Below are 69,990 nucleotides of genomic sequence, written 5' to 3' on the forward strand. Positions count from 1 at the left end.
CTTTCAAAAAGAAACCGCGGAGTGGGAAATCGTGAAAAATGGGCGATTTGGCGTGCAATCTTCCATATTTCCTATGCCCCAAAGTCACTAACAAAGTGATTCTCACTAAAAAAACAGGGTCGGACAGGCAGAACACAACCATCTGCAGCACTCAAGTCAACGGGTCTCTCTTAACTTGCACTCCTTCTAAGTTGCTTCCCACCTCATGGTCTCGTCTTCTCTTTTGGTGGGCATATTGGGATTCCTTTCCTTACTCGAATTTCTGAATATGGATTTCAGAGTCCTCCGGACCGATCTAACTGAATGAAATCAGTCGAGCTTCCTTAGGCGCGTCTCGTGGAAGGCCTAGCCAGATACTTCTCTTTGACCTTTTTAATGCAAGCACGACTACAGCCTTTACCTCGAGCGAGCAGAACCCCATAATAAGAGATTTACTTGATCGATTTTCTCTTTCTTTCTTCATCTCTTTTCTTGTTTATATATGATAATCTCGATATCTTTGATCTCTTGTATTAATCTCTTTCCTTTATCTCTTTTCTCTTTCTTTCTTAATCGGTTGTATTTATCTCCCATCTGAATCTCTTTTCTTTATCGATCTTTCTTTCTTTATCGATCTGATAGCTCTTAAGCATGGCTCCTGAATCTGCCCTCAAAACTGAATCAGCTTTCCCGGATCTTTCTTCATCTTCTTTTCCTACGCGTAGTGGATAGCCGTAAATGACTTTTCTTTCTCTGGATCTCCGAAGCGGAAGCGGAGCAGAGCGTAGTGGATAGCCGTAAACGACTTTCTATTTATTTATCCGAGCATTATTAGGAGAAAGAAATGAACAAGGTTTAAAGAAAAGTGAATATGGAATTTCATGAGTCCTAACCTTTGTATCCTCACCGCTCCGTGGGTTCTAGGAGTAGTCTGATCCTCAATATTCTTTGAGCCTCTTGATGTTTGCCTTTTTCTTCCTATGCCTTATGAATTTATCGGATTTTGAGGCAAGTTGCCTTACTCAAGAGATGACGCTACTGAAACTTCAACAAGAACTGCTACTGCCTCCCCTCTTTGCCGACCCGAACCTTGAGTCTCTTTTGCTTCTGACTCATCTATAGGGTATGGTCGAGCCTATCTTCTGCCTCTTGGGGAGCTAACCTGTCTGCCTATGCCGATCCATGGTAGTTTAATTCCAGCTACTGATTCCGAGCCCTATCAAGCTTTTTTCTTCTTATGAAAGAGAATTTTCTCCTTTTCATAGGAATATGAGTGAATCAAAGTACAATGAATGAATTCACGAGATTCAGAATAGAAATTCAACTGCTACAAATACAAAAAGAGAACTATATCTAACCTCTGCCCGATAGGTCACTTCAACTAGGGGAATCATCACCTTACTCCCTCGATCCTATGCAGTCGATACCCCCCCCAGCTCGATCAAGCTTTTCGCTCCTTTCAACCTGCGTAACTCCCCGAGGCGAAGAGTCTTCAACGGCAGCAAGGGACTTCTTCAACTTCCAATCAAAATGCAAACTCCAGCGATTCGTACCGAAGGAAAGCGCCTGAATTCCAAATTTTTGCTTGGCTGAGACGCATCAAAATAGAAGCTTGCTTTTCGCTTCGCGCCTAATTCAGTCACCCTCTATTTCCCGACTAATTTATGGAATGAAATCCAACTTTCTCTCTTATGTTTTGAAACCCAATCAAAAGGAAGTTCATATGGTAGATTCAATCACTGAACTAAGAAGAATAGGTCCTCGATCGGACTCATATAACAATGTATCAAATATGGAACTCAAACTTATGTTCCGACTAGAAACTGAAAGTAGAAAAAGATGTGAAGGCTACGAACTTCGAAATAGAGAGCTTCTGAAAACCTAGGTTCTGATTTAGGTAATTCATTCTACTTTAGTACCTTGAACTCGTATTAGGGCCTTGGCCTATTCCAACCAGACCGAACTTGCAAGAAGCAATTCTCTCTACCCCACGGAGCGTCAACTCCTTACTCCGCCTTTAAGTAGGTTTAGAAAGAAGGATAGGCTTTCTCTTTTGATTTAGTACTCTTTTCCAAAAAAGAGTCAACTTTCATGGGATTCATTCGAGAGAAAAGAAGAGACTAAGTCAAATAAAAGAGTTCTCGGGACTAGGAAGGGTAGATTCAATAAGTACAATCCCCTTTCTCACCTCACCAGGAAGTTGAACTGAGGCACTCACTAGAGGTCTCATATCCAATCAGTGGAAAGCTCTTCTTTCAAACTAGACTCCTCCTCCTCGATCATTCTTTGAGCCTCCTACGGTTCGAAGTCCTTCAAAAATTCTTTGAGTCTTGTTCATTGATGAATTTTGAGTCGAGTTATTTCAAATTTGAAGGGCTCTAAAATCCTAACAAGGGATAATTCCTTAACTTTCAGTCACTTTGATCATTCTTTTATTTGGTTTTCATTCTTTTCATTGGACGTTCATGAGAAGATTCTTTCAGTGATCCACTACGCCTTTCAACAAGCACTTGATCCTGTATTTATCCATCGGAGCGGAGGTAAGGAATGTTAAGAGGACGTAGGAGCCCTTGTGTAAAGCAAATGATAGGGAGAAAAGTCATCCGAGAACACGACATCTTTAATGTCATCTTCGGACCCCTCCTCCAGAGTTTGTTATTCCACTTATTGTTTATTAACTGCTCTTCGTACCCTTCGTTAGGAGTCTGAAAATCGGAGGACTCCTTTGTTGTTTTCTTATACTACGATAATAGTGGTTTTTTTACTAGTTCGAAGTAGCTTAATTAGTAGGACATTCATTGTCATAGGTAGGTACCGAGAATTGAGTGAATAGGATGACTCTTTGATGATATGAAAGAAAATCTCAAATCTTTCGATGGAGCTCCTGCTTTCGAGTTTGATCGGAAAGGGATTCGTCTCAAGGCTGTGATCATATCTCACTATGTGTCCAAGCTTGCATTTTCTTCGATCGCACCTTAACCACGTAAACTCTGTTTTTCCTATCTCCTCACCTCGTAACCTTACCATATCTCCTCATACGCCCCTGGATAGGGGTACTGGTGTACTAACTTATGCCTCTAAATAAGGGTCAAGTGGGTTCCTAGCCATTGACTAGTCCGCTCGACAAGAGAGGAAGAGTCATCAATCAGTCTTCTTCCATCCACTTGTTCAGAAGTAATATCACTACCAGTCTCTAAAGGGAAGTTCTGTTTCGGAAGACTTCCTGTGAGTACTATTTAGTTAGAGCTCTTTTTTTCCGTTCATTCATAAGAGACTCTAAGTTGCTTCCCTTTCAACTTCATTACCTTTTTTTCATTCATGAAAGAGAAGGAACTCTAGCTAAAAGAGCAGTCACAAGGGCTACTTCTTATTAAAGAAAGAAGAGCCTCCGCTACTTCCAAAAGAGAGAGTGAGTCGAGTGCTTTTAGTACGAAAAGAGGTTCAAAGAATATTGACGGTGCAATCTTTGAAACTAAGAATTGAATAAGAGAGGAAAGCCTAGGCTCCGTAGGAGTTACTGAAAAGCAGCTGCACTTTCGAACGGAAAGCCTTTGTCCTACATCAGTTCTAGAACGGGTGAACCCACCGATCCATTAGAAACTCCTTTCTTTATATTTCCTCCATGGTCTTTCCCGTATTCGTACAGTGCCAAAGAAGTTCTTGGGTTTTCATGGTTCCCGAATCGGCGGGATTATGAACTTGACCATTTTTGGAGAATGTCCTCAAATCCATTTCCTCGTCCAGTAGCGAGCACTTTTGATTGGTATCGCAGTAGCAGGTATTCTTACCGATTGAGAAAGAAATTCATTTATCAAGAAAATCTCATGACGTCTCTATCTATGCTTTCAAGTAGGAAGGTAAAGAGGAAAACTGACCTAGTTCACGAGGGAATAAGCCAGCTGAATGGGCTCGGATCAAGTTCAGAAATGAGTCTACTCGCTTAGCCGACGCATGGGGTCTTGAATATAGAGGATGATCTTCTTATTCGGCTAGGAAAGAAGAACACCCCCTATATCTATATATGTACGGTCCTACATAGCGGTCTTTACTCTGTATCCTCCGTATCTTTACTTCCCTTTCTTTCCCTTTTTTCAGACGTGGTCTTGCCTTTACTTTCTTCCGCAATAAGGCCTATACTTAGTCGAGCTCAATCTCCCACTTGCCCACTACTAGGTAAAGCTTCTTCCACTTCTTCTAGATGATCAAAGGTACTATCAGATGAGCTAGCTAATCAAAGGTACCATCGAGACGGAGGAGACTAGCTAACCATATCGGTGTACCGAGTAACCTCTGGTTGATGTAATTGACTGATCCTAGAAAGTTAAGGATGCCTCATCCGCCTTCTTTGATCTTGCCCTTGAGTCTGCTGTCAATTTTGAATAAGTGTCCGACAAAGAAGAAAGGGAAGTAGTCTATCCGGCTAGAGTTGGGCCTGGCCCGAAGCCTATTACAGCTTACCGCTTCACTATGGTCTCCATATCCCCCTTGATCTTACCTTTTCGTATATCTGACTTATAAGGGCTGCTTTCTTTGGACACTGACTGAGGAGGCTCCTTTACGGCAACCTCCTCCTACTACTGAAGAAGGGAAAAGAAGGTTTCTGACTCGAATCCCTATTCTAATAAGTCAATATTAGTTATTCACACCGTCCAAAGGACTGTCCATATAATATAATAACCAAACTTCGAACAGAGGACTATTCATTATCGTAAGTTCCTTGCTGTAGGTTGGTACGGTCCAGTCGAGCAGAAAGACTCCTCTCCGTCGTAACCTATTGGGTTAGCTCATTCCTATCCTCTCACTCTTCCTCTCAAAACTGCATTTGTCCTCTTCCTTTCCTCTCAAGCTACTTCTTCTCTGATCCCGAAGTAGTTTAATAAAGAGCAATGAAAGGAAGGAAGAAAGAGTTATGTCAGTCATTGAATTCAGGAAAAGACTTTGCTTAATACGGTTAAGCAGCATAAGGAAAGAAAGATCCTACCTCGTCCCATTCTTAAGAGATTCTTATGTTTGTAACCTTGTCAACTCTTTCTCTTCCAAGTCTGACTCTTCCTCTTTCACCCTACACGGTCGCATCCTAACCTTCGACGTTCAAGCTTGACTCGGCTTCGTCTAAGCTAAAGAGGGAATCCCTTTCCCCGTCGAAAGGCTGCCTATTATTCAACTCTTCTATTCTCATTCTTCTTGCTTTAGGCTCCTACTCACTCTCATTCCTCAGTATCCCACTCCTCCTCTCCCTTACGGCCGATCCTATTCTACTCCCTGATTTACGGGACTTCCTATTCTCATTCCCCTACTTTGGAAACTGAGAGGACTCTTCCTCTTCCTATTCAACTGGGATAGTTATTCATGAAATTACTGAATAAGGAAAGACAGATCCAGCCATTCAGAGGACTGAGTTCAAGCATTAGACGAATGACCCTTTTATGGAACTGCATAGTGGGCCCTTCTCCTTCTCATGAAAAATAGAAACTTAGAATACGAAGAAAAAGTGAGAATGGAGAGATGCTAACAAACTCTTATTCTAGAATACCTTTATTAGACAAGACCAACTACTCTCTCCTATTGGGAAAGCTTTCTAAGGATCTAGTGGTTCTTCCCTTTCTTTCTAACTCAGTCTCCTTCATAACCTTTCTAAAGAGTGCATCAAGCTGTTCGCAAGGGCCAACTTGATCCTCTTCCCCAAGGATCCCAGATGAGGGAACCCTACGAGAGCCGCCGACTCCAACTACCGTCCATGTACGATCCATACTAGATCTAACCAACTGCCCATCCTACCTCATCTACAGTCTTGACAACCCATCTTTGTCTCAGTAGAGTCTTTCAGTGGCATGTTTCGGTCCTCTTCCCTATTACTTAGAAAAAGTGAGCCACCGGTTCAGGTACAAGATACTATCATTACCACTTGGACAATTAAATATCCAACCTATAATCGCAACGACCCAATTGCAAGAGCGGAGCTCTACCAACTTTTCTATATCTCGCCGAGCAAGTGCGGCCTGCATGAAAGAGTCAGATGCTTGTTTTATTCTTTTATTCTTTTCCTTGGCGTAGCTGGGCCATCTTGGACTTGAACTAGAGACCTCGCCCATGAAGTAAATCATCGCACCTACAGTCCAACCAATTGGGAGAGAATCAATAGATTCCTTTTCGGGAGCGATTCATCCTTCCCAAATGCAGCATACAACTCTTCATGGTACTGCACACTTCAAGTGTGCTTGTTCCCCCCTTCTTCCTTACCATGGCAAGTGTTTGTGAAATAACTCCAATGAGAAGAAAAAAGAAGGCGTTAAGAAACCCTTCTGGCCCAACCTTAGACACTCTTAGATCCTTTTTCAAATCTTCTAGTCCCTGCGGAAGAAAGGAAAAAGAATTTCACATTCTTCCTTTCGCTTTTGGGAAGGAAGGATTAAGAAAATCCTATTGATTGCAGCTTTGATCAGACCTCCGGGAAAAGCATGAAAAAAAAGGCTCGAATGGTACGATCCCTCCGTCGCCCCAGAATGAAATGGGCGATCTCGTAGTTCTTGGTCTGTGAAGATACGTTGTTAGGTGCTCCATTTTATTTTCCCATTGAGGTCGACCTAAACCAATGCTCGAGAGATAGCTGTCCATATACTGATAAGGGATGTATGGATTCTCGAGAAGAGAGGAGCCGAGGTGGTCCCTCCCAGACCGCTCGGATCCCACGAGTGAATAGAAAGTTGGATCTACATTGGATCTCACCTGAATCGCCTTATCTATCCTCCTGAGGAGAAGTTTGGTTTCAAACCCCGGTTCAAACATGATGCCATACTAATGGGCCTTGGATGATCCACATCTCAAGGTTAGGCGCTGATGAGCACATTGAACCATCCATGTGGCTGAGAGCCCTCACAGCCTAGGCACAACGATGCAATTATCAGGGGCACGCTCTACCACTAAGCTAATAGCCCATCAGGCGGGCCTCCCGCTAGGGGCCCGCTATGCTAAAAGCGAGAGAAACCCCATCCCTCTCTTTCCTTTTTCGCCCCATGTCGCCACACGGGAGGGAACGGGGACATAAAAAAGGGGATCCTATCAACTTGTTCCGACCTAAGATAATAAGCTTATGAGCTTAGTCTTACTTCACCGTCGAGAAACGAAAGAAGACTTCCATCTCCAAGTTTAACTCCGACGTAGTTCGCTTCTTTTTGGGTGTGAAGCAGTGTCAAACCAAAATACCCAACAAGCATTAGCTCTCCCTGAAAAGGAGGTGATCCAACCGCACCTTCCAATACGGCTATCTTGTTACGACTTCACTCTAGTCACTAGTCCTACCTTCGGCATCCCCTTCTAGCGGTTAAGGTAACAACTTCGAGCATGGCAAGCTTCCATAGTGTGACAGACGGTGTGTACAAGGCCTGGGAACGAATTCACCATCGTATGGCTGACCGGTGATTACTAGCGATTCCAACTTCATGCAGACGAGTTGCAGCCTACAATCTAAACTGAGATGGATTTTTGGAGCTAGCCCACCCTCGTGGGATCACGACCCTTTGTCCTGGCCATTGTAGCACGTGTGTCGCCTAGGCCATAAGGGGCATGATGACTTGATGTCATCTTTACCTTCCTCCGGCTTATCACCAGCAGTCTGCGTAGGGTTCCAACCTCAACGGTTGGCAACTAAACACGAGGGTTGCGCTCGTTGCGAGACTTAACCCAAGACCTTACGGCATGAGCTGATGACAACCATGCACCATCTGTGTCCACATTCTCGAAGGCACCCCTCTTTCAAGAGGATTCGCAGCATGTCAAGCCCTGGTAAGGTTATTCCCTTTGCATCAAATTAAACCACATGCTCCACCTCTTGTGTGCGACCCTATCAATTCCTTTGAGTTTCATTCTTGCGAACATACTCCCCATGCAGGATACTTAACGCCTTAGCTACTGCACCGCACGGGTCGATACGCACAGCGCCTAGTATCCATCGTTTACGGCTAGGACTACTGGGGTATCTAATCCCATTTGCTCCCCTAGCTTTCATCTCTCAATGTCAGTGTTGACCCAGCAGAGTGCTTTCGCCGTTGGTGTTCTTTCCGATCTCTACGCATTTCACCGCTCCACCGAAAATTCCCTCTGCTCCTACCGTACTCCAGCTTGGTAGTTTCCACCGCCTGTCCAGGGTTGAGCCCTGGGATTTGACGGTGGACTTAAAAAGCCACCTACAGATGCTTTACGCCCAATCATTTCGGATAAGGCTTGCATCCTCTGTATTACCGCGGCTGCTGGCACAGAGTTAGCCGATGCTTATTCCCCAGATACCGTCATTGCTTTTTCTTTGGGAAAAGAAGTTCATGACCCGTAGGCCTTCTACCTCCATGTGGCACTGCTCCATCAGGCTTTCGCCCATTGCGGAAAATTCCCCACTGCTGCCTCCCGTATGAGTCTGGGCCCTGTCTCAGTCCCAATGTGGCTGATCATCCTCTCAGACCAGCAACTGATCATCGCCTTTGGTAAGTTATTACCTCACCAACAAGCTAATCAGACGCAAGCCCCTCCTCGGGCGGATTCCTCCTTTTGCTCCTCAGCATACGGGGTATTAGCAGCTCTTTCCAACTCTTGTTCCCCTTCAAAGGGCAGGTTCTTACGCCTTACTCATTCGTTCGCCACTGGAAATACCACATCACGTCTGACTTGCATGTGTTAAGCATGCCGCCAGCGCTCATCCTGAGTCAGGATCAAACTCTCCCTGAGATTCATAGTTGCATTACTTATAGCTTCCTTGTTCGTAGACAAAGCTAATTCAGAATTGTCTTTCATTCCTTGGCATAACTTGTATCCATGCGCTTCATATTCGCCTGGAGTTCGCTCCCAAAAATATAACCATCCCCACCCCCTCATGTCAATCCCACGTGCCTCTTATCCATTCTCATTCGATCACGGTGGGGGAGGAAGTCAAAATAGAAAAACTCACATTTTGCAAGAAAAAAGCAGAGAAAAGGCAATGAATGAAAGAAAAAATGATCTCATCATTTGCTTAACACATGAATTCAGAGATCCGAAAGAGAAAGAGAAGAAGAAAAAAGATAGAAAAAGCTAAAACTATCGAGAAAGAATATCATCCCAATTCTGAGACAAAGAAAAGAAGGCACCCAATACTGAAAGAGGATAGATGGCCAGCTACAGCTAAGCGAAGAAAAACTTCTCTACTTTTGGGAAAGAATAGACCAGAGAGGAAGCATCACTTATCTCGGAAGAGAAAGGGACCATACGGACTACGGCAAGGGCTCCGACCTTTCCCTATATATGGTCTATCAATCTCCATTCTCATCAATGAAGGAGAGTTAACGGCTAGAACAACTAAGCTTAGTCGAAATCCACTAAGAAAAATTTGAAACCTAAATACAATAACAAAGGAGGAGGCATGGGTATGATTCTGGCATTCTGTGAAGACAGTGAAGTTGAACAAGAAATGGGGGAGAAAAAGCAAAATAGATCAATGGGCCAGACCTAAGCAGAGTGAGTTGCGACTGGAGAGTCATCAGTCGACCTTGAATGAGGCAAGAGGTTCAAAGAATATTGACCAAGAGAATCAAAACTCCCCACCATAATGCACCAGATCTAGAACGAGGAAGCCAACCCCACCGGTGGAAGCGAATAAGCTGCTCGCTCACTTTAATTAATAGAAGTACGAAAGAAGAATTTGAAGCGAACCCCACCTCTTTCCGGTCCCCTTGATGAATCACATACGAAGTAAATTGAGTTTCAGTATCCTACCTTAGAGTGCTCTTGAATCTAGAGTCTGAACCTTATATCATTAATAAGAAAGGATTTCTCATACCAAACTCAAGAAAAAAAGTCTAAGACGTACTCACTCGCCGAAGGACTTAGTTTCTCTCCTTAATTAATAGGAAATAGGAGGAAGATGGTGTTAATAGAGTAGAAGAAAGCTAGGATCCCACGTAGCGGTTTTTTCATCGGTAGCTCATACAGGACACCCTATCATAAATAAGAGGACTTAGGTGAGATGAGGCATCATCTGATCTATAACGAGAAAGGCCCACGGTCCTTGGTAGTTTCATTTCCGACGCACTATTAAGACTATGATTCAGAGATGGATTCGGGCGAGAATTCTTATCAATCTTCCTTTTCGGATTGGAAAGGGGCACCGATGATCTGCTTGAACCTCGATTCTTCTCTTCCTTTGGAAGTCGCTCCAAATCACGCCCGAAAAGAGAAATATTGTCTGAAATGGGACAGTCAATCCCTTCTTGTTCTCGAGCCGATTGGCTTACCTGCCTGCATCCTCAACTCTTGCTCGTCTTTTCATGCCCAAATATGGTTTAGTTTGCACGTAAAATAAAGGTCAAATAACAACTCTTTCGACTAAGAAAGGAGTATTGACCTAACCAAAATCAAAGAAATTCATATAAAATAGGTGATTTTTCTTTTATACGATGGAACAAGTTAATATGGATTTCAGTTTTTTAGTGGTCCGGAGTCTATAGGACTATTCATTATCGTAGGTGAATGCTCCCCTCCGAAGGAGATTCCATTAATAGTCTGTAAATCATCAAAATCGTAAGCTCCTTAGGAGTTGTCTTGTCTTCTTCTTCTTTTCTTTATCGTCTTCTTTTCTTTGTCGTTTGGCTTCCATGCTAATCTTTTTCATGATCTTTACAACCATCAAGACAATTAGTGGAGTCTGTCTGCTTCTTCTCTGACTTGTACTATTCCTTATAATCATCACAACCTTGCCTCCGCTCCGGTCCTTTTGACTCAAGGATTCCATATTACTAGAACCCAGAAGAGGATTCGTCCGCTCTGGAGGAGTTATCTTTTTCTTGTCTTCTTCTCTGCGCTTCTTCTTCTTGTAAGGTTTTTAATAGTCCTCCGTCCTCTAGACATTCCTTACCGTAAGAAGCTCCTGACTTTTTTCTTCTTCCCTTATATTATATAAGCTGCCTTCACTCCGCGCCTTACCTCCTACGATCCTCCTACGGCTTCGCTTCGTGCCTTCAGACGAGTCTCAAAGGGAAAAGTCAGAAGCTTTCTTCATTGGTTTACGAGGGGGATAACTAAGCTTCTCGTTAGACTCCTAATTTCTAAAGAGAAGATAGGAGATGCAAAGAGAGTTGTCCGAGGTTAAGTTGCTTCAACTGGGTCCCGCCTCTTAAAGAATGTTTTGAGTTCATGCTTTCTTCAGATGATCCCGATTGGGAAACTTCCACCAGAAGGTAAAACCAGAATTCAACAACGGATTTAAAGCCGAAATAAAGAGGGAAAGCGCTAATGGATCATCAATATTCTTTTCACCCTCCCTACGGTCAAGTTCCTCCGTCCCTCAACCTCTAGCTACTTTATCCTTCTTGATATCGGGAGAGATATGATAACCTCTTTCGGCAAGTTCGGAAGAGATGAAGAAGAAGAAAGATAGACAAAAAGCAACCACTATCTAAAACTCAAATTGAATGATGAAATTCTTAGATTTCTCAATATCAAATCAAAGAGAATGAGTTAATGAGTTCATTGAGTTCATTCTTTCTTCTTTATATCATGATTCATGCTTTGTGAGTTAATTCATTGATTCCATTCTTCATCCTTGCTTTCTTCTATTACGAGAGTTCCAAGATAGTGAATGTGTGAGTTCATGGGTTGGGAGTTCATTCATTTCATTAATTCATTGAGAATGAAAAGTCTTCTTTCTCTCTTTCTTTCATATTCACTTTTAGGATAGGACCGAAAGAAAAGAAAGTAGAATCTCGTGCTTTCGGGTGATTGCTCCATGCATGAAAATGCTACCCACGTGAATGCTAGTTGAATCTGTATGCCCAAACCACATAAGATAAGCTAAGCAGCCTCATCGATTCCTAGTAGCGAATGAAGGAAAAACAAAAATAGATGAATCTTCTATGAAGACATCCGCAGTGAATTCCCTATCCTTGGTTGACACATTCTTTACTTGAACAAGAAGAGTTATATAATGGGCTGCTGATTCTCGGCAGCAATAATTAAGCTACCACGGATCGGGACGAGGCCTCAAGTCAAGGGTCGAGGTTGCAGGTCCAGGGACGGTGGATATAGGGCAGGGTCGTGGCTTCTTTCATCTGCTTTCTTTTTTAAACTCCCATAGTGGATCGAGAACGAAAAGACTAGCCTGAGGAGGTAAATAAGGTTCAAAGACAGGAAGTCATCCCCCTTTTCTGCTGAGTTGACAGTTCTTCTTTTTCCTTCATCAGTCTGATTCTACAATGAGTTTGGTATTGGTTTCGGAGATCGACGACTAGGACCTGAGATGAGAGGGGCCAAATCTCATTCACTTTAAAGGGCCCTTAGTAGAGGTTTGCATTTGCTTGAGACATTCATACCACTACTCTCAAAGAACCCATCTTTGAGGACTCTATTACGTACCGCGGAGTGGGCGCGGGAGATCTTCAATCCTTTCTTTCATCAGTGAAGGAAAAGGCTCGAGATCATGAGAGTAGAAGGCGAAAGGCATCCGTCCTAGAGGTCAGCGAAGGCACTCATGAGAGCAAAACGAGAGAATCCCAGTCGAGTGCTCGTGGCCTCAGCTTTTCCAATTTCAGATGAGAATGGCACACTGAACCTCCTCCCGGAGAATGACTGTCGACTGAGGCTTGTCCTACTCTTTTTTCATGTGGGTAAGGATTGATGTTCCTGATGGAGATGGAGCATATTACTACCTATAGTCAGGGAATGACTCCAGATGAGGCTTCTTTCCTTCCTGTCTACTCATTGACCTTGAATCTCAATCCCGAATTGGACTCCTTTATATGTCATTCTTTCATTGATGAACCTTTCACTATGTGCAGACTGGATGCGTACTCGCGTGATCGATGGATGGGGGAATTGCGTGAGAGAAAGAACTTTTCTCGATTAGTATGATGATAGTAATCTGTTGGTTCGTAGACAGTAGGACATGAGAACAAATTTTTGATAGTAATTGACTATTCAGATGGCGAATCTTGAATGACTAAGACTAGGTGAGAAAGAGGATAGGAATCTGTCTCGTTACCCAATAGGCTGCTGAGGCAGTTGGCTCTTGTTTCAGTAATAAAACTACCACGAACCGCTTTCTCTTTTTCTTGCTTTAGCGGTTAAAGCTCTTTGGAAGTTGAGTATGCGTCAGGTCTGTAGAATCATGAAAGAGTAAAATCTCTCTTTTTCAGTATGTTTGTTTTGGAGAGTCTTTGTAAAGCATTAATAAGAATGGGATCCCTGTAACCAGCCAGTCAGAACCAAGATACTCTCATGAATAGCTGACAAAAGTCGATCAACGGATCTAGTCTCCTGAAACCACTGAAGCAAAGAGAATCCAAGAAAGAAGAAAGAAGTAAGAAGGAGGTAAGCAAGAAGACTCAGCTTTCTTTGTCTACTTTCTTAATTGAGTGTAACGGGGAAGATCAAGAGGAAGACGACTTCCTGCTAGTATGAGTGAAGCTAGAACTCCGAAGCCCAATTAAACTACCACAGACTGGGGGTTAGGCCTCACGACCCACCAGATTGATTGACTTATGGGGCATTGTGACTGATCCACACACGCACGTAGATCTTTCTTTCCCTTTCTTTATTAGGTAGTTCAAGCTCGATGACGGGTTCTTGCATCCGTTGATGATTCTTTATGTCCTTGAAATGCTTGCTGCCTCAGCAGGACCATTCCCAAGTCAAATAGAAAGACTGAAAACTGGATTCCTGACTTCCCAACTATGGATCCCAAAAGGGACACATGCCTCATTAGCGGACTCATGAGAAGTTGAGGAGAGGACTCAGAATAGAGAAGTTGCGATAGGAGAAAGGAATTCTAGCTCGTACGCTATCACTAATCAGATATGATATGGATTTGAACTAAAAAGGAGTGGACGAAGACTCCCTATAGTTTTTCAGCCTTCCTCCTCAGCTTCTACACCAGATGGTAGATGGTCCTACTTTAGATAAAGCACTCCTTCCTAAAGAGGGGAAAAGGAAAGAGCCCACTATGGATGGCGACTTCCCTCCCTATGACCTCTGCGATGGATGAAGGCCTTTACCACTACGTGGGCACTGATGCATGCGTGGGGACGGATCATCTATGGGCTTCTATCGATGGCTTGGGTCGATCGTCTTCTCTTGTCGTAGAGTTGAGTTTGCACGTGTTGATAGCACAGCCAAAATAGAGGAATCGACTGAGTGAATATGAGTTTCAGTAGTCAACATCCTTTGAACCTTTCTCTCTGATCTTCTTTTCTGAATCTTACCTCATGCTAATCAAAGTCATAGTTTGACTGATTAGAAGCCAAGCAACTAAGATATAAGATAATATCGAAAAAAAAAAGAAGATGAAATTACATATGAGAAGGTCTTAATGCTTGTAAGATCAAAACAAAAGATTAGCCAAAGGTTTTGATGATTGTAAAGACTTTAGATTAGCATGTTTCTTACATAATAGAATATAGAAAGATCAGAGGCAGTACATAAGACTTCTTCGGAGGTTCAATCGTTTATGAGGAGTTCTCTTCTTTGTCAAAGTCTTTCCTCATCACGCAATATTCTTTGCATCTTGCCTATTCTCTTTTCTTCCTTTGTCGTAGGTTCTTAGTAAGGCTTAGTTCTTTAGTAGGTAGTCTTTTAATGCTTCTAACCTTGCCTCTCGTAGTAGTCCTCCGGAGCGTAGGAAGAAAGATGTAATTGAGTCGACATTAAGGTGCGATAGCGAAAGGACTGGAAAGGTGCGAAGGAAGTCATCAACTTTCTCGAAAAGACCAGAAGATAAAGGTGAGAAGGAGAGGAGTGCAAGAAAGGTGAGACTGAAGTTTGAGTTACGAGAGAGACTTGACTTAGAAAGGAGGGAGCCAAAACTAAGAAATTTCAGCGGAAGAAAGGTCACTAAAAGAGAAAGGTCCATTCCCAGTTGATTAGAGCAAGAACAAGACAGATTAATCTTTCTCCACGACTGTCAAACTCGATCGGGAGCCAGATAAGGAGCCCCAGGCGAAAGACCAATTCAGAGCAAGAACAGAGACTAGCCCTCCCTATTTATCACAATGAGAAGTTAAAGAGTCCCACTCCACGGTAGCATCCCGTCTAAGTAGGTTAGAAGGAATGAGCCCTTATCTGGTTGCCCACGTAGCCGTTGATAGGTCAAATAAGTCAATAGAGGTCATCCATGAGATCTTGCCGATGCATTAGAGGAATGTCTATCCCAATACTAATCAGTCTATGAAATATGCTGTTAAGATAGGGAGTGGAACTTTCTATATAGACGAGAAGAGGGTAGGCGATAGGAGGTGATGTCCCTGATTGAGTCGGGTTAGGGCGAGTTCATGCTAAGATAAATAGGAATGAGAAGAAGAATCAGAAGGAGGAAGAGCTAAAGAAGCCCACTGGTGGGTCTTAGGAAATGTCTTTGGCGTCACATTTCATCGCTTTAGGAACAAAAAGGACAATCGCCTTAGCCATTCGATCTTTCATTCTCAAAGATCGGATAGAAGTTTCTCTGATTTACTTCTTCTTTCCCCTTGTTCATATCCATCCTCCTTATTAGTTACGGGTTAGGAAGGAGAGGGGTGAAAGTGCTCGACTGAAAGGAGAGGGCCTTATTTGATGCGCCTGTGAACCTTTGAGCGGAGGAAATCTAAGCCTGTCAGCAATACGAAGGTTGGGTGGAAGGCCTGAACAAATCTTCATATCTTAATTAAATGCATACGGAGTCTACCTCAATTCTAGTTTTCCCAGCAGTAGGAGTACCACAAAGATTATAAAGGATCAAAGACGTTCACTCCTCTCTTTCTTGCTGCTGAGTTGACTCAGGGAAGGTATGAATACTCATATTTCCTTGAATAGGAATTCGTCTCGATAGTAAGCGGGAGGAAGCCTAGAGTAGAGTGATTTTGAGTGATCGTATGTGGGAAGCTGGATACTGAGTTGGAGAGCTCAGCTGTTAAGTTTCATAAGTAAGTTAGGGCTGCAGAGGCCGAAAGCAAGCGACTTAAGAGAAGTGCAGAATGAGAATAGGAGTCAACTCGAGGAACTTTACCGGAAGAGAAGAAGAAGAAATTGAATGAGATCTTTCATGATCCTTATCTTTCTTTGATTATAGCAATCGACAAATCTTCGCGGTCTTCGACGTTGCTCTTCTTTACGTATTAGTTCTTAGTCATATCGGATTATGACTTGAGAGGGCGAGACCGAAGTAATATTAAACTACCACGTACCGGTCTTCGAGTTTCTATTTGGAAGGGAAGGATGCAAACTCCAAAATACTAGGTGGTTTTGATGATTTGAAAAGACGAACCGGAGCGACGAAAAGTCTGAGAAAGATTACTATGGTGCGAAGCCAAGCGACTTAAGAGGAGTGCATAACACAAATGATTTTCTACTCGTTCGTCAACTCGACTCATATGTAATTGAGCGACCGATCTTGCTCTTTTGAGAGGAAAAGGCGATTACGAGGTTCTCTTCCCGCTTGATGCAATTATTCAAGTTTTAGGGTTAAAAATTGGTATAATCGACAAAATTACGGCAAAAAAATGATTTTCTTCCTTTTTTTATAGCATCTAATTTGATTTTCTTTTGACATTAAAAAAATTATTCAAGTTTGAGCTTAAAATTGATGCAATTATTCAAGTTTTAGGGTTAAAAATTGGTATAATCAACAAAATTACGGCAAAAAAATGATTTTCTTCCTTTTTTATAGCATCTAATTTGATTTTCTTTTGACATTAAAAAAAAGGATTGCAACCTATTTGGATGACATTGGAAAAAATGATTTTCAAAAATGATTTTCATTTTCTAATGTTCTTGTCCATATTTTCTAAAAATTACTTTTTTATACACAAGTGTGTGTCCGATTTGCTAGATACTTAAAAGAGTTTTATTTATGTGAGTTATGATGTTGTAGACGGATGAAGTTATTGGAAAACATCGTAGGGAGAGAGTTAACCAACTCAACTTTATCGACATTTCAAATAGGTAGACCAACCATTATTGAAGATAGTTAGCCAAACACCACTTAAGTTTTTGAAATGTAATATTTTTAGTGGTAAATTAAACAAAAGTTTAAAAGGATATTGAAAAGTTGATTAATTTAAGATTTTAAATATATTATTTTGATGGGGATATGAATTAAAATGAAAAGTAATTAAGGATTGTAACCATATATATTCATGGTAGATTGTTCACTCCGAAGATATGGTCACATACATACATGAACTTTGAGTTCGAGATTTAAGACTTCAACAAAATTGAACTTCAACAATTTTCAGAGAACGTGTTAGGATCACTCCGGAGGAAAAGGTGTTTCATTGGAGAGGGAACATAAAAAACTTACCAATTAAGAATGCAAAGTTTTGTGGAAGGAAAGAAAGCACACCTTTTTCAGACATTGCTCTGATGCAAGCCATTGATGTTGCTAGGTCCAACCTCGTCATTGCTTCCTTTCCCCTTTTTTCTTCTTTGATTTAAAGCAGGTAATATGTGAGCAACAAATCTAGAGACTTGCAGGGTTGTGGTAGCAGCTGCAGGTTGTGGATTCCTGCTTTCAACGATATGCTTTTCAACAGCGGTAGGTTTTGGGAAATGTTTGGACCTTTTTGTTGCTTTTCTCATGGATGATTGGTATGCTAATTAGCTGATAAATAATTAAAGGAAGATATATGAAATCGTTTTCCAATTAATAAAAAAATGGGAGATTTATATGACAGTGGGATTTTTGCTACAAAGAATCATGATTTCGAGTGTTTGGTTCTTACTATAATTTGTATTTGATTTATTGATTCATTCACGATTTGAGAGTAAATGTGTTCCCAATAAATGATTCCCACTTTATGTCATATTAAGTTTCTTATTAATTAAAATTATTGCATAATTAATAAATATGATATTAACACAATTTTTCCCATTTCTACTGATCATTTTTACTATTTTAGAGTATCATTTATCGATTTTCAACCTCAATTCTCTATTTCACAAACAAAAATACTTTGTTAACAGTGTTTTATATCTATTTGATGCTCTGTATAGAATATATATACATAAATTTACCAAATAGTAATTACCAATGATGTCAACATTTCTAATTAAGCATATAACAACATTTCTAAAAATGCAAATATAACAAAATCTATTAATGATAAACTCTTTTGTTGAGAGACTCATATCGCAATATGGTTTTCATGAATAGACTAAAAGAATTGGATTTAAATTTTATATCTATTGAACAGAAGAACCGAGAAATGAATATTCCTCTAAAAAATACCATATTCCAAAATCAATAGATGCTAGAAATTAGAATCTTAAAAAGATGCATACTTCTCCCCTTGCGTTAAATCAAGCGTTGAGATGGAATTTCATGTTATATATTAAATCTTAAGATTTAAATTGTATCTCTTCTATATAAATCTTAAAAGTCAATGACAAATATGAATGTTCTAGACGAATTAACTAGAAGTGAGGATCAAAAGTGTTATGAGTATGCCAATAAAAATGAAATTAGCATTGAAGTGTACTCCAAAGTAGATAGGGTTTGATCCAAACTAGACAATGATATAAGAATCACATAAAGTATTAAAAAAGGCACAGAGACTATGTTCCAATCGGCGCTTGTGGAGAGGGTATTTGGGCTTTGTGGGTTTTCTTTAGATTTCCCCTCTTTCGATTTCCCCCATGTATTGATTTTCTCTTTGATCTTACAAATATTCCCTATTTTCAATTTTCCATTGTTTTTGCCGTCCAAATTTTAGGGGTTTTAATAACTTTTTTTTTGTAAGGGCTATCCTATGAAGCAATAACAGGGGAAGTTTGTTGTAGTGATATCAAAATAAACCATTTAATCTTTAGAATCCTAACAAGCACTACAAGAACATACAACATTTAGTAGCTAAAACGTCACTAGGACTATAGCTGTATCTGCATAGCTAAAACATCACTTGCACTTCTCCGCAGTTCCAACACCTCTGATATTTTGAGAGTAAAGTTTTTAACACCACTAACAAGCAAAGAGGTATGAAAGAATATTTACCAAGAGTGGGTTAATGAACTCAGTAGCAAGAAAAGCTCAGGCATAGTCATTTCATCGATTACTGAAATATCACATTTCCATTTTTTCCCGTTCTAGCTTATATGGACCCCCCCTCCCAAAAAAAATAAAAACAAAAATAAAAGACAATTCCCTTGGTCTCTTCAGTACCCATTTCTTGTTTTCTGATTCAGAATAAATTTAAGAAATAAAACTTCTTCCTCAAAGTTATTGGAAGAACATTTGACTCAATATGGCCTACTCTTTCAGGTAGGCATGGGGCTTCCAAGGAGAGAAAACTAAATATCATTTGGCAAACTGTCAACTAGAAATGTTCTCCAATTAACAATCCTTTGAAAGTTGTATCTGTTTCCTTTTCTCTTTCACCTGGCATTAAGCTACTGGGTGTTAGTGAACTTATTGGCTTCAAAGTTAAAGTTTAAAGGAGGGAGGAGTAGAAATGGAAATGTAAGTTGTAACATCTAAGAGTTAGTATAGGCTGTAAGTATTTATAGCATGTGTGTGTATTTTTTTGCTTTTTGAGTAAAAGAAACATTTGATTGATAATATATAGTGGGCGTGAGATTTTTGGGTAAAAGAAACATTTGATTGATACTTCATAGAAATCTGGTATAGACAAACAAATATAAAGGCAAATGAGCAACCAAACAGCAAGCTGTGCAACAATTGCACATTTCTTATACACCTTCATTCTTCTGAAAACTTTTGGATTTTTAGTAGTGATTTATTAACAGCACAGTAACAAAAATGCAGTCACCTAGCTTTAGGGTGTGAAGATAACAAACCTTTTTCCTAGCGCAACAAAAGATTACATGATTCTATGATTAACCTGATCAACAATGAAGTTATAGAAATAGACAATTTCTAAGGTGAAATTAATTAACAACAATCAGTTAGAGCTCCTGTCTTCCTTCAATTACATCATGTAAATTCCACATGTACACTGAAAGGCATCAAACATGCTACTTTTGGTAAAGAAAAAATACGGTGATTAAGATTAAGAATACAGTATGCCATAGATTATGTTAGGGGTTTCTACTATTTGTAGACAAAAAAAATGCAGCGAAAATAGCTAAACTAAATTTCGGGGATGCAATGCAATGCCATCAAAGCTTTTATCGACTTTGAATCAATCTACTGCTATGAACTTGAGAAGAGGATCTCCTAAAACTGCCCACATGAACCAATCTACAGCGAAAGATAACATATAGTTTCACTTGACCATATAACATTTTATAGCAATTCACAAGTTTTGCCCGAAACCGCCTACATGTAAAATTCATAGATAAACACTTGCATTTTTTATCTTTAAGTGAACCATTTGCATTTGAAACCCAATTTAAACTCTCAATAATCTAGCCCAGAGAAACTTAAAATATAACATCAAGTTTCACTTGATCATACAACATTTCATAGCAATTCAAGATTCAGGCCTCCAGCATAATCAACAAATTGGCAATTGTTGTTGAGCGTCAAACTAACAAGTAAAAACAAGAAAATGTAGGATTCATAAGTTCATTACCTAAAACCGAAACCTAAACTATTATTACCTCTGTCTTTGGACTTTTAGCTCAGATACTTGATGGGTAAAGACTATTCCCCGATGTTCAAAAGATCTCATCGAGCTGGGATTATCAAACATCATCAAAGCATAAAGACTAGCCATCAAAACCAATTAATTAGTGAAAAAAGAAAAAAAAAAGCATTAATAAACTGTTACCAATTTAAAACAGATTTGAAAAGCGTAAAGTAGAGAGAAGTGGAAAACAATGTAAAAGAAAATCCAAAAATGGACTTTATGCTCATATATTTAATGGGTAAAGACTATTCCCTAACGTACAAAAGGTCTTATCGAGCTGCAATTATCGAACATTTTTAAAGCATAAAGAAAATCCATCAAAACGAATTAGTTAGAGAAAAAGGAAAAAAAATTAGGCATTTATAAGCTGCTGCTAATTTAAAACGAATTTGGCAAGCAAAATGCAGGGAGAAGTGGAAAACAACCCCAAAAAGACTCAAAATCTGGACTTTATGCTAAGATATTTTATGGGCAAAGACTATTCCCCGATCTACAAAAGGTCTCATTGGACAAAAACACAGAGAAGTGAAAAACACTAGCAAAGTAATCTGCAATTTGCACATAGTAATTATAGAAGTAGATTGGTGCTAAGTTCCAATAAAAGCTTAAAACAAAAGCCACATAAAAAGCATTCAAAACAGTTTATCAAAGAAACAAAAATATTAATACAACACACAGTTGGATGAATGCATTAGAATTGTTTTGCAATTAATACAACACACAGGAGATGCAACAACTTACATACTCTCTTTCTCCATGATGTTCGAAGCACTTTGTGAGGATTTCTGAGCAACCAATTTGTGAGTGACAAAATAAACTTTTAAAATAATTTATAAGAATGTTTTACTAGTGATATCTTAAACCATGTTTTGAGAAATGTATTTGAACTTACTGATTTCTGTAGAGATTTGCAAAACATGTGTCGCCACGTGCCCGAGACGACGCGGAGCGACCGACGATCTCAAAATGGTTAGTTTTAAAACAAAATAGCAGCCGCCACCAATCCTTTTTATGATGTGGTTGGATACTGAAATAAAGTAAAAAATTTTAAATAAATCATAAAAAAATGGTCTGCGAAAACTAGAGTTGAGTTGAGTTTGGGAGTCATTTATGTATGTGAAAAGTGTTAGCTACCCACAACACCCTCTTAGAAAATGGTGGCCAAATTTTAAACCTTGAATTGAAAATATTCTTTAATTTTAAAAGAAAGCACAATGTCTTATTTTACCTCTCATTACTCTAATATTTGAAGCAATTATCTCGTAAAATAAGTGGAGAGCATTCCATCAATTAGGCTATATTGGAAAAAAAATCTTCTCACCTCAAGAAAGTGAGAAATTAGTACAATTTCTCAAAATTTGTCATAGGAATAGCCTTCTAATAAATATATTTTTTAAAAACATTAATTAAAATCATTTTTTTATCAAATCTTGGACTTTTAAAGATGTGATCCCTCACCTCAAGAATTCTAAGAAATCAGACTCCCAAATTTTGTTTAAGAAAAATTGTAAAAGTTATTACAAAAGATTGATTAAGAAACCTTATAAAATTTGAAGAACATAAAAAATTATAACATTAAAAAAATTCTAAATGATTTAAAAAGAAAACTTTTGCGAAAGATTTTAAAACTAGGAGAATTTTAAATTATAAGGATTTTAAAACATTGAAAATTTTAATTAGAAAGAGTTAGAAAATTTTAAATAGAAAATAAAATGAGTCTTAATAAGAAATTTTAGATAAGTAGAAACTAGTAGAGAAGCATCATAACAAATTATGCAAACATAAAATAACATATTGAGATTTTAATAAAAACATATTGGAGATCGATCTCGAACTTTCAAATAATCGATTTCCTCACCTAAAAAATTCTAAGAAATCGGACTCCCAAATTTCCTAGATTTCGTTGTCGAATATCTTTTTTTAAAAAAGAAAAAATAATTTAAAATATTAACAAACTTAAACAATTATTAGCAACAACATATTAAATTGACCATAAAATAGGAGAAAAAATAAAATATTAAATAACATATAAAAGACAAGAACATATTAAAGAAGTAATTATCAAGATGAGAAAATATTAAAGAGCAATAGATAATGGTATAAAAAAAAGCATAAAAATGCTAATTGAAAAGAAAAGTAAAGATACAACATATAGATAATAAAGCTTAAAAATCAATTAACAAATTAAAGACATAATTATAAATAAAAAAGAGATAAACAACAAGGTAGGAAGAAATATGTAATAAATAAATAAATAATTATAAAAGAAAAGCTCACAAGTTAATAAATAAATAATTATAAGAGAAAGTAAGGTAGAGAAGTAAGAAGAAGAATGATAAGCAAATATTTAATCATTTAGTCTTCCTTTTTTCTTTTTCTTTTTTTTTTTTTGTTTTGCATTTTTTTATGGAAGCTTAAAGAAAGATAAATAGAATAATGAGAATAGTAAGAATAAGAAAAAAAATAAAGAACTTTGAAGAAAAAAATAAACAAAATAAGAAGAAGAAGAAGAAGAAAGAAAAGAAGGAAAGATTAAAATCTCAACACACTAAACTCACTTATTGTTTGAGGTGTGGATCATGGGGACCAAAACCCTACCACTCACCTCCAACTAAGTTAAAGTTTTTTGTATGTTGGATTCTTGACATTGTAAGGAGAAAGATATAAGGGGTTGCTAGAAGAGAAAATAAAAGAGATGTTGTAGATTTTTTTTTTTTTTTAAGAAGATATGAAGGTTAAGGGAAGTAAAGAATATGGAGATTAGAGATTTAGATAAAGAAGAGAGAATGTGAAGGTTGTAAAAATTTCTAGGTTTTTTGTGGATGAAAAAGAGATTATTTATAACCAAAAATGCTTCTTCAAATGGCTAAAAATTCAAAATGGCTAGTGCTTTTTTTTAAAAAATTTGACAATATACCAACTTTAGCATTTATATCAAAATGGCATGGGGCCTTTAATAACAAAAATTAAATTCAAAAAAGTTACCATATTTGGTATTTCTCCACCTATCTTAGTTAGACTGACTAATTGAATTAGTTACTCTACCCAAACTACCCACAAAACTATAAAATAATTAAATAACACCCTTTTTTTAAGAAAAATGTAGTTAATCACAAAATTAAAAATAAGCCAAATTAAGACAAAAATTAATCTAACAATTAAATTGATTTTAAATAAGGCCAAACAAAATTAGATGGCTACAACATGTATGTTAAAATGTTTGAAAGTTGAACTCATGATTAAGTAAAGCATGGATTTAAGCTGGTTTTCCAAAGTTAATGTTATGTTAAAAGCATGTTTATGACTATGTTATTTGAAAGTAAGACTTTGTCTTCAACCAAGTTTTCAAGCACATTTTTATAAATATATGCCCGTATGTTATATGTACTCTCTTTATGGTCCTATGTACAACTTCGTTACAGATGGAAGGTTGGCGAGCCTATCAGGAAATGTATACTTTGTTGTGGCTTTGAGGAGAAATATACAGTGAAAATTGTACCCTGTGTTTGTCTTTTGACAAAGAGGTGTTTTGACGCCTAAGCTGTCTTTCCACGATGAGGTGTTAGTACTGCCTAGACTTATGCAAAGAACGGGTTGTGAATTTATGATCAAGAATGATCTATTAAATGTCATCGAATGTTTTAAGTTCGAGTATCATGTCTTTCAAATGATTTCGAAAATCTTGAATGTTTCTATAAGTCAAGGATTTATGCTTAACTGTTTTAGAAAGCATGTCTTATAAAAATCGTCTCTTACTAAGTCTTTCGACTTATCCTTTCAAATCATTTCTCACTTTTTAGATATGGGTTGTGCATTCCCAAATGTTGGGCGTACTGTTGTCGGGCCAACCAATTATTAGAAATTGTTAAGTCATTTTGAAAGTTAGTTTTGACTCTGTAAGAAAATTTTAGGATGAGCATGTCTATGTTTATTGTTAAAGTTTCAATGCTATAAGTTAGTTTAGTAAAAAGGTTATTGTCATGTTTAAAGCTTCTGCTGATGTATCTCAATAGTCGCAACTAGTGGTCTAAGTTATTAGTAAAAGCATGTAGCTTGTATTGTTGTTCCTTTCAAGCATGCATTCGTGTTGTGACTACTAGTTAAGTTAGATAGGTTAGTCGGTTGGTGAGTTTTGTCAAGGTATGGCAATCCTTACCAATCCTCGTACCCCTTTCAGAGCTAGGTTAGAGGTTCAGGAAAGGAGCTCCAAGAGAGGGTGTGACAACAACACCATCCCATTGGAGTATGCAATGATGATTTATTGCATTATAAAGTAGATGGTAGTTAACCTTAGCGCCATAATAAGAAACTTCTTCTCTCTTAGATGGAAGCACCTAAAGTTGTCATGTCCTCCCCCTACACCATTAAAGCTCTTTGTCTGAAAGTAGTTTATGAGTTTTTAACTTTTCTACAAGCACTCGTTCTTAGCGATGTATGTTTTCAGGCGACTCTCAACCAAACCATAACACTCCATCAAAATAAAGAAGAGAGACGCCTTAAAACCCAAAATAAAGTTAAGGAAGAAGAAAAGAATTCCGGAGAAGAAAAGGCCTCTTCGCCACCACCACTGTTCAAGAGGAAAAAGGTCCATCTTGGTGCGTCTAGCTTGCAGAAAATGGAAAAGGGATGGAAGCTAGGTGCAACCATCAATCCTAAACCTCTAGCCATCCTACTCTCAAACACTCCTATCACCTCCTCCAAAATCCAAATCCTTCAGTCCTCCTCCTCCTTATACAAAAATTCAACCCCCCTATCAATCATACCAATATCCTCCACCTTTCATTTTCATATAATCCAACTCTCCTAGGCCTCCCCCCTCCCTTTATCAATCATACCAACATCCTCCACCTTTCACTTTCCCATAATCCAACTCTCCTAGGCCTCCCCCCTCCTCCCTTTATCAATCATACCAACATCCTCCACCTTCCACTTTCCCATAATCCAACTCTCCTAGGCCACTATCACCTATGTTGCCTATATCCTCTCACAACTTTCTGAATCCCCCATCATCATAAAATATCCTTCAACTCACGACCTGACCTTAATAAGCCCTTACTTGATCAAAAGTGCATTGTTAGCCAAAGAAGAACTCCTTAACCCTAAGGAAGATCTACAACACGTTCCTCCCCCTTCGTACACTGCTATACATATTTTCAAGAAGAAAGACGTGCATCTCGCTTGTAAACCCTAAAATCCAAGAATCCCTAAGTCATCTAAGGAACTAAAGAGGAGATTAGAGGTTAAGGTCAGGAAAAAGATGGTTTAAGATTGTTTAGTTGTCAATAAGTCAAATGTGATGTGGGGATTTAAAACTTTGAGAGAAAAATGGTGATCAAAGGATTTTGAAATTAAACAAGCAAAAATAAAAATATGTTGGGATAACTAAAGCACAATCTATCTAACTAAGAATCATCAGTTTCACAACATAATAAAATACATAGATATTAGGTATCACTTCATTAGAGAAGAAATTGAGATAAGAGAAATCGAAGTTGTCAAGATCCATACCTCGGGCAATGCTTCAACATGCTAACCAAGTCGTTTAGAGAAAATAAAATTCATATGATGCCTTGATATAATCGAATTTGAACTACTTGACAAATAGACCAAAGTAGCGATTTCCATGTTACTTGTAAAGGTGGAGAACGAAAAGAAATAAAAACAAAATACATATTTTCTGATGTAACCATCAGGCTCATTGTCGAAGCATATCCTTTAAATTTCTACATACAAAAGAAGTCAGGAGTGAGGTTGAGAGAGATTTATTTTGTAAAATTCATCATAGATTGAAAAGCAACAAAGAAGATAAATCCTAGCTAGACCAATTAACCTCTATAGTTTTTTCTTCTTTCCCAAACCTAAACTTTTCTTATCAACATTTGGAATAATTTACTAACAATCTAATATTTGGAAGTAACCTAAACCCCAAATATTATTTGATCAACAAAGCATTTGATCACAGATTATCATTTGAAATTTATTTTCAAATATTAGATTGTTAATAAATTATCTTCATTGTTGATAAATTAACCTTTAGGTATGAGTGAGGTTAGGAAGGAGAGGTTCAAAGCTCATTTGGAATAATTTATTAATAATCTGCCCCTGGTGCTGCTCCGGCGTGCCATGCAAGACCTGGTGCTGACCTCTTCGATTTTGACCCAAGAGAAAGCCTAGGGCTATTTGATGATTCCAGGAGATTACCCGATTGTGAGAGTTCAGTATGGCTACACGCCCATTGAGAAAGGGGCTGAGGGATTTGTGGAACGTGGTGGGCTAGAAGCCATTTTCAAACCAACGGGGTCGCTTTTCGTGGGTGAGGTTGAAAGGCCAACCCAGAAGGCCAACAAGAGAAAGCTTAGAGAAGGAAAACCTAGCCTCAATGGACAAAGACTTGAAATAATCCAAGAGATCTCTTCTGAAACTTCTCTCATTCTTATTTATTATATGAATCAATATCTTTATTTATCACCAAAATACTAGGGAACTGAATACCTATCCTTTCCAGTCCAGGGGATTCTCTCTCGGGAAAAAGTAGAGCTGAGCACCTCTCCACCCCGTGGGAGTCTTGCATATTCTAACCTTCCTTTATGGGATTCTCGCCTCAGTTCCTCCTTTACCTGATCGTGGGAGTGAGTGGGCCTAGGAAAGAGGGAAGAATGAGGTCTTGAGAGATTGAATATGACTGAGAATTCTATAAAGAAGAATTCTGTCTTTCGAAGGGAGCCATTGGCAAGAAGTGCAGTCTTAGGTCCATAATGAGATCTGAGGGTGGGCACAGAATCCGCTGAGAAGGTGCTAATCTATCTCCTCCTTTGGGATTAGAAAAGGTCTTCTTACTTAGTGGTCTTCACTCTGCTCTCATCTCTTACCAGCAGATCTCATAAATTGTACAAAAAAATATTGTTTATAAAGAAATCCTTTTTTGATGTATGCAAGTCTTACATTTATATTCTTATATTTTAATTTAATTATTATAACTTCTTTTCATGTACATTTAATTCTATTACATTTTGAATTTTCTACCTTTAAATTTAACACGACCTAAACATATACATGTAATGTTTACTATAATCTAAATCTACGCATTATACGTATCTTTTACTAGTGTATTAAAAAGCTCATGTCGCATGAATTTTTTAATATTGTACTTGGATAATAATAATTTGTGTTATGAAAAATTCAATGAAGTGATATTTTATGTTTGTTTGAAATTTCGCAGCAATATATATAGTATGGATCGTGAAAGTTTAAGGACTAAAACTGATTTTTAATTTATAATGTAGTAAAGATTATTTGACATTCTAAAAAATGTAAGAAAAAAAGGTTCATAGGTCAAAATCTAACACTTTTATCCTGTTTGCTCCATTTTAGTCCTTGAGATAACAAAATCGTTGGTGACTTAATGGAATATAGATTAAATAATGAATAAACAACTTTTTTTTTTTTTGAAGAATTTATTCTTTTGGACTTGCTCTCTACTTTGGTTGATTTTGAATTGAACTCTCAAATTAGCTTCTCTACTCTCTAGCTATCTTCTTCCTATTTCCATTCATTTTTTAAAGAAAATGAACTTTTTGTCCAATTATAGACCTAAAATAGTCACATTATTAATATATTTTAGTTTAAAATTAGTTTAGTGTTCATTCTATTCGGTCTTCTATTTAGTTCACATTCCCCTTATTTTTTCATAAGAATTAAAATTGTCAAGAATAAAGTATTTATACTTTGAAACATAGCAAGAACCGAATAGAAACTAAACTCAAAATTTACGAACCAAAAAAGTATTTTTTTTTTTCTCTTATTATTTTACAATAAATGTCACATAATCCTAAAAATCAGCTTTAGTCCTTAAACTTTCACAAAAGTAACAATTTGACTTTTACTATATTTAAATTGTATATTAATTTAGTGTTAAAATTTAATGAGTTTTCTTTCATAAATAAATCGATAAACTAATTAGAGATGTGAAACAAAATTTTACAAATTTGAAAATGCAAGTGCCAAATTGGTACAGGGGCCGAGAGTTTTTAACATAGGTTATATCATACATAACTTCCATTTAACAAAAAAAAATAATTGAATGTGTAACATGAAATACAATCAAAGTCAATATTGACTCAGATAATTTAATACGTACATAAAAGATAAAAAGAAAGTCTAAAATTGATTTTTGGAATAAAGGGATAAAAAAACTTTGAAATACGACCAAATTGAACATATATCTTAAGATGTTGGACATAGGCATTATTAGGTTATTAAAAAGAATGAATGTGAAAACCTTTGGTTTTCACCAAATTCTAATTTGACCACCTATACACAAAGAACTCTTTATTTTCTCCTTCTTTTACCTCTCATTCTTAACAAATCAACAACCTAACCTTCCTAAAAATGAAACAAAAAACGTTTTTTTTTTTAATATATAATTTTCTCTTACTAATAGGATATATAAAATGCTAATCAAATTACATGGGTTAGGTTTCTAGTCATATTCAAAAGTTTAAAATTTAGGTTCTTTTTTTTTTTTTTTTTTTTTGTTAGGAATTTTTTAAAAGGGTACATGATCACAACTCAGTTTTATTTGTTTTTGTTAGTGAGTTTATTTGAAAGTCCACGAATTAGGTTTTTATAAGAGAATAAAATTTAAAAGTTTTGTTAGTAATATATGCTTAAATTAAGACAGTGTAATAATAGAGGTTCTGAAAATAATTAACAGAATTTAAAATTAAAAGGACACGTGATTAAATTAAAGGTGCATTGAAAAGCAAATGATTTTTTTTTTTTTTCATTTTTGTAAAATGATAAAAAAGACACCCAACTAAAAAAACAAACCATTATTTTTCCAATAGTAATTTAGTGGATCTAAAATATTTTTCTAAACCAAGCATTAATCAATTTTAAATGGTGTAAATTACGATTACTTTTTCTAAACCTAATTTTACAAAAACAATTATAGTTAGGAACATGGATGAACCATTTTACATAGGAAACTTTGATGAATGTAACAAAATATCAAACTATTTACGTTTCGTATAACAAAGCTCGTAAAGTTAGTTATTTTTTAAATATTTCAGGTTTATCTTTTCCTTTTTCTTCTTTTCCTTGCGATTTCTTTCATCGTCTTCCTCCTGCGATTTTTTTCATTTTCTCTTTTCTTCGCCAGCGATTTTTTTCCATCATATTTCTTCTTTTCCTCTTCTTTTTTTATGCTACAATTTCTTTCCATCGTCTTTCTTTTTTCCTAATTCTTTTTTTACGTTGTTTAATCTTTCCATTGTATTTCTTCTTTTCTTTTTTCTTCGCTGCGATTTCTTTCCATCGTCTTTCTTCTTTTTCTCTTCTTTTTACGTTGTTTAAATTTGGGTAACCAAATCTAAATATTATGTATAAAGAATTTTGAAAAAAAAAATCATTTAGATTGGAGTAGCCGATCATGTAAAAAGATAAAAAATCGTGTATAAAGAATCTTAAAAAAAAATCATTTAAATTGGAGTAGCCAAATGTAAATGATGGTGTAAAAAAGTAAACGATTGTGTAAAAAAAATAAATTTTCGTTTAGAGAAATCTAAACGATCGTGTACCAAAAGAATTAAAAAAATCGTGTACCAAATTTTGAAAAAAAAAATCATTTGTCCCAAAATCTGAACGATCGTGTAACCAAATTAAACGTAATCAAATAAAACGATAATGTAACAAAATTAAACTTAAATTGTAGTCATATCTAAATGATCGCGTACTAAACAATAACCAAATCTAAACGATCACAAATATATTATGTGTGCGTTGTTGATGGCGTGATTGATAGGGTATTTTTTATATTTTACAAGGTGGACCTCTTGATTTTTTCCATTTTCGAAATTATTCTATACTGTGTAAATATTTTGCCTTTTTACATACATACATATATATATCCAAGTATTAATGAAAATATTGTAACTATGTAAATAACTTTTTTTTTAAATCTATTTCATTTTGTTTTCTTAGAGAGGTGTAACAATATTCACTCTTACACATTCAATTTCATTAAATTAGATATTGTATTTTTGATTGAAAAACTAGTCCAATCTATATCATAAATTTAAATAAGTATCATAATTTTACTCTATGATAAATTTTAGAAGATCAATTGTCCATGTTTTTTCTCTTTCTTTCCTTTTTCTTTTTCTTTTTTTTCTTTTGTTTTCTTTTTTTTTTTCTTTTTTTTTTTCTTTTTTCTTTTTTTTTTTCTTTTTTTTTCTTTTTTGCATGTACGTAAATCTGATGAATGTCAAACATATTTCTAAAAAATTAATAAACTTAAAAAAACAACACTAAAACTGGACTTTTGACTTTTGTTGAAATTTATGAATTTTCAAATACTTATTCAATTGATTGTTTGTGAACTAATCAAGCTTAGGCTTAATTAATGAACGAAGTTAAAACTAATAGAAAAATTACTATTTGCTAAATGTAGTGTGTAAAAAATTGAGGTAAAAAGCTAAGTGCATGAAATTGAAAATTCGTAGTGAAAAAGCCTATGCGAATTTTACCCCTTCCTTTCAATACGAATTTATGAACAAAAAAATATTTCAATAACTATCAAAACATATTCAATCATTTAAAACAAAAGAAAAAATGGTGAAACTCTGTCTTTGTTTCAATTTATGAGTTAATTAAATACATACCTATCAGTAACATTAACGATTGATACGCATATAACAATCAGATTGAAAAAAAAAATTGATATTAGTAATAGTTTTTACTAATAATCGATAAAATGATTCATATATTTAATATTTTTTTAAAAAAAAAGATAGTACATTCTGAGGTGTATTGTTCTCAAAATTTGATGTTTATATTAACTTAAATCCTAAACTGTTGAGAAGTAAATTAATTTAAACACTAAAAATAGTTTATAACTTTCTATTGATTTCATTTAGAATCAATATGTAATCACTCAAAAAATTATTATTAGTTTTAAGTGAGATATCTTTAAAGTTTATAAGTATAAATTATTATTAATTTTCAGAGTAGATTTTTTTAAAGAAGGAAAAAGAAAAAACAAACTAACAGACAAGCGACGGAAACAACACAATTCATTATTTCATTTTTCTTATGAAAAGTAAATAATTTGTCTTTTTTTTTATAATTTTCTTTTTTAAAAATTTAATGTCAGAAGTAAGAGATTGAGATATTTGATTATTGATTCATATTATAAATTTTTACCTCATAAACAGATCTTAAGTCAAAAAATAAAAACTATACCTTCTTTAAAACTATAAGATTTGTGAACTATTTTTAGAATTTAAGATTGCGAATCATTTTAAAATAAATTATGTTATTTATTATGAGAAGAAAGAGAGTATTTTAAAATTTAAAAAAATCATGTTGAACTAAAAAGGATCCAACTTTAGGGGTAATTATTTGAATTAAAACTTGTATTAATAAATTCTATAACATTCTTTTTCTTTTTTTGGGTACTGTTACATTGATACACAAAACTTTATTTACATTCATTTTAAATCTTCGCCATTCTAAACAAAGTAAAAAAAAAAAATTAAAGAAAAGTAGTGTATTGAAACTCTCCCTAGCCATATAAGTAAATAAACAATAGAAGCCTTAGTAATTAAACGACACAATTTTTTGGAAAGAGAAAAAAAAAAAAAAAAAAAAAAACCTTTTGTTAAATGAAATGAAAAGCATTTAATTGGTACCTGTTGTAATGTGAAGATGAGGATGGAGAGAGAAGCATAGAGTTGAGAGAAGAAGATGAAGCAATATTCCACATATGATATAACACGAAATTAAATGCAACTTTGCATAATTGAGAATATAAAGACATTTATGTATATGAACAAAGTTACAAAAACGCAAGTCATGACGAATCTTCCTACTTTTCCATTTACATTCACTTGGTCAACGGTTATTATATTTTTATATATATAAACTCCAAACAATCTTGTTATCCAAAAGTTGAAAAAATAAAGTACTTTCTTTGATTTGTTTACTTAACCAACCTAAATTTTAGATGATTTAATTGTTATGGGATGTCATATATTTTGATTTTTATTAACAGAAACTAAAGTTTATGACCTCTGAAGGAAGAAGAAACATCTTAGCTATTGGAGTTGGTAGATGATGACAAACGTATTCAAGTTTAATTATATAGGTCAACTTAATTGGTTAGGATGATTACGCGTAATTTTTCTACAACTGTTTAGAACAATGGTTTTAAATGGTAAAACTATTAAAAATAAATATTTATAAATCTAGTAAAATTTCAATGTCAATCTGTCAATGATAAATAGTGATAGACAGTAATAATTTATTATATTTATAAATGTTTTGAGAATGTTGGAAACTCTATTCAAAATAGTGAGGCTTTAAATATTTGAAACGGTGTTGAATTGGATTGGAGACGTAATTGCCAACTTTCATCCCAATAATCCAAATTATCGTCAAAGTAACACATGCAAATTAATAGATTCGAAAGAAAACAAAAAGATAAAGATTATTAAATGGTTCCCAATTGCCCAGATAAAACAAAAAAGAAGATGAATAATTTTAAAATGAAAACAGGACCCATTAAGAAAAGAAGAAGAGTCTACCTTAATTGACTGTCCATTCCATGCACTTCCCTCTATTATATTATACTGTCTCCATTGGGTGGCTTGACCTTCACCAACCATTTCCTTCTCTTTTTTTTTTTCTTTTTCTTTTTCTTTTTCTTTTTTCTATATGATTTTTAATAAAAATGGAAAAGAAAAAAGAAAGTAAAACGTGATACAAATCACTACGTTTGCTAATTATTTAATAGCAAATGAAATTAGTACTTTTATTTGGACTGATTAGTTGGTTTTTAGCCTCCAATAATACGTTTGATAATTGAGGGACTTTTTTACTAATAATCTTATCGATGATTAAAAATTATGTCCAATTTGACTACTGGATCCAATAATTCCAAGAACAACCTATATTATACAAAATCCAAGAATATGCTTTCTTTCTTTAAAAAAAAATTTATTATCTTAATCAACGTAACACATTTTGTTATCTTTTGGGATATTAATAAATGTGGTGGGGGAGCTATATCACTCTCATAAACATATATATATATATATATATATATGATTACTAATTGTAAGTGTATGAATGAAAAACTAAAAATAAATTTTTCAATATTTTGCTAAATAAAAATAAAATTACTTTTTTATTCCGTATGTAATACAAAAACAGATAAAGGTTTTTTCGTAAGAAACATATAATTAGTTTTTTCATCCCAAGAAAGTATATATAGGACCAAAAAAAACACACATGAAAGGCATATTCTTACTTACTTTTGTCAAATTTACTATGTATATGTTTTTTAGGGTTTATGCCAAATTCACTTTCCAAATATATGACATTAACATACTCTAAACATAAGTTTGAAAATAGTTTTAAAGTAATGGTTTTAACTTATTTGTAGAGGCCGATCCAATAATTATTATTATTATTATTATTATTATTATTATTATTAGGGAAACTTTCATAAATCTAACAAAATACTAAAATATTTACGATCCAAATTATTTACAGCTCGGGTAACAAAGCCCATAAAGTTAACCATTTTTTAAATATTCCAGATTTGTCATTTTATCTTTCTTTTCTTCCTCGCGCTTCCTTTCATCGTCTTCGTTCTGCGATTTCTTTCATTGTTTTTCTTCTTTTCCTTTTTTTTCTTCGCTGTGATTTCTTTCCATCGTCTTTCTTCTTTTTGTTTAAGTTTGTGTAACCAAATATAAACAACCGTATACAAAAAATAGCAAAATCTAAAAGATCGCAATCTGAAAAAAAAAAAGTGTACTGTAAAAAAATAATATATCGTATATAAAGAATCTTGAAAAAAAAATCATTTAGATTGGAGTAAATGATCGTATAAAAAGTAAACGATCGTGTAAAAAAAATATAAAAAATCGTGTATAAAAAATCTTGAAAAGAAAATGAATCTGGCTCTAAAAGTAAACGATCGTGTAAAAAAATAAATCATCATTTAGAGAAATCTATGTGTACCAAACAATAACCAAATTTAAACGATCGCAAATATATCACGCGTTGTTGACGGTATGGTTTACGAAACATTTTTAGTATTTTACACGGTGGGTCTCTGAAATTGTGTTATACGGTAAATATTTTGCCGCTTTGTGATATTATTAAAAAGATCCCTTCTTATTATTATTATTATTATTATAAAGAAATAAATAATAATAAAGTGAACAGCAGCATCCATCCAAATTTTATGAAATCAAATGCATATCAAAGTCTCAAGTTCAACTACCGAAGACTTTGGTTTGGAATCTGTATGGTTATGTTGCTTTTCCCTTGTTCAATTTCTAATACTTTTAGCCATACATTTATCCACACATATACTAAAGACTTTTATTGGCATAATTAAATTTTATGGAAAAGAGAAAGATTTGATTGCCTACATATATTTGGACTCCATCTTCATGTGTAAAAAACTGTATATATAGTGACAAAATTTTGAGATTAAAATATCATTTTAACCCTTAAAAAAAAAAAGTCTAATTTAAACCTACATTTCGAGTTATTAGCTTATTTAAAACTTTTGTTAGATTATATTTTCACATTTTAATTAAATAGTTTTGTTGTGGCCAGATTTATAGAATTAATATGTATCACTCTATTATTATCATTAAATCAAATGAGATATAACATCGCATTCCATCTTTTTTTATTCCATGCATCGGCCTAAATCGATCAAAATCAATTAAGTAAATAATCAAGAGAATTTTAAGACACAAATTCATAATATTTGTTAACTTTATGAATTTTTTTTTTATAAAATATTGTGTTACTAAAATTTGTCTTATAATTTTACAACGATTTTTAGTACAACAACGATAAAATAGAGATAGAAGAGAGATTAAACTTATGACATCTACACATAAAAGTTATGCCAAAATTAGTGAGTCAAGCTAGCAGACTTTTAACCATTTTATCTACCGATTTGCAATAACTTTAAAACAAAATTAAATAAGTAACATGGTCAAGTAATTAATCGTACGCACCTAAATAAGTAATTATAATTAATCCTAGATTATCATAGTTGGATTATAATAGTTTGTTTATTTGGTGTAGATTCATTCTTTAGTTTTGGGTTACAATAATATGTGTTTGATGGAGTAAACAATAATTTTAGTTTGATAATGAAATAGTAAAGAGTACAACAAAGAATGAAGAAGTGACTAGCCATGTAAAAAATAGTAAATATTGTTGCAAATAAGGAATCTGAATTAGTGTAATTGATATAGCTAATTGAAAAAAAATTTAATTGTAACGCCCAACAATTTGGTTTTCCTTTGTTGTTTTGACCATTAATATTAATATTAAGTGTGGTTAATATTATTATTATTATTATTAAACTAAGGTTTTTTATATATTAATTTTTGAAGTTAGGGGTGAAATAATCAATTAATGGCTTAACAAATAAATTAATTGCCTTGGAAAGGGTCAAGGGTGGTTTAATTTAGGAGAGAGAAAAGAGGGTTTAGGGATTTCTTTTATTATTTTAATTCTTTTAAAAAGAGGCATTGGGAAATGTGAGACTCATCATCTCCCCAAAGAAGAAAAAAAAAAAAAAAAAAAAACCCTAGCCGCCGCCACTCTCCGCCGCCGCCGCACGCCACCGCACGCCACCGCCGCCAGCTGCAAAATAACCCTCGGAGCCGGCCGTAGTAGAGCCGAACCACCATCCCAGCCGCGCCGCGTCTGCAAGCCGAATCCGGAGCCGCTCCTCATCCGCGCAGCCGAGCGCCGTATCTGCAGCCAGCCACGCCGCGCCGCGTAGATCCGACGCAGCGCAGCCGGAACTCGCCGAGACAGCCGAAGCCAACCAGCCGCGCGCCTGCAAGTCGAAACCGAGCCGCCGCCGAGCTTCCAGCCGCGTCGGAAAAATCGAGCAAGCCGATCTGTGCAGCCGAAGCTCGCCGCGCCGCGTCGATCTGAGAAGTTCAGCCAGCCGCGCCGCTCCGATCGAGCCGAAGGGAGCCGCTTCGATCCGCGCACAGCCGTCTCCCGCAGCCGCCACTCGAAGCCGATCCGCCGCGCGTGCCTCCAGCCGACGAACGAACCCGGAGCCGCTCCACGCCCGCGCGCCCGAAGCCGAAACCGAAGCCGCGCCGCGTCCAGCCCTCTCCGCTTGTGAGCCGCGTCCGCGTGGGAAGCCGCGCCGCGCGTTTCCGCGAAGCCGAGCCGCATCTCCTCCCTGTTGCAAGCCGAGCCGCACGCGTAGCCTCCTGTACCGAGCCGAGCCGCGCCTGCGCCAAGCCGAGCCGGTCCCTGTCTTCTTCCAGCCGAGCCGCCAAGACCAAATTGGCTCCATCCACCTAGATTTTGGTAATTTAATTAATTATTGTGGCATTTCCCAGTAAGACTCCATGCTTCGGACGTCAATTAAATTAAATTGGGACTAAAATTTAGTTATTTTCCTTAAGGGACGTCTTGGACCAAGTAATTGCTGCAGCGCGGGAATTCTTCAGCAGGGGGGCTCGAGCACTGCAACCTCTCTAGGGTAAGTTATTTCAAATGAGTCTTGAACCGATAGTCGTTGGCGACCTAATTACGAATTTTGGCATATCAAACAGTTAGGACTTCGTCGCTTGGAAAGCGTACTGCCTCGCGGTTAGGACTCGACAAGTAGATCTCCAGGTAAGAGATTCTACTACTAGCTTCATGTTTAGAAGTATGAGACCATGTATGCCCCGATTTTTCATGTTAAGGATTAGACTGTACGTTGTCTGAGATAAACGTTAGTAGGAGGTAAATGACGATATAGTTATGCTATAATCTATTATGTGTGGCAAGAGCTGTTATGGTTACGACGAATGTCGGGACGGAGAGTGTAGAGATGATTTATGTGACATGTTATATGCTGATGCCATGTGTATGTATACTGCAATTAGGGTACCTGTTAGCTTAATCTGTTAGAGTCGTACCTGCATGGGTGTCCTTCGGGATCACCACCTATTGAGGACTGTGTGGTCCGACGGGACACCAGTCTAGCATGGATATAGATGTGACTCGAGTGACTCGACGGGGTCCTCGCATCCCGACTGTCCTAAGTGTCCTCCGGGGCACCGAAGACCAGAGTTACGTTCCTACGGGAGCGCATGATTGCACGTGTTCGGGAACGTGCCAGAGATTGGGTACCAGTTATCAGGACTCTAACAGGAAGCTAACAGGCACCTAGTGGGACTAGTAGTTGGTCCCTTACTGAGTATTTTATACTCACTCTCTTCATTTCACGTATTCAGGTAGAGGACGAGGCAAGGGCAAGGGCAAGCTGGCGAGCGACCCGAAGTGAGACCGTGAAGGGCCATAGGGACTACCGCTTCCGCTTATTCTTATTTCAGATTTTTCGCATTTGAATTTGAGTACTTTTCATCACTTACCATCTTTTATGTAGATAGGGCCCGAGTAGGACTTCAGAACGCTTTTACATTTTTGCATGACTACCTTGTTTGAATTTTATAAATGAAATTTCTTAAACCGTATGCGTTTTAAAAATTTTTATGACTTAAACCACTTGTTCTATATTTGGTAAGGACTTCGATTCAGTATAAGGAGTTGGGTCGTTACATTAATAGTATTTATTTTAAGAAAGAGACGGTGATTGTAGTGTTAGATAATAAAAAAAAAAAAAAACTCAAATGCTAATAATCCAAAATAGCTTCTGAACTTTAGATAAAAAGAATTAAATAAAAATAACTTTTGGAAAAGAAAATTTCTCTAGTCAATCTAAATGAGCACTGTTGTTGTAGATGAACATAAACCCTTTTATTTATCAGTGTTGAAGCAATTGTTTGTAATGATTACTTTTGAAATGTATGTTGAACATGGAAAAGAGTATATAGTTGGTTTGGATTATTGAATACCATATTTCTATCTAAAAATAATAATACAAGTGTTCTTTCACATTGACATATAGTTCAAAAAAGTTTGAAAATATTACAAAGGCAAGTCTTACTTTAGGAAACCTTAAGGCCCAGAAAAAAAAAAAAAGGAATTAGAATCAAGGACCAAAAGTCGTTTCCTATTAACTTACTTAATTAATCTTTATTAGAGAATGATTTGACAAAACTTTCTACACAAATTCAAACTATTTGAAATATATTTGGCTTCACATATCTTTTTTATGCACACACAACAAAAGTTGGAACAATATAATATTATTCTATATATATATATATATAGTTTCATACATTTAATTCTCTTCTACCATAATACCCAACAAAACCCTAATGACTTTGAGGATCTTTGTTTTGAAACCATATATGCCCATATTCTAGATGAGTTTTTTTTCTAGTAAAGAAAATCAAATTAATAAATTATTGGTAAACAACCAATGTTACAAACTACAACCATTTCATTTCATTTGTTGTACAACTTTATGACCTTTTTTTTTTTTTTAATTGAAGTGTTTAAAAAACAATTTTCTATCATAACTCTAGGATTAAACATGTTTAATAGTATTAAATTCGATAATCATTTAAAAAAAATAATTTGCTCCTAATAAAAAAAATACTTTTTTATTGTGTGATTTAAATTGAAAGCTTCTTTCACGAAAGAGAAGTCAGATTGGACATTGATATTTTTCACTTTACCATCAACACACTTAATTCGCTAATTGCATATGATATATGCTTTCATCTACTCTTTTTAAATTTTCATATCCCTAAATATCTTATCACAATCAACATTTATTCGCATGTTATTTTTAATTAATAATTGATATTTCTTTTCTATACAAATCAATTTTAACACAAATATTTACTAGGTAATTAAATTATTTTAACTAACTAAATTAAGTCCACATTGTAATTATGTTGTTGTTTTGTTTTTTATTTTTGAAAATTAAGTCAAAATTTTTATTAATTAAAAACAAAAAAAAATTGTTTATATATAAGTTTTGATTTTGAGAAAACTAAAAATAAAAAGTTAAACCCCTTCTCGACTGTTTGACTTTTGCGTTTTGTTTTTAGAAATTACTTATCCTACTGATTAATTTAGTTAAAACCTCAAATATATTTTATTTGAATATATATTTCTATGAAATTGATATTTTATAAAAGTTTAAGATTTAGATTGATTTCAGTATTAGTTTTGAAATTTAAATTAATTGTATAATTTAAATTGATATAACTCGAATATAGATTGACATTAATAATTATTCAACCATTCTTACTATAGCTACTTTTTTTCAACCTAATTAACGTAAGATAGATTAAAACTTGAGGGTAGATTTGTGTAATAATCAATTATGCTAGTGTATTTGAAATTTATCTATATATTATTCAATATATATATGAATATGATTAAATATTCAAAATCATCCTTCCAAAGTGGACCCCTTTTGCCTAATTTGGATGAGTTGGAGATTATTATTTATTGTTGTTGTTTTTTTCAACAACTCTATGCACTTCCTATATTGCATTTTTTTCATTTCATGTTAGGTTTGTGGGTGACTAATCTTTCTAACTATATGTATTTTATATATAATTTAATTAAGTAGAGAATTGCTTTTCAATAATTTTCCACTGATCTCAATTGGTCACTTAGTGGTATAACTACTTTGTTTACATTTTCCAAATCAACTTTCATTTTGTATTAAAGTAATATTATTAATCATTATGCAGTTCCTTTACACAAAATATAGTCATTTTATCATAACGTGGTAATAACAAGAAAATTGTACACTATAATTCTTTCTTCTTTTTTTTTTTTTTTTAAGCTATTGTCATTTAATGTATTTATAAGTTACCATCTAAAATGAAGCATTTTAATTTAGCTTATGATAATTAAAAATAACTAGAATATGCATAATTAAAAATTTTATTTTAAAATTTAATATCAATTTAGGTATGTTTGAGAGTGATTTTGTGACGGTCAAAATCACTTTTTTCTTCTATCAAAATCACTCTCTTAAAATTGTTTGACATTAGCTTAAAATTGATTTTACAAAACATCTAAAATTATTTGAAATTGATTTAGGAAGAATAGTTGTTAGGTGATTTTGTCACCGTGATTAGTTCGAAATCAATCCATGAAGGCATATCTAATTCAGTTTAGTTTTATTAAAATATTGATGGTTAGATTATTTGTGAAATCATTTTTCTAAACAGATAATATTTGTTATTTAATTGTTAATAAAAAAAACCGATTATAGATTATAAATATTGATGTTGCTCAAAATATCAACTAGGAGTCTAGGAATATAAGAATTTAACAATAGAATAAATAAAAAGGAACAATTTATCATAATTATTTGGTTAAATGATAATTTCTCAAATGAAAAAAGTTATTTTTTAAGTAACTAAGTATATAACTCACATTTGGAACCCAACATTGTAATCTAAAATCAATTCAAAACATATAAAAGTAGATAGTTATCAAAGTTTAATTCTACATAAATCTCTTTTCTAAAATTACTATCTTAATCATCAATCTTATGATTGTTTTTGAAATAAGAAGACAAGTAGTATATAAATGCATATTTTACAATAAAAGAAAAGAAAAATGCAATTTATTTTGGCTCACCAACCCCACATTCATATGATCACTCACCCCACCTTCTCTATTGACTAACTTTTAAATGAAAATCAATTTATCAAACATTTCCTCCTTTTGATATTTTTTGGATTTTTGTTATATCTCCACACTTTGTCCTAAATTCATGTTGAATATAATTCCAAAAGCTTTATGTATGAGAATGTTTTGAATATATTTTCTAAAATAAAATTTTAGCGATAAATGTGTGTATACAGATTATATATATTTATTAAAATAATATCAGTTTGGTAGTTCTTTTTCACAAATACTGGCCTAACTTTTTTTAATTAAATACAATAATTATCTAAGCAAATTAGATATCCAAAATTAGTTTGACTATTAACTAGGGTTGTTTTAAAAATAAAGTAAATAATTTTTAAATATATGTGAACAGTAGAGTTGAGCTCGAGAGTCTTTGTATCTAAGTAAGGTGTTAGCACTCACAATACCTGTGTAGAAAACAGTTGTCAAATTTCAAATCTCGAATTGAAAATATTATTTAATTTCTTTTAAAAAAGATAATAACTCATATTTTACTCCTCGTTACTCCAATTTTTGAAACAATAATCTCACAAAATAAGTGAAAAACATTCCATCAATTAATAAACTATATTAAAGAAAATTTTCTCACCTCAATAAGGGAAGAAATTAGTATAATTTTTCAAAATCCGTCATAAAAATAGTATTCTAATAAAAAGATTTAAAAAAATATTAATTAAAATCATTTTTATTAGAATCAAATTTTGGACTCACAAAGATGTAATCCATTTTACGAATTCTAGAAATTGGACTACCAAATTTCCTAGATTCCATAGTATAATTTTATTTAAATAAAACGATATATAAGCTATTAGAAAGGATTGATTAGAAAATCTTTGGAAATCATAGAAAAAATTTTAACTGTTTGAAAAACCTAACAAATTGTAACTTTAAAGAATTTTTTTTAAATGATTTTATAGGAAAAAAAAAAAAGAATTGTTATGGATAACAAGAAAACTGAAACCATTTACAAAATAACTTAAATTGACCAAAAGGAATTTAATGAATTTTGTTATATTTTGTAAGTTTGATACATTCGATGTGTTGATACACTTGATATGTTGTTGATACATTTGTTAAAATTTGAAAATACACTTAATCAATTAAGGACACTTGATGCACTAAGCATGAGACATTACATTATCGATACAGTTGATTAGGTTTAATATACTTAATAAGTTTGATACACTTGAGACACTACTGATAAACATTTTATACTTTCACTGATACACTCGAAAGATTTAATACACTTGATGCAGTTCATATGTTTGATACCCTTGATGTACTGTTGGTATATTTTCTACATCTACCGATACGTGAAGAGAGAAGAATGTATTGGGGCATTTTTGAAATAATAAAAATTTTAAAGTAGAAAATATCTCCAAAATATTTTAGAGATTAAGATTTGTCATATTTGCAAAATTTAAAAAATATGTGTCATAATTGTTAAAAGGAGTCTTTTAAAAAATATAAAAAAACGGCAACGTATTTACACTGTATAGAACAATTTCGAAAATGGAAAAAGCCCAGAGGCCCACCCGTGTAAAATACTAAAAATGCTCTGTTAACTACGTCGTCAATAACGCGCTCGTAATATATTTGTGATCGTTTAGATTTGGCAATAGTTTGGTACACGATCGTTTAGTTTGGTTATGTTTAAATTTGGTTCGTTTAGATTTGGATTTGGTTATTGTTTGGTACACGATCGTTTAGATATGATTACAATTTATTTTTTCAATTCTATCGTTTAATTTTGTTATGCGATCGTCTAGATTTGATCGTTTAGATTTAGGTCCAAATCTAAACGATTTTTTTTTTTCAAAATTTGGTAAACGATCGTTTAGATTTGGCTCAAAGATTCTTTTAAATTCTTTTGCTACACGATCGTTTATTTTTTTATAGGATCGTTTAGATTTTTCTACACAATTGTTTAGATTTGGCTAAACAAATTTTTAAAATTTTTTTGCTACACGATAGTTAATTTTTTTATACGATCGTTTATATTTGTCTACATGATCGTTTAGGTTTGTCTACATGATCATTTAGATTTGTCTATCGTTTAGATTTGGCTAAATGATTTTTTTTAATTCTTTTAGTACACGATCCTTTAGATTTGGCTACTCCAATCTAAATGATTTTTGTACATGATCCCTTAGATTTGGTTATCTAAATTTAAACGACATAAAAAAAAGAGGAAAAGAAGAAAGACGATGAAAGAAATCACAGCGGAAAAAAAAAAGACGATGGAAAGATTAAACAACGTAAAAAATAATCAGAAAAGAAGAAAGATGATGCAAATATTAAACGACGTAAAAAAAAAGACGATTGAAAGAAATCGCAAAATCAGAAAAGAAGAAAGACGAAGGAAAGAAATCGCAGTGAAAAAAAGAGGAAAAGAAGAAAAACGATTGAAAGATTTAACGACGTAAAAAAAAGAATTGAAAAATAAAAAAGATTATGGAAAGAAATCACATAAAAAAAGAAGAAGAAAAGAAGAAAGACGATAAAAGAAATCGCAGGAGGAAGAAGATGAAAGAAATCGCAGGAGGAAGGAGATGAAAGAAATCGCAGGAAGAAGAAGACGATTTCTTCGTCAGAAAGAGAAAAAGATGAAAGGACAAATTTGAAATATTTAAAAAATAGTTAACTTTACGGGCTTTATTACACACACCGTAAATAGTTTGGTATTTTGTTACATATATGTAAGTTTTTTTTTTTTGTTAAAACCTATTCTCATGACTCTACTTATTACAATTTTCCTATAATTAAACTAACAGCCTATAAATCTAAACTAACACTATAAATATTTTTTAATTAAGATATACTTTTATGCCTAACTCAATACTTAGTTAAGCTAATTACTAACAAATAATCAAAAACAAGTTTGATAAACATCACATAAGTAACAATGTAATATGCTATTCATTCTCGCACAGATTAGCGCGGACTTTGAAGCACTCCTTTAATATTACTGTGTTTGACCACTCTAACATGGACTAAAACAATTTCATATACTCTTTAAATACAACCGGTCAACGACTTTATTTATGTCAAATAATAATACATTTCAATTACAATTCAACTCAATCACAAACTCCTGACCTTCCAAAAAAATTATAAATTTTAGCACAAAAAGCAAATTAAAAATTAAATTGGAAAATGGAATCTTTCCCATTCTCACTAACCATATGGAATAAAGAGGAAAAAAAGGAAGAAGAATAAATAAACAAGTCCACACCTTCCCCCGTTGGGCGTGGGCGCGCGACTCCTAGTGAACCGTTGCAAGTCCATCTTGTTAGGTAATCCAGTGCATTACTCATTGCCTTTTCATATCATATTAACCCTAATATAAAACCAAAACTAGAAATACTCTCATATTTTTGTTAAACTTTTTAAAGCATTAGATTTTTTAAGTTTTTTAATTTTGTGTGACTTTACTCATCCATTTTAAATGTATAAAAACTACTAAATTAGAAACTACATATATATATATATGTATATATATTATTTTATGTCATTTTGGTTTCTTTTCTTAAATTGTGTCTATACTTCTAAAAGGTCATCTTCCACTTCTATAGTTATATATATATGTATATGAAACTTAATACTTATACTTTTAATAGAATAGTCATTTTGGTCATTTGACTTTCACTTTTAAGCACATCAACCAACACTATACTCCATACAAATTTTGGAATGTACTCATAATTATATATTAAAATTTCAAATGCATATATAATTTATTTTAAAATTTTGTAAACATAATTACAGTAATATATTTAGATTCACTTTTTGTGACTATAAAAAAATTAAGCACTTATAAATAAAGTCAATTCAAACATGTTCAAATTAGTCCCTTTAAAACAAACATCTTTTTTTTTTTCTTTTAAAGATAAGAATCAAAACAACTAAACCAAAAACAAACATCCACCTCAAAAATAGCTTACGCAAATCACTCAAGCATGCAAAAATCATCACACGAACTTGTTTAAAAAAGTTATCAAAGCTACTCACAAACTTTCCAAACTCAACTGAACGGGCAGGACAGTGGATAGCACCATTTAGCTGACCACGGACACCAACACAGTTCTTATACAAAAGAACAGTTAACAATCGATACAATAGCATTCTACCACCAAAGAAGAGGACCAAGAGAGTTAAATTAAAGAAAAAGGTCAAACAACAATAGCGATTAATATTAAACAGTAAATATATATATAAAAAATTGGACTGACTCCTCAACTCCATAATAATAATAAAAAAAAAATCAGGGGGGGGGGGGGGGGGGGGGGGGGGGGGGAGGGGGAAGGGGAGGGAGGGGAAGGTGGGTATCAGCTGGCCATGTTTGAATAATTTTCAACCCAAATACCAAATACCAAATGTATTTTTATTTTTAAATAATGCTTCAAATTTGACATTTCTTTATTTTTCTAAAAATTTGGAGGCCTCTTTCCCCTTCCCTTCCCCTTCCACTTTCCTCTTTATAAAATCCCTCCTTCCTTTTCTCTCCCAAAATTAACTACTCTCTCTTCTTCTTCTCTTTCACAAGAGACTGAGAAACAAAGAGAGAGAGAGAGAGGTGCGACCAAATTTCGCCTAACCCAAAAGAATCCCATTTCCCTTTCCCTCTTCCCCAATCATTCTTTATTATTTCCATTCATTTCCCCTCAAAATTCCACCAAATATCTCCAATTTTATCTGTTAGGATTATTTTAAAAAATGGAGCGGCGGACTAGCCGGAATTTCAGCCGGAGTATTAGCCGGAGTTTCAGTCGGGCAAGCTGGAGCATGGAAGATGTGTTCGCTAATGGGAACCCTTCTCGCAGAAGTAGTCGAGTCGATGAAGATGAAGAGGCTCTACGTTGGGCCGCCATTGAAAAACTTCCCACTTACGACCGTCTTAGAACCAGCATCTTGCAGTCCGTTAATGAACCCGACCCTTGCCTCGCTGGAAACTTGCCGCTTCATAAGGAAGTTGACGTTCGGAAACTCGGCGTTAATGACCGCCAGGATTTTATTGATCGGATTTTTAAAGTTGCAGAGGAAGATAATGAGAAGTTCTTGAGGAAACAAAAGAACAGAATTGACCGGTAACTTCCGCCCCCACTTGTTTGTTTCCATTTTACCCTCAAATCCAACCAATCAAAACCGAACCGGAACTATGTCGATAATTTTGGAACGAAGAGAGTAATAAATATATGAGTACTACTTAAGTGCAGCAAGTGCAGGTTTGGATTCACGTACCGTGGGTTTAGAAAAATGTTTATAATTGAAAAAAAGGTCTATAAATACTTAAGAAAATCCATCCAAACGATATCCTAAGTTGGACGATGTTAAACCATAAAAGAAATACAATTCTTTTGACATTCTATTGTTTTTCTAAATATTTAACTTACTTGATTATATTGTCATAACTTGGCAGAGTTGGAATCCGACTTCCAACGGTAGAAGTGAGATTCGAACATCTAACCATCGCAGCAGATTGTCATGTCGGGAACAGAGCTTTACCAACGCTGCCTAACGTGGCGAGAAACATGGTGGAATCGGCCATTAGTTTGCTTGGAGTAAAATTGGCTAAGCAAACTAAACTCACCATTCTTAAAGATGCCTCTGGCATTGTCAAACCATCAAGGTAAAAAGAGAAGGTTTAGTAATTACCATCCCTTGTCTACAATAATTGAAAATGTAAAATTAACTCTTTTTTTTTTTTTTTTTTTTTTTGGGTGTATATTATGTTAGGATGACACTTCTGCTGGGTCCCCCATCTTCAGGCAAAACAACTCTATTGCTTGCTTTGGCAGGAAAATTAGACCCAAGTTTAAAGGTAAAACAAACCTACCATATCCTCTTAAATATTTTTAATTATTTTATTTTAACTTTAAAAAATGAATTTTATTTATTTTGTTGAACAGGTGAAGGGAGAAGTGAGCTACAATGGGCACAAATTGAAAGAATTTGTTCCACAAAAAACGTCGGCTTATATTAGCCAAAATGATGTTCACATAGGAATTATGACGGTCAAAGAAACCCTTGATTTCTCTGCTAGATGTCAAGGAGTTGGGACTCGTTATGGTAATTTCTTTTTTCTTTTTTTATTTACCTAAATAAAACTAATAAATAAATAACCATTAATAACCCAAATTTTGATTTAAACAAAAAAAAAAAAAAATTAAAATAATTTTGTTTGTTTTGTTGTAAAGAACTGTTGAGCGAGTTAGCAAGAAGAGAAAAGGATGCAGGGATAAAACCAGAGGCAGAAGTGGACCTTTTCATGAAGGTAATATTAACTGAATCATTTTCATAATTAAACAAACTTGTTTATTTTAAAATATACTAAAGAAAATTGGGAATTGCAGGCAACCGCCATGGAAGGAGTAGAGAGCAGCCTGATTACTGACTACACTCTCAAAGTAAGTTTACCGGTTCTCCATGTAAAAAATCAAATACCATATATTATTATTAACAAATCAATCAATTTGACCAATTGACATAATAATTTAGTTAGAGATATATAATTTTATTTATTTATTTATTTATTTATTATTAGAATCAACCCAAATGGTATGGTTGGTGAATGAAGTTTTGTTTTTGTTTTTTCAATGACTTTTTGAGCACAAGTTCCTATCTTTAACAACTCAACCAAGCACACAGCCTCCTTTTCTGATTTTCTTCTATCCCACCTACTCTTTCTACTTATCTAATTCTAATTTATCGACCTGAATTTATCTCATTTTATGTTATTATTATTATTATTATTATATAATTTAAAAGACTTAAATTTGTTATGGAATTTTTTGAACAGATTCTTGGGCTTGACATATGCAAAGACACTATTGTGGGAGATGAAATGATAAGGGGTATATCTGGTGGACAAAGGAAAAGAGTCACAACAGGTTATTATTATATTTTCTTTTCCCATCACAAGTATAAGAACAATAAGACTCAAAAAAAAAATAAAAAAAAATAAAAAAAAAATTGCAAATATGTAATAGAATTTGAATCTAAGTCGTAGAATAGAATTTTTATAAAAGGGATAAAATATATAATTGATATAATTAATTTATCAGGAGAGATGATTGTTGGGCCCACGAAAACATTATTTATGGATGAAATATCAACGGGTCTTGATAGTTCAACAACGTATCAAATAGTGAAATGCCTACAACAAATTGTACACTTAACGGAGGGTACTATCTTAATGTCCCTACTCCAACCTGCTCCTGAGACGTTCGATCTTTTTGATGACATCATCCTCGTATCGGAGGGTCAGATCGTTTATCAGGGCCCACGTGATCACATCGTTGAATTCTTCGAATCATGCGGCTTCAAATGCCCTGAAAGAAAAGGAACCGCTGATTTCTTACAAGAGGTAAAAACATCAACAACCGTCCTCACACTATTTCCTTTTTACTCTACTCGCGTCACACCTGATTCTTATTATAATATTTTCAGGTTACTTCACGAAAAGACCAAGAGCAATATTGGGCTGATCGTAGAAAGCCGTACCGGTACTTTCCGGTATCGGAATTCGCCAGCCGGTTCAAGCGCTTCCATGTTGGATTGAGGTTGGAGAATGAGCTCTCTATTCCTTACGATAAGTCTCGTGGTCACAAAGCTGCTTTGGTTTTCTCTGAGAATGTCGTCCCCAAAATGGAGCTTCTCAAAGCTTGTTTCGATAAAGAATGGTTGTTGATGAAGCGAAATTCCTTTGTTTATATCTTCAAAACTGTTCAAATCATTATCGTCGCCATTATTGCTTCCACCGTGTTCTTAAGGACCAGAATGCACACCAGAGATCAATCCGATGGGGCTGTCTTTATTGGAGCTCTTCTCTTTTCTCTCATTAGTAATATGTTTAATGGATTCTCTGAGCTTGCAATGACTATTTCAAGACTTCCTGTCTTTTACAAGCAAAGAGATCTTAAGTTTCACCCTCCATGGACTTACACTATCCCTACTGTTATTCTTGGAATACCCACTTCCCTTCTTGAATCTGTTGTTTGGTTGGTGGTTACATATTACACAATTGGATTTGCTCCTGAGGCTAGCAGGTGAGAGATTGTTGTGGAGTTATGTACTTGAAAATTAGCTTTCTTGTTTGTGTTTATGATGTTTGGTTTATTAACTTGTATTCATTTGGGTTTTTCAGGTTCTTTAAGCAATTGTTGTTGATATTTCTTGTGCAACAAATGGCAGCTGGAGTGTTTAGGCTCATTGCTGGAATTTGTAGGAGTATGATCATTGCTAACACTGGAGGATCATTGATTCTTCTCCTTATATTCTTGTTGGGTGGTTTTATCATTCCTAGAGGTAAGTTACCAATTCACATGTATAGTGACATATTTACGAGTGTTCAATGTTGATTCATTCAATAATATTTTCAATTTATAGTATGTGACTAAAGAAGAATTTCTTGTTTTGTTATTATAACAGGTGAAATTCCAAAATGGTGGATATGGGGTTACTGGATATCACCCCTGACTTATGGTTTCAATGCTATTGCTGTTAATGAAATGTTTGCCCCTAGGTGGAATAAGCTGGTATGGATTTAGTTTCTTTTAAAATTTTTCCTTCTCAAGTGAGAAAAAAAAAACCAAGAAAAACACATGGAAAATGGTTGTTTATCCGTCTTCGGTTGACCCTCTTGCAGATTCCAAATACTACTGTTACCTTGGGTGTGAAGGTGCTACAAAATTTTGACGTCTTTACCAATAGGAATTGGTATTGGATTGGCATTGCAGCTATTATTGGATTTGCAATTCTCTTCAATATTCTTTTCACCATTGCACTTACCTATCTTAATCGTAAGAATTCCCTTTCTTCTCCACCTGTATGACATATCATTTGTGTTACAAACTCTTCTAATCAAACCTACTCTATCTTTAATGTATTAGCACTCACAAAGCATCAAGCAATAATGTCTGAAGAAACTGCATCGGAGATGGAAGCTAACCAAGAAGATTCACAAGAACCTAGACTAAGAAGACCTATGTCGAAAAAAGATTCGTTCCCTCGATCGTTATCTGCTTCAGATGGAAACAATACACGTAAGTAACATATATTTAACCATTGTAACTGTGTATAAAAATGGTTAGGTATCATCATGTTGCTCACACGACCTTTGTTTGAAATTTTTACCAGGAGAAGTGAACATGCAAAGAATGACTAGCAATTCCGAGGCCAATGGTGTTGCTGCCAAGAAAGGAATGATCCTTCCTTTTAGTCCTCTTGCGATGTCCTTTGACACTGTGAATTACTACGTGGACATGCCTCCCGTAAGAAAGAAATTCTTTTCCTTACTTATTCTTTCACGATTTAGCATTGATTTTTTCCTTAATTGATTGTTTATGTTCTAATCATAACAGGAAATGAAAGAGCAAGGAGTCACAGAGGATAGGCTCCAACTTCTGCGTGGAGTTACGGGTGCTTTTCGTCCTGGAATTCTCACAGCATTAATGGGTGTTAGTGGTGCTGGAAAGACAACTTTGATGGATGTTTTAGCAGGAAGAAAGACAGGAGGTTATATTGAAGGGGATGTCAGAATTTCAGGGTTTCCTAAAAAACAAGAAACTTTTGCAAGAATTTCTGGATATTGTGAGCAAAATGATATCCACTCTCCTCAAGTCACAATTCGAGAGTCCTTAATTTACTCAGCGTTCCTTAGGCTCCCAAAAGAAGTTAGCAAAGAGGAAAAAATGGTATGAACAATAACATTATCTTGTCTTTTAAACGAGTCTTCACTCCTGAGGAATATATTACTAAGTTGGTTTGTGTTGGTTATGTCTTTCGCAGGTTTTTGTGGATGAGGTGATGGACTTGGTGGAGTTAAACAACCTTAAGGATGCTATAGTAGGGCTACCAGGAGTAACAGGGTTGTCTACAGAACAAAGAAAAAGATTGACAATTGCAGTGGAACTTGTTGCTAACCCCTCAATCATTTTCATGGACGAACCAACTTCCGGTCTTGATGCTCGGGCAGCTGCCATTGTCATGAGAGCTGTTAGAAACACCGTGGATACTGGAAGAACAGTGGTTTGCACTATTCACCAACCTAGCATTGATATATTTGAAGCCTTTGATGAGGTAAACATATTTCTCTTTGCTCTGCATTTCTTTCTGCATTGATCCCTTGTGACGTGTCTGATATTGACTCAATATCGTGTATCTCAGTTACTATTAATGAAAAGGGGAGGCCAAGTGATCTACTTTGGACCTTTGGGTCGCAATTCGCAAAAAATCATCGAGTATTTTGAGGTACCTAGTTTTCTTTTAATTCTTCTATTTCATTTCTAAACGAAAATAGCTCTCTCAGCTTAGATTAACTGGTTTGTAGTCGATTCCTGGAGTCCCCAAAATCAAAGAGAAGTATAATCCAGCTACTTGGATGTTGGAAGTAAGCTCTGTAGCAGCTGAAGTTCGTCTGGGCATGGATTTTGCTGAACATTACAAATCATCATCCTTGTATAAGTAAGTATAATATGAATGACAATAAAAAATGTATCACGTTCTAAGTTTTTGTTTTGTTCTAAATGAATTTTATTGAAATAGGCGAAACAAGGAACTAGTAACAGACTTAAGCACACCTCCACCGGGAGCCAAGGACCTGTATTTTGAGAGTCAATACTCACAATCGACATGGGGACAGTTGAAATGTTGTCTTTGGAAACAATGGTGGACTTACTGGAGAAGTCCTGATTATAACCTTGTTAGATACTTTTTCACTTTGGCTGCTGCCCTCATGATTGGGACAGTTTTCTGGAAAGTTGGCACCAAAAGGTACATTCTTATTTCCTCCTAACAATCATCCAAATAATTTATGGTAGGAGATGTTTATTTGTTCAGCATCAGCTGTTTGAGATCTCGTTTTGAAATTGCTATTCACGTGTCATTCAGGGATAGTTCGACCGATCTCACCATGGTTATCGGCGCCATGTATGCTGCTGTATTATTTGTTGGAATCAATAATTGCCAAACTGTGCAACCCATAGTGTCAGTGGAGAGAACTGTATTCTACAGAGAAAGAGCTGCCGGAATGTATTCTGCATTACCTTATGCCCTTGCACAGGTGAGTTACTTAACCGATTTATTAGTATTTTCAATAATCAGTTTTGCTCTTTTGCTGCCCCCATGAATCTTTAGATATGTTCATGCTATTTTGATACAAAGGACCAATGATTGAAATTGAATCATCTGAATAATGCAGGTGTTGGTAGAGATCCCTTTCATTCTTGTTCAAACAACATACTATACTCTTATTGTATACTCCATGGTCAGCTTTCAATGGACAGCTCCAAAATTCTTCTGGTTTTACTTCATCAACTTCTTCTCCTTCCTCTATTTCACATACTATGGAATGATGACTGTGTCCATCACACCAAACCACCATGTAGCAGCCATATTTGCAGCAGCTTTCTATGCACTCTTCAACCTCTTCTCTGGGTTCTTTGTCCCAAGACCGGTAAGGGCGCATTTCAAGTTCAAATATTAAGAGAATCAATTTAAACTATATACATATAAAGCTAATGAAACCTTTTTTTTCCTTCGAACTTCAGAGAATTCCCAAATGGTGGGTGTGGTATTATTGGATCTGCCCCATAGCGTGGACCGTGTATGGGTTGATCATATCGCAGTATGGTGATGTTGAGAAGAAGATATCAGTGCCTGGATTGTCTGATCCAATTGCTATAAAATCTTACATTGAAAGCCACTTTGGTTACGATCCCAACTTCATGGGGCCAGTTGCAGGAGTTTTGGTGGGTTTTGCAGCCTTCTTTGCCTTCATGTTTGCGTATTGCATAAAGACATTGAACTTCCAATTGAGGTAGAAAATTAAAAGAAGCTAGTGAAAGACAGCCTCTTCATAATGCAATATTCTATAGTTATATATATATATATACGCAATTCTTGTAAATAATATATATAGTAAAAGTGTAATGACGATCATTTTGGGTCATTCTAAAAGTTTTGATATAGTTGTATGTTTAAAATGTAAAGGGTATTGGATTGCCTTAAATTAAAGGAAACATATGCTTCAACTATGTTTCTCCAAGCCCATGTGAGATGCCATTTTTTATTACATATATAAATTCAATTCATGCATGAAATGAAGTTCAGTTAATCTCTTAATAGATCTCTTATAATCAACAAACTACAACAACATATCTAGTATATTCAACACTTTCGATGTCTAAGTTAATGAAAGACTTGTTATTGTAATATATATACACACACACAAAGTTAGCTGACCTACCTTCAATACCATATTAACCACACACCCCTTTGAGACAAATTGGCCACCCACGATCTCTTTTCCAATTGAGGTCTAGGGTGATTCTCATGGAGCCAGCCAGTCGTCCAAGACCCATTTGAACCTTAAGAGGCATGGCCAAGTATTTCAATCTTGATCGTGTCATCTCACTCAAGCCCAAATGACATTATCTATAGACATCCAACCAAACTTTAAACCAAAACACCTCATGTTTTATTCTTTTTCTCACCTTACAAATCTACATCTTGAGTTAGGGAAAAAGAATATCTACAAGTATAAAAGTTTATATACTTTTTATTATTGCACAGGGGACTAAACATCATCAATCATTGAAGCAGTGTATAATTTAATCAACTTCCTCTGTAGATTTGGTCAAATAAGTGTCAAGAATTAGACCTATAGCCTATACTTATTATTTTTGTAAAAATGACAAAAAAAAACAAATCCAATCTAATGAAATATAAAAAAAAAGTACGGATACATATGATACACACGATATACTTGATATACTATTAATATACTATTTATATACACTTGATACACTAAAAAGTATCATATCTGCAAAATGGAAGAAGCGTGTGACACACTTTAAATATCTTAATATATGTACAATAACTAATGAATGAGACTAAAATCATATATATACCTTTTAATAATCACAATATATAAGTTTATATGTTACTTTTTAAAAACTGCTAGTTACATTGTAACATTATTTCCAGTGAAACAAATCACAATGATTGAAACATTTCTAACCTAATCATAACTTTACAAATACAGGCGTATAGTTGAAAATTTAATTATAGAAGTTTTTCTTTAATGTTTAGATGTGTTTTGCTAGTTTATAGACTATGAGTGCCCAGTGGTATGCACAATTTATTATGAAGAAGTTGAAGATGGCATCGAAATAGAAGTTATTAAGAACAATAAAATTATTTATTTATAAATTCAACTAAAAAGTTGTGCAAATGGATTACTGGATCCACATACAATCCATTATTTTGCTGTCCAATAAAACTATCCAAACACTATAACCCAACAACAAAGTAAGACTGAACCTATAAAACTAAGTTTCACCCAACCTGAGGACTTAAGATAGAATATAAAGAAGAAAAAGAAAGTGTACAATTGTTCTAAAATCTTGCCAAATCCCAAACGTTATTTCTAAGAAAAAATTGTTGGATATTTCTAAATTATAATGCAGTGAAGGAAAGTTAAACTTTAATTTCTATATTGAAACATAATAGATAATTTTAATTATGTAAATTAAATTTATAGTTAGAAAATTTAAAATGGATTGAAATTGTCAAACTATACGATGTTGTGTACCAATTCAATTCTTATGAAAGTTAACTTTGTAGTTTCTTCAACTTGCAAGAGTTATGTTTGATTTCACCAAAGTAATTAAAACCAACAAAACAACGGAAACCAAAGGGTTACATCACGAGTCACAAGCTTAGAAAACAACTTGTGGTAGGGAGTCTAGAGATAGGAGGATCCACACTCCTCTAGACTGCTCTAGATGTCCGAAATCTTGTAAATTTATGCAAGATATGATTAAATAAGTCAGAATAAACTAAATTATATCTTAAACTCTCATTCACAAGTTAAAAGCATAGTAGTTAGTCATAAAATAACAAATATTAAATAGTTGGAAGAAATATGACGAGATCAAAAAATATAACGATTTTCTCTAAACTTGGGACTATGTCCAAACTTCTATAACCGCAAATTTTACTATGATAGAGATTGTAAATAAACTGTGGAACTCTCACTACAACTCTCTCCTCAAATACTCGAACACGAATTATTTGAATATAGTTCAATAACTTGGTAATTTGGAACAAACAGTAAGAGAAACCCTAACATGGACAAGAAAAAAATACAGGTACATACTATATTTTGAGTAGTCTGAACTAAATTGAGAAGAAAAAGAAACGAAAAGAAAAGCAATGGATTTTTAAAGAGTTGATCTACGGCCACAAAAAATTCTTCATTTAATAACACCACACCAACTCAAATTAACGCATTGGGTAATCAAGAGGTTAGAATGGGCTTTGTATCATTGGGCTTCACAATCCACAAAAGAAAAAAAAGAGAGATTGTTTTGTTGCTCCCATCCCACTAAGGCACTAAAACTACAAAGAAGGTTGATAAAATGATGAAAGGCGATAACAATGGGAAGGAAAGAGTGGATAAAATGATGAAAGGCAATAACAGTGGGAAGGAAAGAGTGGACAAGGATAGGGAATAAATATTAAAGCGTGCGTGCGTGTGTGTGGCTGTGGCTGTGGCTGTGGCTGTGGCTGTAGCTGTGGCGAACATCCGCGTAGGATTGACAGCCGAAAAGAGCAATGTCGCCCCCACTCTTTGGAGGCAGCGAGCCGACGCGGCTCTCCACCCACCACCAAAACTCTCTCTTTCTTTCTTTATTTTATTCCCTTTTTTAGCCGCCCATCTTGATCTTTCCCCCCTCTCTTTTTTACTCTTCGTTAGCATATAAATGACATATTATCTCAATCTTTCATCTCTTTCTTATTTTTTGGTTTTCCTTTTATTACAAAAGAATTCACTACTGCTCTACTATATGAAGCCTATAAAATAAGAAATATGTAACAAATACATATCACATATCAATACTTCTTGTATATTTAATGCGCAATTTTTGATGTAACATAAAATAAGAATTCATTTAGTATTTAACTAAACAACTTCTTTTAAAATACAATCATATTGAATATCTTCGATAATTTGGTGAAAAAGTTTTTCATTTTACTTCATATTTGTTTTCTCTGATATTCTTCCTCTTCCCTGGTCAATTTGTGTCTATTTTCTATTGAATCATTGATTATTGTACCACTGACATTATATTTTTTCTTTTCATTTTATTTTACTTCGATGTTTGTATTGTATTTTGTATCATTGTCATTAACTTAATATTTAATGTTTTTTTGTGGATTTAATGAATTACATTTAGTATTTTATATTAAATTTACCTATATCAACTTTTAGAAAGAAAATGTATCTTGAACATATCAATATCCTAGTTTTTTAGAAATTGATCTATCATTATATCTTATCGTATCCATGTCACATATATGTATTTGTATAATCTGTTTTTTTTTTTCTTATTATTTTTTCTTTCACAATTTAGTCTATAAATTTTATATTAGTAACCATTCGATTCCTAAACTTTAATAAATAATTACTTGATTCTTTCTTAAAAAATTATTAGGATGATTTAATGATTTTCTTTTTGTAAGAATCAAATTTATTTGTAATTATAAAGACTAAATTTCTATCTAATAAAAATTGACATTGAATTTTGGTATAAAACTTTTTACGATAAGGACAACATTGCAACAAACCATAAAATTTAAGGACTAAGTTATTAGTTCACTCAAAGTTCAAAGGCGAAAAATATTTTTTAAACTTAAGAATTTTACTTCATTTTTCGAACCTTAAGAATTTTGACATCCTGCTTAATTAGAAAATTACTTTTAATTTCTTTTTTTTTTTTTTTTTTTTTTTTTTTGCTTATTCCTCTTCTCCAAGTTCCGTTTCTCTATTGTTTTCAGTTGCAAAAATGTAGTCGTCAAGCATCCAAATGTTGAAGTTTAATTGTCAAAAAGTGAAATTGGAACATCAGGTTATCAAAAATGGAAGGAGCAAGAGATGAAAATAGAGAAAGTCGATTGGTGAGTGTTGCATAAGTGAAAGGAGATCCGATCCAGTGGAGTGAATAATAGATGCGTCGTGGACAAGAACGGGAAAGCGAAGAAGAGGAGATTGACAACGTGATGAGAAGAGAAGAGATTCATCAAAGAACAATGAGAGCCAAAGAGAAGGAGATCGAAAGAGTTAGATGTCTAATCTACTTTCGCAAGGTTTAGTTGTGATAATTTATCCCAAAATATGACATAAGCAAAAGAAGAAAAAAATAAATCACAAATCTCATTCTAATTCAATATTTTGAACCATCCTTTTAATTATCCCATTGTTAATAATATCCCAACATTTTTCCACCATCATCTCAAAAATCCAGTGCTGGTCTTCAAAGGAATTTTTGTATTGTTAATACTTAGAGGTTGAACATCTCTTAAAAGGATATATTGTTCAAATCCTAGCTTTACAATTTTTTATATATATATATATCTTTCTTTCTTTCCTTTCTTAAATATTTCTTTTGTCCTTTCACTATTATTTTTATTTCTAAAAAAGGTATCTTTCATTTCTTAATTTTACAATATTTATATATTAGTTTAGTTATTAATGGTAAAAGATTTCAATAATTAGATTTATATATTATTTCAATTAATATTGGTATACATAAAAGTATTTTTCTTGAAATTCAAATTTTCTAATATGGATGCTGGCATTATTTTTATTTAGATTTTTTTTTTATTTGTAGGATAAAATTGGTTAGATTTTTATAATGTAATTTCTCTTTCGACAAAATATTCATTCAGTTTTACTATATTATCAAAGGTAATAATGGGTCGATCCTGACATTGACTATATATATATATATATATATATATATATATATATATTACGTTTTAAGCAATATTTTTCCTTTTTTTATTTTATTAATATCTTGATTATATATTTTTCATTAATATTTCTTTCTTTTATTAATGAAAAAATATGAGAAAAAAAATGAGAAACTAGAAAAAAAATAGTTATCAGATAAGTTTTCTTCTTTTTTTTTTTTTTTTTTCCTAAAGAAACAGAAAATAAAAATAGTTGTCGTGTATATTTTTATTTCTTGTTCTTAAAAAATAAGAAATAGTAAACAGGAAGCAAAAAACATTAAACAAGAACGCTATCAAACAAGTCTTTGTTAAATCCTGAACTCTAAATCCAAGCAAGTTATACATTCAATTTTGTTTGGCCTTCAACGTGATGATGTAGCATTACAATTTTGATCTAGTTTAGGGTTGGAAACTTGAGTAGGTGGTGATAAGTGGACGATAAGATGTCTAAGGTGTGGATAATTGGTCTACCAAAAATTTCATTACATTATGCTTAATTAGGTTATCCATTGACCACAAACTATACGGTTTTGCCTACACGATTATCCGACCGTATCCTCGTGACACTATGGATCAACTGACTTTGTAATTGTTACAAATAATTTGGTCCAAATTGTTTATGTAAAAACATTTGGGGTTATTCCTAATATAAGAGAGTTTTTATAAAATTGAACTGCAAAATATTTAATCTCTATTTGTAAATTTGTTGATTGAAGCAATTAATATTTCACAAAATAATCATGTGTGATTCAATTTGAAACATAAGTAGGTTTATGAACTCATGTCATTGTTGAGAGTCTTGTTGGAAAAAACCTCACTTTCAAAGCAGGAAATAAGTAGAGAAATTAAGAGAAAACAATAAAAACTAAAAATACAAGAATTTACCAGAAAACATCCAACTTAGAGAAATACAAAAAAAAAAATCACTGTGAAAAATTGCTATAATCACAAAAAATAATTTTCTCTCTCTCGACCACAATTTCAAACATACTCTCTCAAAGCTTTTGGTCATTCACACCTTTTTTTTTATCCTCGAATTAGAGAATACAGAAGGAATTTAATTAGAGTTAGCACATTAAAGCTCAAAGTGTTTAATTTAAAGGCATAAGTTTCTTTTATAGTTTATGATTTTTGCCTAAACCTTCTCAATGTACGTAGGAAAAACTCATGAATGTTCCAAACTTATGACTTTCTTAAACCTTTTGTGTGTTGGATACTTGCATTTTTAATATCTTGTCAAAAAAATCCAACAAGTGTGTCCTTTTATTTGCAAAAGCGATAATGGCTTAATTAGTTGATTCAACAACCCTAACCCTACTATTTTAGAGACTTTGACTAAGAAGGGAGTTGAGAACGTAATTTTCTAATAAGAAATACACTCTTCCCGTATAAGGAAAGTAGACTAGTAGTTTTCTTAGCTGTGCTGATTTGAGAATTAAACAATAGGAGACACTTCCACTTTTTCATTGGTTGGAGAAAGGACTCGATCTACGATTGAATCATAAATACATTGTTGATTAGAAGATGAATAAAAATTAAGACGTAGGATATAAGTATAGAATAAAACAAATGTTTGATCCAACTGCAATTACATGCCATTAATGAAAGATGGAAAACATAGGGAATGATGTGTGGTTAATTTTGTCAGTTTTTTAGGGAATGATGAGAAAGGTTTTGGCATTTAGTAAAAAAGAAGTAAAGCTAAAATAGGTATAGTTGATGACATGTGAGTGTAAAAATGAGGGAATTGTTTTGGAGGGCGGAGAACCCCAAGAATTTGTCTTTCCTTTCATTCATAATCATAAACTAAAGTAATAATTTAATAAAAAGACACACAGAGTTTGACATTTGAGGACACTTGGAGGACGTTGTTCTCTAACACACCTCTTTTGTTTTCCATACTAAATTAATTACACAAAAATACCTTTTACGCTACCAATTTATTTGTCTTTCTTATTTCTTCTTCTTCTTCTTCTTCTTCTTCTTCTTCTTCTTCTTCTTATTATTATTATTATTATTCTTTTCAACTTTGGCTTAAACCTACTTTTTGGTACCCCAAACAAAACACTATTGTGTTTGACATCAATGTCGATGATTTATGATTATGATTTCAATATATTATTTTAGAATATGCCATCAATTTTCTTAACCCACCCCATCTATATCTATGGATTAATTGGAATATGCCATTAATCTTTTTTGAATTGCTTTTAAATTTTGGTGATATATTTGATTTCTTAAATTCAATTTAACAAATTAATTTGGACTATTGTGTTTTTACATTTTATAATTCAATTTGTCGTTAAATTCTCTTTATTCTTCTCATTTTATAATTATTTGAAACTTCATTTTACTTCCATTTTTATATTGATATATTCGGTTTGCCTTTGGATACCTTTTAAAACTTAAAGTGTAATAATAAATGCAAGAAATATTTGTTTGGTTAGAAAATCTAACATCTTTTTTCTTTTTTCACAAGTATTTGTTACAAAACAATCTACTTCCATAGACTCATAAATATGGTAACTAAATGGATAGAAGAGTGAAAAATGAATCATAAAATATCATTTCATACGTTTTCTTAGAAAAAAAAATTAGAGATTTTTGGATTTTTTACTATTTATGACAATTTTTTAGTCATTAAATTAATGACAGTAAAAAAGAATCCTAAGAAATACTAAAAGGAATGAATCCGCAATTTTAATAGAAAAAGTCATTAATTTGTAAATCAATTGAGTTACGTTCATTTTGACAAAGAATAAAATTTATTCTTTCAATTTTGTTTCGTTATTGATTTAAACATGGTATAAATAATAATAACTATTTTAAAAGTTTATTCTTCATAAAAAAGAGGGATTAGTTGTGTTTTTTTTTTCATTATATTTTACAATTATATTTAAATACTTTTAGAAATTATAAGTTTAGTCTCATAAATTTGTAATTTTTGTTTATTTAATATCTAAAATTTTAAATATATTAATTAATTTTCAATTTTGTGTTTGATAGGTTTTTAAAGTTTAAATATTTTATATCCATTTAATAGTTATTTTGTTTTGTATTTTATATTTTTAAAAATTATGTTGTTTCCTAACAATAATTTGGGTGTCGTTTTCTACCCTTCTCAATAACACATTTGAATTTTTACAAAATAAATAAATAAAGCAAAAAAAAAAACTATATACAAAAGTAGTGTTTATAAAAAATTAAGAAAAATGGTAAATAAAAAACATTTAACAAAATATTTATACTTCAAGTTTAATTAATTTTATCTTTTAATAATTTTGTTCTACAAAACGTAAATATTTTGTCTTTTAGTAGTTTTTGATCTAAAATAGAAAATAAAAGGAGAAAAACAAAATGGTAATTAAAGAGAATTTCAATTTTATATCTAATAGATTCCTAAATTTTTAGTTCGTCCAATCTTTAATGTCTTAAAAAAGTTGTTGATAGAATTGAATATTTTAAAGCTTCACTAAACGCAAAATTAAAATTTTTATCAAATATACTTTTTTTTTTTGTAAAAGAAGTTGAATATATCAAAGGCTAATTATAAGACACGAATTAAAAATTTGAAAACATAACTAGCTATTTAACACTTTTAAAAGTTCAAGAGTCAAATTGATACGTTAAACAAGTGTAAATAGGAAGACAGGAGAAAATAGAAAGAGGAAAAGGAAGAGGAAGATTGAGTTGATATATGTGTGTGGCATGGATTGGAAGAAGAGACTTTTTTAAGTGTTGTGGCATAGAGAATGTCTACGTGCTCCTCCAATGCACCACACCCCATCCCAATTGCCAATGCTTTATTTGTCTTCACCACCGTCCATACAATCCTTTAATCACCAAATCCAATTCCCTTATCTCTTATCACTAATAACATTATGTCTTTCTTTTTAATCATCAACTAAAGTTTTTTCAACTAAGTTCTTCTTTCTAATAATTACCCCCATATTTTGTGGACATTTCTTCTTCTTCTATAGATATTTCTCATTGAATTATTTGTTATGATTTGAGCTTTTGATTCCTATTGTAATATCGATTACATAAAAAGAGATAGCCAAATATATATATATATGTATTATAATTTGACATGTGTGATTTACTGTTCGCAGTGAAAGATCTTGATTGATTTGCAATATAAAAGAATGAAGAGATCGGAGTCTATGAATAATAATGTTTTGATTAATACATGGCTGAAATAATTAATGTTTTAATATAGTTGACTACGAAATCTCTCTTTGAATGCTAGTGAATTGAAGGTAATTAAAGGTAGATTAAAAGGAATAATGTAATATTCTAAAAAGCTAATAGGTAACTACCTAACCACGATGGAAAATGTTTTACAAAAGTAAGTTGGAATTATCCACAATTTGTTACGAAAATCTATACTTTCTTTCTACGAGCTACTCTTAACAAGGATTAATTTAATCCCAATGCTTGACTTTTAAATTTTTATTTTAAAATATAAATATATCATGTTTTATTTTAATGTATCAAAGATTATCTAAGACTATAATAACTACTTCTCGTGGATAATTCCAATAAATAGCTCTAATTAATTACAACACTATACACTATTTTAGAACTCACGACTTAGTGCTGTATTTACTATTTGTTACGGTCTTTACTATTTAACATTCATCATTAATTTATCATTTTCTACCATGTTTACTATTTCCTTATCAAACTAAAATAATATGCACACCAAAACATATACTATTATAACCCAAACTAAAATAATCTATGACTGCAAATATAAACTATTTTAATCAAACTATAATAATTTAGGATTATAATAACATATCTATTGACTCAACACTCTCTTGCTAATTCTTAAATTCATACCTTAAATATAATATAAAGTAGATGATGTTAATAAAAATGAAATAAGTAAGAAAAATGGAGAGTAATTTTGGCAGAAGATCACCCCATTTGTAACAGTAGTTTATATGGGAAGAGATATGTTTAAACTTTGGTTTCATTTCATATATAATTGATAGAAATAATGTCATTTCAAAAGCTGTTCACTAGATAAAGACACTTTCAGATAAACTAGTTAGAGGCACGCAATGAGGCATGTAGCTAAAATCTTTACACCATTATTTTTTAAATGAAATATACTTTTAAATATTAAATATTAAATATTTAACATAAAAATTAATAAAATACCTGAAGACTACTATTATTATTATTGGTTGGTTTTTATAAATATAGTAAACCATTAAAATACTTACGCGTGTGTGATAAAGCCTATGAAGTTATAATCATTTTTAAATGTTTTAAGTTTGACCCTAACCAATAATAATAATAATAATAATAATAATAATAATTATGAGAAGATAAAAGTATCATGGTAAAATATCTTAATTACGTTTACAAAATACCTAAGTAAATGTAATAAAAAGAACAATATAGTTTGTTTGCAATTTAAATATATTAGGATGATATAAACATAAACTTAAACGCAGTGGCAGTGGCAGTGGCAGTGGCAGTGGCAGTGGCAGTGGCAGTGGGGTTAGAATAATTTAAATTAGGAAAAATGAAAAAACATTTTAGGTTTGAGTTTCAGAACAGTGTTGGCCTACCATCCAATTGTAGGTTAATGGCCTAGAAAAGTTTGTTTTTCATTGTCTTTATCCTTCATCCGTTTTCCATTAAAAAAAGAATTGGAGAGGTGTTCCAAGAAAAACCTCTCAAATATAGAAAAAATAAATTTAAAATTTGTTTTTCTTTTTATAAAGAACATTCATATGATGTGGATATTTTTATCCACGTTATCATAAGTGTAGGGTATAATGAAGAAGGGAGGGGGTGAGATGGGGTTTGTGTTTTTGGGGGAGGAAATGTGGCTCAGGTTTCATTGCCAAATGTGTGGTGTGGTCCGACTCCCATTGTTCCTGGTGGCCCCCACTTTCCCCTTTTTTGTGCATCAAATTCAATGTATTCTGCATTACTCCAACGCCTTCTCTCTTAAAACTTAACGCCCCTCGCTCACTCACACTTTCCCCCAATTCCCTCCACCTTATTGGTTTCTCCTTCCAATTTCATTTCCACCCCAATTCCCTCTGTATCTGTTATATACCATGTCTAACAAAATACATCATTTGTTTTTTTCCTATACTATTCTCTCCCTCCCTCATTCTAGATCACACAAAGCTTACAAGGTTGCTCATTTTGTATTCTTATATTAATTAAATGTTTGACTTTAACCAAAGTAATTAGAACCAAGTCACTTCTTTCTTAGATGCAAACCTAAGCAAATTTTGTATCCTAAGACTCTGCTCCTTATTCATTAATCTTGACAGATATATTTTATATTTTATATGATAATTAAATGATTGAAAGTATGGTTCATATATATGAAAGGAAAAAGGAAAGAAAATTAGACACATATTAAGTGGCTGAAATTGTTGGTTTAGAAAATAAATAAAGAAAGAAAGAAAGAAAGAAAGAAAGAAAGAAAGAAAGTAGAATGAATTTGAATTTCCAACCTACCGAAAGGGGTTTGGTGGGAGGGCGACATTAAGCATCAAAATCTCCCAAGTTTTTGTAGAATTTACGAAAATGACAAATTTCGCCTCACCATCCATCATATGATCATATGCTGCTATGCTCTCTCTTCTTTTCTTTTCTTTTCTTTTCTTTTTATCGCCTACCAAATCACATTTCTCGTTTTCCTCCACACCCCTCACCAAGTAAATTTGGCCTTTGGGTGTATATTACTTTTTTCTTTTCACATATATAATATGATAATATGCATATTTTTTTTATATAAAAAAAAAAAAAAAGAACCATAAAGGTCTGGTTATTCATTTAAATTTATTACTTAAATTGTTTGTTTGTATTATTTTTTTCTAAAACTATCCGCTCAATTCAGATTTCTGTAAAATTAAGACTTTAATATTTGTATGTATATTGATATTTTAAACAGTAGATGCATCTTGTATACAATTGTATAAATTCTTTCAAGTGTAATTACAAATAATTATGTGATTTTTCTATGAAATACATATTTTAAATAATTCGGCGAAGTATCGCTCTTTTTTAGTTAGTTTTTCATGTCCAAGAAGATTGAAGAGCTTAAAAACATTGTTATGCCTAAACTTTTCATTCAAGTTCATTTTGCCCTTACACAAACAACTCAAAGGGTATTTAAGTTAATATATTATTTGATAATTCCTAATAACTTCGTTTTGAATTTTGCTATATTCCAAAACATTATATTTCTTTTATCATTAACAATTTTAAATACTTATTTTCGATTTTCGATTAGTCAATGCGACATTTAAATATAAGTATTCTCACAAATAATCAAATGACTACTAATCAAAATTGAACTTTATCACAAAAATTACTAATCTTGTAATTTAGGTAGGCATGGTGGATAACCCAAGTACATTTGCATGATTTTGGGACACTCTTCATTTGACCTATACGAAAACGTTATTTAAAATATCATTCCAACATATACAAAATAATAATAATAATAATAATAATAATATAAAATTTATCTTAATTCGGGTAATCTTGACCTCTTTAAAACTAAGTAAAGTAATAAGGAAGTAAAAACAAAACATTTCTTAAAACAAGATTAGTCTTCAAATATAGAAAAATTATAAAATCATATTTATAAAAGTTTTATCCAAGGAAAGTATTTAAATAAACTTTTATCACACTTTTTATTATTAATAAAAAATAAAATCATTATATTTGTAGATATTTTTTTAATAATTTGGTCATTTTAAAACAATTTCTAAAAAATATGAGACAACGTTTTTAATAAGTTGACAAGGTTAATTGTAATATTAAAGATTATTTATATGAAAAAGAGAGTGTAGACTAGATTAGTTAATAAAAGGTGGTTAAATTTATGTATGTTTAACCTTTGAATTTTAAAAGATGTGTTTTTGTAATGTATATTCTCAAATGAAATGAAATGAAATTTCTAATAAATCTATAAATTAAAGTTAGTATATATGAATCAATCATATATTAAAAAAAAAAACAAAAAAAAAAAAAACAAAAGGCTTCTAATAGACTCTTAAATATTGAATTTCATGTCTATAATTTAACTTTGTTAGTTCACCCAATAATATGACAAATTTGATTGTGGATAAGTTTAGCTTTTATTGCCTAAATGTTAAAGGTAATTAAAAAGAGTTCAACAAAAAAAAAAAAAAGAAAGAAGATTATTGTAGACATATTAGAATATTTTTTAAATTGTGAAACTATACATACAAACTCTAAACTATAATTAATCAAACTATGACTGTACTCTTAATTATTTCATGAATCATCAAATCTATAATTTAACAATAAAAATATGTAATACAAATAACTTGCAATAAGAACTATTAATCTTTATTTGATAGAATTCATGTAACCCTTTTGGCATAAAATAACTTTTAAAATAATTTGTAAATATAGGAATTTTTTTTAATTTCTTTTTTATATTTCTAAAATACCCTCGCATTTTGAGGATAATTGCAACAATATAGTCCTTCTTAAAACAAATTGCAAATATAGCAAATTTTCTCCAACATTCTCATTATTTTTTTTTTATTCCAAAAATAGCCTTGATTTCAAATGAAAAAAGATCTAGTGTGATTTTCTTCGCCATCCTTTTAACCGAACACTCACATCATGTTTGTTGGGATTCTTTCATCCTTCTCGCTTGATCAATCTCTCTGACATTTCTCTCCTCCTTTGCTCATGTGATCGAGAAACAAATTTTCAAGGAACATGATGGAATTTGTAAGAAACAACAAAATTGATAATTTGAGTTTCTCGGCAAATGAATTTTTAGGTTCCATCCTTGAGAATATTTATTGAAAGCTTATTAGAACTAATTGAATTTTTAATTAAAGCAATAACATTCTAGCAGGTTGAATCAAGTTATGAGTTTAGACTTCATGTAATCAATTAGCAGGTGAAATTCCAAGTTGGAATATCTTCATTACAATAGTGTATGAGTTTTAGACTTAAGCCGGCTACAACCTTCTAAGTAGAGAAATCTCTTTGATTTTCATTCAAATTTTTGTTCTATCTTTTTTTGATTTTTGAGTAAAACGAATTCATCAGTATTGAATTTCATTGCTTGTTCACATAAATGTTTCTACAAATAGTTACACAAAACATTACCAACAATATATAGAAGTGTTTTTATGGTGAAAAAAAAACCAATTGATAGAAATCTTTACATTTTCACAAAAAAATAAGTTTAACTTTTCTTTCAAGTTTAATTAGTAATAAAAACTTAACATTGATAGACTCTAATCCACACAAAATAAACAAGAATGAAACTATCTTTCTTTAGTCTATGAAACCTATCTTCAATAGACTTAAATCAACAACATTAGAAAAACAATAATGAAACTATACCTTTACTTATTTTTCATGATTCATTTTTTAAGTCTATCGATGTTAGAAACATGACATCTGTAGATTCCCAACATCGATAGGCACTAATTAACAAGTACACTAAAATAACAACCATGATATTACATTATTCTTACTTTCCATGAAACTCCAAGTCTGTCAATGATATTATTCTTACTTTCGATGAAAGTTCAACTTTCTCCAAGTCTATCAATGATAGAAACCTATCAATGATGGACTATGATCAACAAAAAAGAAAAAAAAAACGCACACACACAATGAAACTATACATTTCTTACTTTTCATGAAAATACATTCAATTTTGTTCCAGTATACCAATGATATAAATCGAGACCTATCACGAATTGAATATCAAATCGAGACCTATCACAGATTGAATATCAAATACACAACAAAAACATATTGAAACTATATATTTTCTTGTTTTTCATGAAAAAAGTTCAATTTTCTTCAAGTCTATCATAAATCGAAATTCATCACCGATAGACTATAAACAACAAGAAAAATAAAAAGAAACTATACATTTTCTCACTTTTCATGAAAATATGTTGAACTTTCTTCTACTTTATCACCGATAGAAACCTATCATAGATAGACATTACTAATCAACAATCTAAAAAAACAACATTGAAACTATGTATTTTCTTACTTTTTCATGAAAATAAATTTAACTTTTTTCAAATCTACTAGTGATAGAAACATACATCATCGATAGATTTGAAAAAAAAAACAATAAAACTATACAGTTTCTCACTTTTTATGAAAATATATTATGTTTTCTTCAAGTATATCACTAATAGACACAAATTAACAACATAACAAGAAAAGCAGCATTGAGATTATGTATTTTCTTACTTTTCATGAAATTAAATTCAATTTTCTTCAAATTTATTGATGATACAGACCTATTCGATAGACTCTAAACAACATAACAACAACAAAAAAAGAGAAAAACAATGGAACTATACATTTCTCGCTTTTCATGAAAATATATTCAACTTTCTTCTAACACGGACGGATACTTATCAATAACATTAAAAAAAGCATCAATGAAACTATAATTTTTTTTTTACTTTTTATTAAAATAAATTCAACTTTCTTCAAGTCTATCGGTCATAAAAACCCATCACCGATAGACTATAATGAACAAGACAAAAAAAAAAAAAGACAATGACTTTGAATATATTTTTAATGATATAATTCTATCATTGATGGAAGTTTATCGATCATTAAAAATTTATCATTGATAAAAGCATTAACGATCAATTTCTACAAATGATCAAAACTAAACAAAAAAAATGTGAATCATGCTAATATGTTTTCAAGAATATGCATATTTTCATCGTCGATAGAAGTTTATCGATGATAAAAGTGTATCACTCATAAGTTGGAGTCATTAATAATCAATTTTTATCATTTTATAAATTAAAAAAAAACCGTGAACCACACTAATATGTTCTCAATGATATACTTCTATCGTTGATAAAAGTATATCATTGATAGTGTGCTATCACTAATAGATTTGTGATGCAAAAATATTAATGATAGAGGTATATCAGTAATAGCAAAACATAACATCAACAATAGTTTTCTATCACTGATAAATTAATATATTTCTTTGATAGAATTTTATTTGTGATATAAAAAAATATTAATGATGATATTATTTTTATAAAAGGAGTTTATCAATAATATCTTGTTATCAAGTCTACCGATGATAGATTTAAAAAATTGAAAATCTGATGCATTTTCTTGTACATTTTCTATAGGCTAAAGGATTAAAAAGAAATTTTTTGTTCAATTAGTTTATTTTAGAAAAAGGTCTTTCAATGAAAGCAGTATATAAATGATGAGTGTAGCAATGAAGTCTATTAGGGGCTAATGACTTCAACAAATGAGAATTTCGTGCCTCAACCATGTTTTGGTGTCTTTAATGAGGTTTTTTTTCTTTTTGACATTTTACATTGACTAAAGGTAAATTTTACTATATTTACCATTAGTTTTATGTTTTGCTATATTTTAGCCTTATTTTACTACATATGTAAGGTGCCCATCATTTCATTTTTAGTGTTATATTTTTAGACATTGTATTCTTTTCTTATTAGTTCTAGTTTTCACTTTCCATAAAAAGAAAATTTTTAAGAAACATAACTAAAAGAAAATTTTTAAGAAACAAAATAGTTAGTTAAAGTCGGAAAAGAAAATCATTTTCCCCTACCATATACACATCATACAATTAAGATATTGATATGTTTGAAAATACATTTTTCTTAGTAAATTTAATGAAAAGATAGTAAATGTAATTCATTGAGTTCACGAAAAATCGTAAAGTACCAAATCAATAATAACGTAAAGTACTAATACAAATAAACAACGTAAAAAATGTTGTGGTATAGCAATCAACATAATGCAATAAAAAAAGAATATTATATGAATTACTAATTTTTTCTTGATTAAATAATGAACGTAAAAACAGATACACAAAATGAGGTGTATAAAATAAAAAATGTTAAATTGCATATGTATAGCGGAAGTGTTGATATATTACAAATTGTTTACCTCTGATGAATCTTAATTGGTTATTCAAAAGAAAAGAAAAGAAAAGAAAAGA

At 32.9% G+C, this 69,990-nt stretch overlaps 2 protein-coding genes, 1 long non-coding RNA gene and 1 other non-coding gene across 7 annotated transcripts; 2 read left to right on the forward strand and 2 right to left on the reverse strand.

Moving 5' to 3' along the window:
* Positions 1-19,066: 19,066 nt before the first annotated feature.
* On the reverse strand, positions 19,067-32,340 carry LOC103489966 (uncharacterized). 4 transcript variants are annotated; one of them, XR_537776.2, is made up of 4 exons: positions 32,243-32,338; positions 21,294-21,579; positions 20,524-20,598; positions 19,067-19,339 (listed from the first exon to the last, which is right to left on the reverse strand). XR_537776.2 is itself a non-coding variant. In XM_008449326.2 (4 exons), the coding sequence occupies exons 1-4, from the start codon at positions 32,314-32,316 to the stop codon at positions 19,336-19,338; spliced, it is 288 nt and encodes a 95-aa protein (XP_008447548.2). In that variant the 5' UTR covers positions 32,317-32,332; the 3' UTR covers positions 19,067-19,335. The 4 variants fall into 4 exon arrangements, 3 of the variants coding, with proteins under 3 accessions (XP_008447548.2, XP_008447546.2, XP_050940320.1); XM_008449326.2 differs by having other exon boundaries at positions 21,445-21,579; positions 32,243-32,332; XM_008449324.2 differs by having other exon boundaries at positions 19,067-19,350; positions 21,445-21,579; positions 32,243-32,332.
* LOC127143816 (small nucleolar RNA snoR69Y) lies at positions 20,537-20,631 on the reverse strand. Its single transcript, XR_007820556.1, has one exon. It is a non-coding gene; the product is annotated as a small nucleolar RNA snoR69Y (small nucleolar RNA).
* A 4,460-nt stretch (positions 32,341-36,800) lies between the features above and the next one.
* Positions 36,801-37,901, forward strand: LOC127149132 (uncharacterized). The gene is made up of 3 exons (XR_007820531.1): positions 36,801-37,101; positions 37,175-37,238; positions 37,844-37,901. It is a non-coding gene; the product is annotated as an uncharacterized LOC127149132 (long non-coding RNA).
* A 7,785-nt stretch (positions 37,902-45,686) lies between these two features.
* On the forward strand, positions 45,687-53,303 carry LOC103489967 (ABC transporter G family member 35-like). The gene is made up of 22 exons (XM_008449328.3): positions 45,687-46,267; positions 46,600-46,809; positions 46,917-47,001; positions 47,090-47,249; positions 47,378-47,454; positions 47,534-47,587; positions 47,980-48,070; positions 48,245-48,546; positions 48,630-49,228; positions 49,327-49,487; positions 49,611-49,717; positions 49,828-49,981; positions 50,072-50,224; positions 50,319-50,452; positions 50,543-50,875; positions 50,970-51,260; positions 51,348-51,431; positions 51,511-51,644; positions 51,726-51,953; positions 52,071-52,242; positions 52,381-52,635; positions 52,730-53,303. The coding sequence occupies exons 1-22, from the start codon at positions 45,897-45,899 to the stop codon at positions 53,000-53,002; spliced, it is 4,428 nt and encodes a 1,475-aa protein (XP_008447550.2). The 5' UTR covers positions 45,687-45,896; the 3' UTR covers positions 53,003-53,303.
* The last annotated feature ends 16,687 nt before the right edge of the window (positions 53,304-69,990 follow it).

Source organism: Cucumis melo, chromosome 4 (genome assembly GCF_025177605.1).
Source record: "Cucumis melo cultivar AY chromosome 4, USDA_Cmelo_AY_1.0, whole genome shotgun sequence".
Classification (NCBI taxonomy): Eukaryota; Viridiplantae; Streptophyta; class Magnoliopsida; order Cucurbitales; family Cucurbitaceae; genus Cucumis; species Cucumis melo.

Excerpts from the sequence above, each read along its gene's own strand:
- LOC103489966 (XM_008449324.2), bottom strand. The coding sequence starts at position 32,316 with ATGTGGAATATTGCTTCATCTTCTTCTCTCAACTCTATGCTTCTCTCT. Across the intron at positions 21,580-32,242 it reads TCATCTTCACATTACAACAG|TATCCAACCACATCATAAAA; the intron begins GTACCAATTAAA and ends ACTTTATTTCAG. Across the intron at positions 20,599-21,444 it reads GCAAATCTCTACAGAAATCA|CTCGATGAGATCTTTTGAAC; the intron begins GTAAGTTCAAAT and ends TGATAATCCCAG.
- LOC103489967 (XM_008449328.3), top strand. The coding sequence starts at position 45,897 with ATGGAGCGGCGGACTAGCCGGAATTTCAGCCGGAGTATTAGCCGGAGT. Across the intron at positions 50,876-50,969 it reads TTAGCAAAGAGGAAAAAATG|GTTTTTGTGGATGAGGTGAT; the intron begins GTATGAACAATA and ends TGTCTTTCGCAG. Across the intron at positions 51,645-51,725 it reads AAATCATCATCCTTGTATAA|GCGAAACAAGGAACTAGTAA; the intron begins GTAAGTATAATA and ends TTATTGAAATAG.